The following is a 71,062-nucleotide window of genomic DNA, read 5'->3' on the forward strand; positions in this document are numbered from 1 at the left end:
CACTGCCTCAGCTCCGTGCTAATTAAATCCAAAGGGTAATCATTATTTCATTGAGTTTCCTCCAGTGCTGTAATTCCATCTCTACTGTGGCAGAAAGCCCTGGACTGAGAGGCAGTTCAGGGGCAGCATTTTAGGCTGATTTCTTTCTCTTCCTTCCTTCCTTCCTCCTTCCTTTCCTTCCTCCTCCCATTCCCTTTCCCTTTTCCTTCCCTTCCCCTCCCTTCCCTTCCTCACCTTAGGAGCTTCCTGAGGATCCAGGATTATGATTAGAGTTGAGGAAAGTAACCTGGGGAAATAGCACCTACACTTACGCTCTTCTCATACTGTTCCCTAGGATGCTGCCAGAGACAGAATAGTAGGTGGACTTCTGGTGTGACCAATATATGCTTTTATTTGTCCTTCCCTCCCACCAGGACCACCCCAGGCAATACAACGTGGTCACCCCTTGACATTTGCAGATTCCCTTTTGCCCTGTTACTGCACAGCTGGATCAGGCCCTGTGGGCAGCATCTCCTGCAGAGTGACCTTGCAGCCCCTCCAGCCTGGCAGGAGCCATGCAGCATTATGCAGGAGAGCTTTAAAGCGATGCTACTCCCCTTGGGAGCCAGGGATCTGAGACAGCAGAGGAAAGTGGACAGTGGGGAACGCCACACCCCACAGTCTTAAAGAAAAGGCTGGTGAGACCCTTCAGTGAGATCCTGTTTGGCTCAGAAGCAGCAGGGACCAGTGAGCAGCGTGAGGAAGAGAACTGAGAGCTGCCCATCTACATCGAGGCTACCATCTGTACTGTGGTTTTGGACCATCACAATGCTTCGGTCTCACAGTGGCTCTGTGCAGCAGGAGACAAAGCTTTTCCCTGTTTACAGAGCAAAGGTCCTGCGGTGAAAAGCAGAGCTGAGGAGAGGGGAATTAATTTCAGCTGGACTACCTGGTACATCCTCATGCATTTCTGATATACCCCAGGAAGACGTGTCCTCAAGACTGGAGCTGGCTTTCCTCTTCCCTCCAGCATCCCAGCAGCTTTCTCTGTCCAAGAAGCCATGGAGCCATGAATGTACCTTGTACATCAGTGTCTCAGTAATGCAGAGCAGCATGTCCGTGACCTGGCTGCTTCTGCTGTTGCTTCTTTAAACTGGAGCAGAGAAGTGCAAAAACACACACTTGCTGCTCTTCTGGGAGCCACTGCAGCTGGGAGGCAGTTGTGATGTGCATGAAGAGCAGGGGCAATGCCATCAGGCATATAGGGTGCACGAGGGCCACGCAAAGCTCTGTAGGGTAGGGTAAGAGGTGGTCTTTGATGGAGACCAACTTAGTCCTCTCCTGCCACAGCATCCAGCCACATGTCACTGCTTGCTGCCTCCTTGCAAACAAATTCCTGCGGTGTGTGAGTACGTGTGTGTGTCGACCAGGACTGCTCCATCCTCACTCTGCTCCTGCCTGAACAGGGATGCAGAGTGAGCCGGGGCCTCTGGATCATTAACAACCGGGGCACTCTGAGAGACCTGAGCAGAAATTGGATTTTTTGGTTCAGTAGCTGAAATCAAAAAGATTAAAAAAACCCTGCTCTATTTTAAGCAAAATTGTATTTTCTAAGGGGTTTTCAGCAAAATGATAAAAAAAACAGATCAAAAAAAACCCCTAAAGTGACTTCATTGTGGGCTAATGTTCAGTGTTTTCTTTCCAACCATAATGAAACCTTTTATTTTAATTCTGTACTATTTAGTATGCTTTAGTGTTACCTCTTTTCTTTTTCTTTCTTTCTTTCTTTTGTTTTTTTAAGACACAGCATTAAAGAAAAGAAGGGAAAACACCAATCTAGACTTTCAGCTGTCACACTTCATTTCTGACACTGCTGAAGTAGGACTTTTGACCACCCTCCCCAGCCAGCCAAACCTGGAGGCTGCAGAGCAACCCAGTCTCACAGGTAATTTTGGTCCCTGTGAAATTCCATTTTCTACTTAGATTAGTTGTGGACTATTCTGGATAGGTTATATGGAAGGCCTAATTTATTTGCACTGGGACTCAGGAAAGCACAACTCTGCTGGAGCTGCCCCGAGTATCCTGGACAAGCTCTCTCTGGGTACGTCCATTGAAGGAACCCAACCCAGTCTCTTCAACTCCTGACCTTTCCCTGGACCCCTATCTTCCGTGGGACCTTTTAAACATAGACTGTAGACCAGACAAATCATCTAGCCTTCTTATTCCTGAGGACAATAGAGGCTAGATAGAAGATGTACTCAGCTTCCCCAGGAGGAAATATATGGGCTTTGGTTGGAAAACCCAGGTACCACCAGATGACCGGTGCTATACAGCACTTCTTAGCAGGTGCTAGTTCAGGACTGACTTGGAGTCATTAGTGGGGCTAATTAGCGATGGCAAATCTCTGCAATGTTCTGGCTTTCTTACTTTGGGTTGTAGAGATATGGTGCCTGAGGCTGTTGGTGTATCTCTGTGTACTGCCACATTTTGTGGTATAAATATGCTCTATCTGACTCAGTTTCCCAATTGTGAAAAAGGATTCAATGCCTTTGCATTGGAAAAGTGTCTTGCTGCTGTAATCTCTGTGCAACCACTTCAGTCTGGGCCTCCTCTAGCAATTTCGGAATTCATCTCGCCAAACTTCAGGTGTCTTGAATGTTAATGTCTGGGCTAATCACCCTTAGCTCTCTCTATAGTCAGTGCAGAGAAACAGGCACTTTTAAGAGATGCTTCAACTGACATATTTTGCCCCTTTTCCATGTGGTCAGATGAATCCCAGCCCTGTCTCTTGCTGGTTCTTGACTATTCTCTTCTCTAGAGATGACAAGTGCCATCCAGCAGCTTGTCTTATTTTTCTAGATCCTAGCTTTGGCCATGTCCCCTTGGGTTGGCACCCCTTTCTCCTTCACTACCACTCCATTTATCTGCTTTTTCAAGGCTTGCCTGTGTTTTTTCCTCCTGTTTCTCTCTTGATCACAGGATAGAGCATGGCTTGCTGGATCTCATTCAATTGCTGGTGCACTGTTCTTGCAGCCTGCCACTGCCAGGGAGCCCCATGCATCTTTTCTTGTTTGCCTTGTGTTCTCAGTAAGATTTTAAACCCTTCGGGGCAGGGACTGACTTTCCTTCCCCTATCCTTTTAGTACAGTCAGTCTGCACATCTTTAGTGCTCTTGCAATGTAAACACCAGGCAAAACCAGAAGCCTCCAAGTAGTTCAGTGACTCATATGAGGTTTGAAGAAATGGGAAGGCTTATCTATCTTCCAGTAGGCTAATGGGATAAAAGCCAGGAATTTCTGAGCTCTCTTCCAGCACTGACCACATGCTCTTGAGCAGGGCTTTTAACCTGTATTATTCGTTTCTTCTTGATTTGCCTGACATGTCATGCACCAGACGAAGATGGATTCCTTACACAGAGCAGTTTTTGCTTCCTAAATTCACAGACTCTACAGTCACAAGGCACCATGAGGGTCATCTTATCTGACCTCCTCTATAGAGAAAATAGATTTTTCCCAGAAACAGGATTAGAATGTCTCCTTTCAGAGATACCTAGTCTTTATTTCAAGATATCAAGCACTGGTGATTCAGCAGCTTTCCTGATAAGCTATTCTAATATTTAATTACCTTCATAGCAGTGAGTTGGTGTCCACTTCAAAGGTCAAATTGATCTAGTTCCATCTTCCAAACATCATGACTTCTCATTCTTCTTATCAGCATGGTTGAAGAACCTCCCCTTCTCTGCCCTAGTACCAGATAGCTTTCCTTATGTAAATACCTGTACATAATGATCAAGTCACCTCCCAGCCTTCTCTCTGATGAAGAAGAGAACTGACTCACCACCTTCTAGGAGCCCCAGCACTCCAGTCTACTCAGGCAAGAAGTTCTCCCTTCTTCTACTGGATCTTTCCCTGTTTTGACTGCTGAAGCCCATTCTGGGCCTCTTCCACCACACCAGTTTCCTTGGGAGTGCAGGCTGGCCTCTTGCCCTGTCCTATCTCACTGCAGTTGAAGACAGTCTCTCACTCTTTAGGTGGAATCTGTTGAATTTGTCTCAGCTGCCTTATCTTCCTTGAGGTGTGTGAAATATGGCATTTTATAGGGCAGTGATCCATTTAACTTGGCAGCTGGGGCAGTATCCCAGATTCCTCATCTTTTGCCAGCCTCTGTGCTGTCTGCAAGCCACCCATGGTGCTATGGTGGTATCTCAGTCTCTGGATGCAGCTGGATGCCACTGAACTGAGTTTCCTGCTGGTTTCAGCCCTTCATATTGGAGATACTGTGTATTAGCCTATCTTTGCAGCCAGTACGTTTCCTAATCCACAGTCCTTTGAACTGTTCTCTCCGTGGCCTCTCCTCAGTCCTCACAAAAGTCCTCTGCATGTCCTTCCAGTTCCTCCTCCCTAGTCCAGCACCTCCCGAGCACTGTCTCTGCCTTTGAGCCCTTTAATCCTCTGTGCCTGGGTCTGCTTCCATCTGGTTTGCCACTGCTGTCTGTGTTAAGCCCTCTGTGGTAAGAAAAGGGTTTTAACCCCATTCCTTAACAAGCATGTTTCAAGATCTGTCAAGGGGCAAATTCTGACACTGTTTAATGCATGTTATGTTAATCTCATATAATGCAGTTTAGGAAAAAAAACAAAGTGCCTTGGAGCAATTGCAGTACTTTAAACCATCACAGCTGCCTTTATCAGCAAAGACTCAGAGGCTAAAATATAATGAATGCTGATGGAGGTTTTCTGCTCTGCCATATGACTGTGTTTATACATGTATGTGCATTTGTCCAGATTACAGCCTTGTTGATGAAATCCGAAATTAACTGCTCTATTATTTTGCTAAGAACTGACGGCTCTCACCCTTCTGGACAGCCTCTTTTACTCTATCCATATTGCCGTTCCTCTGGCCCTGTGCCAGGCCATTCTGCTTCCCTGAGGTTCCCTAAGACTTGTTAGATTTAATGTTAATGGCTCTTTGGGTCATTCCTCTATGGCTCCTGGCAGTGAGTTATCCAGGGCTATTGATTTGAAAGACGTCATTACAGCAGATAATTCTCCCCTGCTGCAGATAGTTAGCTTTCTGCTCCATCCACCTCATCATGGTGCCTTCTTCCAAACGGAGACTGGAGGGGTCTATTAAGGATTTCTGAGTCAATAGTTATGATCCTGCTGTCCGTGTCCAGTGATCAGCTTAGTCCTGACCTTGTGCCCTTTTTGTCCATACAAAAATTTTTAAAAGATGCCTCTTAACCTCAGGCCTGGAGCCTTCAGAGGCTGAGCCAGACTGTCCTGTCCTATCAGAAATCTGTCAAATGAGCTGAGCATCTAACCTGGTTTTAAAGGAATCCGCACTCTTCTTCCAGTCCTTACCTAAGATTTTCTCCTGAAAAGGGGTTAACCTGAGCTGTGGGCTGAATCTTAGTTGCAACTAATTCTCTATTCCTAGCAAATCAGTCCTCCTTGACAAGATACAGCAGGAGGAGAGGACTTTTGCCTGGTATCAGGACAAAAGGAGTGTGGGTGGCCTCTTCATTTCCCAGTGCCATTGCATGTATCCATGATGGATGCTCTCTTCCTCCTGGGTGAAGCCACATTTCTTTTCATGGATGAATTTGGTGGCTACACTACTTCTCTAAAGATCTAGCTGACTCCTGCCAAGACAGGGGACACAGGTACAGGCACTGCCTGAAGAAGTGATCTGAAGATGCGCGCACACACACACACACACACACACCCTCCTGGGGATGCTGGCCAGGAGGACACGTGCATGTATGGTATTGCGAGTAAACTGGCCCCCATCATATCTTGAAGCTTTTGCTTCAGGAATGCCTGGTGACTTGTTGTGCTTCGTATTTCACAATGACATGCATCCATGACACTCCTCCTGGCAGCAGAGGTGGTGCCACCACCCTGAGGAGGTGGAGTGACACGTTTTACCCACAGAGTTATCTCAGTGCCAGAAGCAGCATCAATATTTAGAGGAAAGCAGCACTCCATTTCCTGCAGAACCACAGGTAACTTCTGCACAGAGGCAGAATCTACCATGTCACTCTGCCACCCCTCCATAGCTGTCCCGTGTGTTGGCAGTACTGGTCTGTGCGGTGGTTTGCTGCAGTGATCGTGGAGAGGATTGGTATGCAGTCTGCTGGGCACAAACACTGCTGTGACTGAGCCTGGAGGCTGCTGCCTTGGTTGAGGCAGGCTGAGATCAGATCCTGCGGTCTCACCAGTTGCAGAGCATGGTCAGAGGCCTGGCCTGGGAGTGGAGCAAGAAGAGGCCACAGCTGAATCCAAGGACAGATCCCAGCAGTTAAGAGCAGCTTGTAGCATTACCTCCTCTGTCAGAGAGTTGAGTGTCTGGCAGGCTGCTGTGCTAACCAGTCCCCAGGCCTCCTCAGAGCCTCACTTCTGCCCTCCTAGTCCAAAGAGATCCTGACTTGGACTGACAGAAGCTCTCCTTCCATCAGTGTTTACCTGGATTACCCAAAGTCACGATGATGGAGGAAATTCTGGCTTTAGCGCCTCTCTGCCCAACCTGATCAAGCAGCCAAAGGAATCGCAATCAGGCTAACTCAAGGCAGATTTTACCCCTTGATCCCAAACAGTCCTAGAAGGACCAGCCTGAATCTTCTTTCCTCCCTCAAGGCCACACTGGAGGCTAACTGGTAGCAAAGCAACCCCTCTGTTTGCTGTGCATGCTGTCTGCTCCTCCCTCAATCTGCAGCAGGTAGCAGCAGTCTGGGAGAAAAGCAGGTCCTGCAGTCCATGTCTCTTTTGAAGCTGATAGAAATGCCAGCTGCAGTGACCCAGGCCGTACTTGCTGCTGGAAGATTGTTAACTTGAGAATCGGCCTTCAGCAGGGGCTCAGCAGTTCAAACATAGCCCTTTTGGTCTGTGTATGCCACAGTGGTGTAGCTGAGATACGGTGTCATTGCCTGTCACTAATTAACTTCATGACCTAGTCGCCACATCTGTGTGGTGACAGGAAGTCACCAGCAGACTGGAGCTAGTGAAAATTCAGGTTAAACCCTGGGAGCATCTGATGAGAAAGACAGAATAATTGCTCAAAATTAGCTTCTTTAGAGAGGATGCAGGATCTCTATTGCTGCAGGTCTGTTAGAGCAGATGAGGAACACTTCTGTCAGAAAGGGTAAATCTGGCCGATCCAAGCTGATGCAGAGGATGTGCTCGCTGGCCTTTGAGGCCCCCGATTCTAGGACTCAAGCTGGAAGATGCCAGGTTTAATCTGTAATGAAGCACTGTGGATGCAGCAAGCAGCAAAAGGGTGGCCCTGGGTATGCTGTTAGCCTCTAGCACCACTGCTACCCAGAATATGCAAACTGAAAGCAAACCTGGGAAGGATTTGGCCATGGTGATGGCCACCAAGGTTTTACTAACCCTTTGTGTGTGGAGTTGAGAGTGTGGGGGCTAGGGGATATCCTCAGTTTCTCTCCTGTGTGAGGTAGAACTAGCTCTGGAAAGAGCCTCCACCAAGCCAGATGCTGGTTCTGATAGGGACAGCAATGGGGCAGGGCTGGTGACAGGGACAGCAGTGGGGCAGGTTCCTTCACGGAAGGCTGGAGGATGATCAAGGAGTCACAGCTGTTGCACAATTGTTTTTTTACCACTGTGCAAGGAATGGTGTCATGGTGAAGTTCGAAGCCAAATTCCTTACCTGCCCACGCTGCCTACCTGCTAGAGGGCCAGCGGAGGTGGTACTGGGGTGAGCCAGCAGCACTGCCAAGAGTTTCCTGATCTTCAGGAGACGTGCAAATATCACTATATTTCCACCAACTCCCCTCATCTCCTTAGCCCTTTTCCATCTGAAACTCAAATCCAAGTTATACCACAGGTGTGATCTCTTATTCTGGGCTCCTGGAAGAGGAACAGTCCCTTTTGCCACCCCAAGGGCACTTCTGCCCATGCAAATTCTGGTGGAAGAGACCAGGAGAGAAGAGAGGTGGGTGAGCAGGCCTGCCATGGGCTACCTGCTCTCTCCCTAGCAATCAGGAAGGGAATTAAGAAATGTAGCATAGATTTTTGCCACCATTGGGGAAGTTATGCCCTGTGCTAGATTTCCAGAGCTTGTCTGCCTCTGGGATTTTGTCCTCTCTTCCAACTGTTTGTGAGATTATTTCAGTCTATGGAAAGAACCATGCAGTTTTCTTCTAGACTTTCAAACTTGGCTGGTTGTATGAATTTGAAGGGGGGAAGATGAGCAATAAAAACAAATACAAGAGGAAAGCAGATTCTTCACTCTTGCTTCTGTCCACATGACCAGCACCCAAGAGAAGTTTGTGGGCAAGTGTCCACTAGGCTGGGCTGGATGGGCTGGCCAGAAGACACCAGCTTTGTCTGACAGAGGGGAAAATCTCTGTTCCTGAACAGCACAGTGCTTTTCAAGGAGGTCTCTGAATCTCAAGGATGTTTGGATTTATGAAGAGGATAGGATTCTTTAGCAGAGCTGTCTCTTTAGATTATGTCTGCTCGATCCCTTCCTTGATTGCCCCTCTTCAGGGGCAGGATTTGGGGTTGGGTTCTCTCCAGTTCCATAGATGATTCCCCTGGTTTGGTGTCTGAACAGCCCCTCTAACCTCCAAATCTGGAGCCATCCCTGTAGCTGAGTTGGGCAGGCACACAAACTTGCTCTGCCCACGTTAAACTGGGAGGGAGGGAAGTGTGATGTGGAGAGACCCAGGCTGGTGGATACAAGCCAGGCAGGTCCAGCTGCAGCCAGAATGCCTTGGCCAGGTGTCAGCTGAGCTCTGTGCCAAAGCTAATAAGCCTGCCAGGAGCCAGGACTTCCTTGCTTGGATAAAAACTAGGCTAATGCTGCTTGGCTGGCTCCAGAGCTCTGTTGGAAACTGCATAGCTGTGCTCTGCCATGTGGAACTGCTGCTTCACATGGGGCAACCAGCTTCTCCTTTGCAGCAGATAGGAGGGGGATACGTGGCCCTGAAACGTGGGGATATGACCGGACACTAAGGTTGGGCTGGGGCCCTTCTCTTCTCCCATGGCTTGAGATGAAGTGAAGGAATTTCCACCTCCTTTCCATGAGGTTTCTGGGGCTGTTATTGTAATTTTGATTTCTTCTTGGCCACTGGATTAGTATGGGGTCCCTGCCAGTTGGGGCACTTCTGTTCTGTTTTGTGATGCTGGCACAATGCATTTTGCCTCTGATTTTAGCTTTAGGAAGGGGGAATCTGAAGCAATTCCAGACAGAGCTTTTGTGTGTCTGCTTTGGTTGCCCAGTGTAATTGGGGGATATTCTGCATGCATACAGTGATGGAAGAGTCACCACTGCTTTTCTGGGGCTGCTGAAACCCAGAAAAGAGCTAGCATTTGCAGAACCGCCAAAGAAAAGTGAATTTCCCCCCAAAGTGGTGAAACCTAAAACTACTCTGAGAGTGGTAGTGCTGCTTCCCAGAACAGCACCGACGCCTGGTATCACCAAGTGTTTACTCCTCCCTGGGAGCAGAGACTGGCCTGTTTGTGTGCGAATGTAGAAATACCCGATGAACAGAAGTAGACAAGAGTATTCTCTTAGGGAACACTCTTGGGTGAGACAAAGATATCTCTCTGGTGAATTCAAAGCTGGCGGTGAAATAGTTTCCAGAGGGAGAGGCCTTTCCTACTGGACTTCTCAAAAGGCCTGACACACCCTTAGGACAATCTCATGGCAAGCAGACATGCACTAGATGGAACCTATGTGGGTTCCTAAAGTGACCAGAAACAAAATACAGCTTTGTAATGAGGCTTTGGGAAAACTCACTGAAAATCACAGCCCGAATCTGCTTTTCTGTAATATCTCCTTTGGATGTCTTCCTTGGTTGTAAAATCTTTGACGCAGGATCCTTCATAAACCACATCTTTGTGCAGCATCTAGCAGTGGAGAAGTCTTGGTCTTCGGACATTCAGGGTGTTGCCATAGGATATATAAGAAATGGTGGTGACAATAGCATTGTAGCAAAGTTGCACCATGGATTACCCAGATGTTTCCCATGGGATACTGTAGAGACATGTTCTGTGTCCTTCTCCCTTCCTGTTTATTCAGGGGTATTTTCGCCTCTGCGCTCTTTAGGATGCAGGTCCCTGATGGTACTATGACAAATAGCTGGTTTTTTTCTGGAACAAAGCAATCACTTGACAAACATTTGAGATGAGAAAAATTCTATGATGGAGAACTTTGGGGGGAAATGGAGAGTGTTTTTGCTGGAAATTGGGATTAGCAGCAAAATAGTGAAAAACTTGCCCCCAGTGTTCCTGCAAAAGAGACTTCAGGCAAGGACCAAACAGGAATACATGTTCTTTAGTGTGTGTCACGAGAAAAGCTACTCACTCTTCAGCAGTTCCTTACCTTAGACACCCAAAGACAGGAGCTTAGGAGGTCTGAAAAATATCTCTCATACAATATTTCAGGTTTTGTAATCATTGAGGAGATAAGGAGAAATGACCACAGTGAGTATGGGTAAAGAAAAAAGACTAGGAGTACCGTTCTGCAGAAATACCCCGAAGGCTATGCAGGAGGGCAGACTGATTTATGCTGTGAATATGAGGACTTAGATGTTTGAGCAACTCAATGAGATTTTGTGACTTACAGTGTGTCAGGTGACCTCTGTAACTATGTGCACTTAGCTTCTTGCAACCACGAGGTAAAATATATTAGCATAAACCCTTTACTCAGGTTTAGACTAGCATGGTCTCCCTCACTGCTGCTGAAGGTAAGAGCTTAGATTTGGTTGGTCACCAGGGCTCAGCTGACTTCTGGGGATTTGCTGAGCTGTGGTATCTCTACTGTATGGCTGAGTCCTACAAAAAGTTAGAGATGATGATTGGTGGAAGGGAAATTCACAGCCTGGGGTGGTTGAATTGGGGACAGTAGTGGAGTCACAGGGACATGCAAGACTTGCCCTCCAAATTCAAGGGCAGTGAAAATGGAGTCAAAATGAGGTCAAACACAATGCTGGCTGCAAGATCTTCAAGCTTTACAACTTTCATCAGAGAAGTGTATTTTGTATCTGGCTGCAATTTTTAATTGATCCCATGTCCTAAAGACTTTAAGACTGGACACCTAGCCAGAACATTTGTGGAGCTCCTGTTCCCCTGTTCTCTCTCTTCCTCCCAAAAACCGACCTGAAGGAAGGAAAAGAGGGAGCACCCTCTTAAAAGATGGGATGAGCAACATGGTAAAGACTGGGAGAGCTGAAAGGAGATAGGACTTTATTAAGTGAAGCTGAACAAAAAAAATCAGTATTGCAGGAGGCAGATGCGGTAGCTACTATTGCAAATGAACCAAGGTGTCAGCTCAGCAGGATTGAGCCCCCAGTGAACAGGAGAGTGACCCATCCCATCCATGCCATAGAGTGTGACCAGGTCAGAGGTTGCTGCTTGTCCTCTGCGTTTTAAAACCCCACAGAGAATTTTACACTGGTCTGAATAGTCCAGGAACAAAAGCCAAACCCACCTGGCTGATGCAGGATGCAAGGGCAAAAACTGAAATGACAGTTTTTAAATTAGACCCACCTTCACTTCAGGAGTCCTGGACTCACACCTAGCTATCTTTAAAGAGGGGATTGGAGGGGAAAATGGCTAGAATTTATATCTAACACAAGGTCAAGCCAAAATACCTAAAAGCCTGACTTTATTTGGTTCTCAGGGTAAACACTAGACTGAGTCATTCAGCCTAGACAAGGAGGGTGTCGAGAAATGCTGTATCACCAGTTGTGATTAAACCAGATCAGATCATATTTGTCGGGGCCTGTCAGCTCCTGTCAAACTCACAGTCACCTCCATCTCCTGTTTGGCCACGTCCAGGTCTCTGCAGGGCCATGGCCTTTTCTGTACCATAAAGCCACACTCCAGATGTGGCTGGCATCACCTGTAAGTTGCTCCCGAGCTGTGCCTGGTGTGAGGGTCACAGAGGCACAGAGGTGCCTCTGTGCCCCATGAAAGACCTCAGCTCCTCATGTTCAGGTCGTGCCAGGGCTCTCCTCCGCCACTGACCCTTTTCCCTCCCATCATACCTGGTCTTGTCACAAGTGATGGAGAAGAAGGTGTGGAGATAGTTCCTCTCAAACAAAGACTTTCTGAACAAGATGGGTATTGAACATACTCCAGCCCCTCAGGGATGCTTGGTAGAGCATCCACCAAGGGAAGAGCTAATGTGACTGAGATGTAAACTTGGTACATTTTTAAATCCAGAGAAGCTATTTCAAATTGGATGGGCATGAACTGCAGCTGGCATGTGATGGAAGAAGGATATGTGGCGACTGGATGGGCCCCAGCACAGCACTGGAAACCTTTCCTGGAGGAAACCCTGACAGGGCTGCCAGAGCAGAGTATTGGGCCCGGGGGACCTCGGCCTGTGTTCGCATCACCTCCACCCCTGCCTCAGATGTCACCGCTGTGTGCCTCTTTTGACTGCTGTCTGGCAGCCCTTGATTTGGGAGACCATGGAACAAGAGGTCAGAAGGTGCCCCCATGTCTGTACCAGAAGACACAAATCCTCTGCTGCAGTGTGGGCTCACAGTTTTGGGGAGGTGGTCAAAGCTTGTTCTCCTGGAGAAAACCCATTTCTTGCCCTTGGACATCTTCTGAAGCAGTGGCTGAGCCATAAAATGATGTGAGGGTTGTGCTGAGCAGCAGACAGGTCCATAAGCACCAGCTGCCACTGGGCACGAAGTGAAGCGCCCCGGTTAGTTAAGATGCTGCAGCTGAGTTATAAATTTAAGAAGGTAGAGCAAAGTGGGCTTGACAGGACTACTGGAAGTATCATGGGATATCTGGTCAGTGGGAACTGCCTTCCTCCATTCTCCTCCTCCTGCTAATCTCCTTCATCCTCTCTATGCCCTATATGTGATGCAGGTCAGAAAAATAGCTGGTTCTCTCCGATGGGACTCAGCACAGAGAGCTGTTTGCATTGAAATAACTTGCTCTATAAAGATGCCCCAAAGGGCCTGTCACCGCAGGATCTTTGCTCTTGCCACATCTTCTGACTGTGTATTTCCCCAGGAAAGGGTATTTGCGCCTTGATAGCAATACGGAGAAGAAGGGGCCGTGGGAATGGCTGGCCCCTGCTGCCTGGTCCATTTGTCCGTGTGAAGGGGTGCCAGTGAGGAGACAGCAGTGAAACATCAGGCTACTGAGAGATGCTGGACAAAGCAGCCCTCAGCCAGCGCTGACTGTCCAGGGCTAAACAGGAGCTGCCACCGTTTGTGTCTGAGGTGTAGAGTTCAGGTGCTCAGAGGCATTCAGTGCCGATATGCTCTGGAGTGGATGTTTGGACAAGCAGAGCAAGGTCAGCAATTGCTGTGTTCCCCCCCTCACCAAAACTCCTGCCATCTCCTTGGCCAGGCCTGGCCCTCACTCTACAGCTGGGCCCCTTCCTTCTCCTCCTGAAAGAACCCCCTCTGACCATCTACACATCTAATACCCTCTTCTGGCCAGTCCCTTGCTAGCTAGCCCCTGCTTCTTTCCAACATCTCTCTTCTCCCCATCCCTCTTGGCCCACCAGCCTGCCCTCGACCATGAAGAGCTGGCTAACACACACTGCTCCTCCTATGCAGGCAACGGACGGGTTGTGCCAGCGAGCTTCCCCTCCATTTCTGTCTTGAGAGAGCCGAATCCTGAGTACTCAGCACAGCATTCAGCCCCAAAGACCCCCAGCACTGCCCTCCTTATGCCTGTGTTGGAAAGGGTTTGTTACGGAAAAAATAAAGGCTCCCCAGGACACCCATTAGTCATCTGCGAGCCAAGCAGCGCTGACAGCTATGCTAAGGGGAAATCAGGATAAGAGGCTCACTGCACCAATAGGTCCACCAGCTTGTAGGCGAGGAGCTGTCAAAGTCTCTCTTTGCTGCTGCACGCACTGCAGACCTGGGAAAGAACGTGGCTTCCTGCACCGTGATTGCCATCCTCCACATTTGAGCCGTGAGGGTGGACAGGTTTCAAGTATCATGTGGCAGAGCGGGGAGCTGTGACTTTGAGAGAGAGAGAGGTATTTATGGGGGCAGAACCTGGTTGTTCCTGAGTTCAGACTCGCTGGGATCAAGCTATGTCTGCCTCACCCAAAAGTCAATGCTCCTCGTGAGGTGACTGGGAGCACCTTCCTCTTTACGAGGCAGCATCTGAGGTCAAGATGTCCCTGGCATGCTCAGCTCTAATTTGGAGGAGAAATTGCAAGCTGGAGACAGAGGGGACCCACCACTGTCCTTCCATGGACTTTCCTTCTCCTAACAGGTACATGCAAGTGACTACATTTACCCAACATGGAAACCTTGGTGAGACATGCTAGGCATCATTAACAGTGCAAGGATTTTAGGACTGGTTGTGATCCTGGTTGTCAGTGAGACCCACAAACACAGGTATCGGCTCTCGTGGGGCAGAGCTTTTCTTTCTGGACGTTGTCTAATCTAATACTTCAGTGCCTCCCAGCCCTACCTACATGCATCTTCACAGAAGACCAACCAGGCCAGGGAAGCTGGGTTATAGCTTATAAGCAGTCAGGAGGCTCTGACTGAGGCCACTGAAGGCCAAAATGGATGCAGGCATCTCTCACAGAATCCAGATATCATTGTGAAGAGGGATTCAGAGTGCCTGATGTGCAGGGCTGGTACGTTTTGAATCCTACCCTTTCAGCAGAGGGAAGAAGCTGTGCTAGCTCACTGGCATAGATAGCCTGGATCTGGAGGCAATGTCACAGCTGGCCTCAGCCATCCTACCACCGTGCTCTTCTTGCTGTGTGTTTCTGTAGCAGCAGCTGGGTTGAATCCACCTGATGGGTTGGTTCAGCTTGCAGCCTGTTTGAAAACTAGTCTTTCTTTTTCTGTTTTGATACACTAAAGGACTGCAAAAATGCAGGATGACTTTTCGCAGCTGCCCTGCAGGGTGACTTAAAGAGCCTGTGCAAACACACCTTACAAAGTTGTCACTGGTGTGCCCAAAGCCACATGGAAAGTCCAGGGTGGAAAACGGGCTTCAACTTGGTTTCTGGGTAAATGACCCATGACCTGTGGCCCTTTCTTGCTCCTCAGTGGGCTGAGACACCCCCCCCCCCCGCCCCCCGCCCAATTACTGCTGGACAGGCTGGATGCATTGACCAGGAGACAAGCATTGCCAGACCAGCAATATTACGTGTTTCTACCAAACCCTTGGGCTTGTCTAGACCATTCCTTTATCTGCAGTCCCCTCTGAAATCAAGGGGCAGCTTGATCCCGGTTGAAATGCATCTTCACAGGCCACTTAGCAACATGCTGCCGCCAATATCTGTGCTGGTAAAATTGCCACGTAATCCCCGTTCGAGTGTGCCGAGCTCTCATCAAAAGGGGCTCTGGGAGGAAAAGGCTGTCTGTTTCCTTTAACCTACAATAAAGTGAAGCAGTTCAAAGAGAAGGAAAAGGAGGTTAACAATCTCTTTGAAATGTAGACTCAAATTCCCAGCACGGCCCAAGGCAATTACCAGAATGCGCCGTGACACACATCCACCGCTAACGAGGAAGCAGAGAAGGACACGTGGAGCGGACAGACCTGGGCAAGCATCAGCAGAGCTTAAAGGGCTTCACCATGGTGGTGGGAAGGTTTCCAGAGGGACGTTTGTCCCTCTGCAAGGCCAACTCATCCTCCTGGGGTGCACCTGGAGTGGAGGCTGGGGACCCTCGCCCACAGCACCACTCTACGGCTACCCAAATCCATGGCATCTCCGTCTACCTGTCAGGGCTTTCCAAAGGATGTGCAGCACCTAGCGCAGTGGACTGCTGCTTCTGCAGTGTGTCAAAGCATTTGAACTGCTTTCATATTAATATGGATCGGTTTTGCTACCAGAGCAGGTGAGCACCCATGTCGGTGAGAGGCAGCGCAAGGGTGGGGATGAGCGGCTGGGGCTGGCGAGGGCCTGAACCGCTGCTCTGGGCAGAGCAGTTTTGTTCTGGATCTGAGGGACGTGTGCACACAGAAATATACATCCTAGGGGATAAAATAGCGTGATTAAGGAATGGTGCTCCAACTCCCTGGCTATTGCAACAGAGAATTTATCTGATGGCCCAGTTTCACCTCAAATTTTTGACCTTTTAATCAGGTCCACTAGCCACTGAAAAAGTGAAGGAATGGGATGCCTCCAGAGTGGCAGGGAAGGAGTACATTGGCCTGGCCTGCGGCAGTGCTACCTCCAAGAGCCTGCATGGGGCAGAGGGTTTCACTGCCCTACAGCACTCCCCGGGGACCGGTGTGGGGCACGTGGAAGGATTACAGCCAGCCACGCGACATTGTTTTCTGGCATGGCAAGAGTGCATCAGCGCTTTGCAGCCTAACCAAGCTTGGGTGCGTGGAACAAACGTGCTGGAAATAAAGCCTCCTGCAAAATGGAAAATATACGGAGCAGCAGCTATTTTTAAAAGGGACGGCACCTACCACCGCTATGAAGTCAGGCACATAATCAGGCAGTGAGGGACTTCTGGAGGCTGACAGCTGACAGCTCGGAGAAAAAGCTCCTACAGACCAGGGAGACCAGGCTCCCAGAAAGGGAGCTTTTGGATACTAGGGGGTGCATCTTTTTGACCAAAGAGACATAGGTTGCCCTGTGCTGCCCCTAAGCCCTGGGCACAAGGCAGATAGGGAAAGAGATGCTCAGTATTTGCACAGCCCGAGATGGAGCTGGGACCCACCTGCTTTTCCTAACACCGTGGAAAGCAGGGTGAGATGATGATATCCCTCCAGGAGACAGTGAGCATCAAGCAAATGCCAGCTCAGCCACTTCTTCCTCCCCTCCCTAACCCAACCTATCCTTACTGCCCAGCCTCCGCTGAGGTTTTCCTGCTTCTAAAAATATGCAGCCTCTAATTAAAGCGTCCATCTCGCTTGCCAGGGCAAATGTATTTGGCTGCAGAGCTGAGCTGGTCCTGAAGACAGCCAGAGCTTGCAGCTCACTCATCCGGCTGGCCTTCCTGGCCCGGGCAGCTTGGGAGATGTCTGGCACCGGCGTTTTGTCCATTGTGCCCGGTATTAAACTGTCAGCATTTTCACATGGCTGGAGGGAGCGTCTCACCAAAATTTCGAAGTCCAGAGTCGCTGTGTGCCTTTCCCTTTCCCGTCGGGACGTTTGTGCTGTTTCAGGTGTCCCGTGGGGCGTGTGCTCTGCCATGCCTGCGTGGATGGGGGCTTGCATGCTTCCTCCCACACAGATGGCTACAGATAGGCTATATAAATAATAAAAATCCAGCAGAATGAGAGGAAAGGAGCAGAGGAATACCAGGAGGGACTAGGATCAAAAAAAGCTGTTTAATCCATGCATTTAGCAAGGAAAAGGGAGAATCCAGCTCAGTCTAAAGTGCTTCAGACCTGTTACTCCCAGGAGAGAGTCCTTCTCAGGAAAAGTGGGACCTGGATCAAACACCAGGGAGAACTTCCATGGAGCAAGGGCACGTCTCTACCTAAGGGAAGGAACCAACAGGAGCCTTAGCGTGGCCGAGAGCATTCAGGGAAGGGACATGGAAAGATGGGAGAAACGGGGTAGGTGGAAGGGCTTTGAGGCATCGTCAGGGTGAAAGGAAAAGGGGAAGAAAAGTGGGAGCACAGACTTGGCAGCGGGAAAACGCTCCCTCCTGGGAACACTGTTAAGCTAGGGAATGGCCACCGCAGGGAGCGGGGTCAGGCGCGAGCAGACGGCAATCCACAGTTTATTGCTGGAGTCGCAGTTGTCCTTTCAGGCTCGGGAGGAACGGGCATGCTGCGGCTTCCCGGGAGGGGCTTTGCTTGTGCTCTTTTTACACACAGCACCGGAAAGCGCTTAAAATTAAACGTGCTATTTAAGAGCAGGCAAAGTCCTCCTGAGATGCTGCTATTTATTCATTATGCAACAGTTCAAATTAGCCCTCCGTGCAGCAGCCTTCTGCTCCTTGGAGAGTGGTGCTGGGGCCGGACCGTGCCTATCTCACAGCTAAATGCTCCGCGGTCTGGCAGCGCGCGGCTTTGCTTGCTATGGCGTGGCTGCTGTAAGCATTTGCTCGCTCCCTTCCCCAAGCACTGGTCCAACAGCTCGCAGGCTCTGCCCAAACCACCTGCTCTTCAAACCCAGCTTTTCGCCTCCCTCCTGCCCTGGTTCCCCCCGTGACAGAGCGAGCCCCAAATTGGCAGAGTCCACGGAGAGCTTCCCACCAACTCTGAAAAGCTTTAAAGCAAGTTCCAGAGCAGGAAATTTGCTCCAAATATTCCTGGGCTGCCTCACTGCCACATGTCCGTAATTTCCTTTGAGTCAGCCTGTCTGGACCAAGCAAAGCCGTCAAGCTTTCCTGCCAACAAGAAGCCCAGGGAGTCGGAGGCAGCGGGACAAATCCTGCTCCAAGTTCGGAGCTGCAACGCCAGGGATGCTGGCAGGGCAGGGGGGAAGCTGTGTTTCGGCTGCTGCAGGACCAGGAAGAGCACAAGGCGTTGGACTTTGCAGCCAGTAACAGCTGTCTCCCTCCTGGCACTAAGTAAATAAATGCAGGAGCTCTGGGGTTGTTCTCCTCCGAATCACTTTATTATGTTGTGAGTAATCACAAAGCCTTACAATGCTGCAGAGATTCTTTAAAAAACAAACTAATACAGCGACAGTGTTTGCCAGCCTTTGCTAAGACTTGTTTAGCTAGCAGCTAGCACGAGATTACACAAGGAAATCTTGCAGTCTTCAATTGGATTGTCACATTGGGTTTTAGATTTACCACAGAGGCGCAAAGACGGTAACTTTGACAGCCCATATATGATCCCTGTAACATTTTATCTACATACAGACTTACAAAATTAAACAACTTTTCTTATTTAAAATTACATTTTCTGCCAGCAGAAAAGAATTCTCTTAAAAAGGCAAGAGCCACTAAAACACACCCCCCCCCATCCCAAACTGCCCCCATCTTGCATTGCCATTGGTTACTATTCCTCTCCAGATCTCCATCTGCCTGTAGGCAGTCCCATTGCCTTTTTAAGAAAATCAACATGTTTCTTGTGACTGCAGAGGCTGGTTGAGCATTTCAAAGGCTCGGTAGAGGGGGGAAAGCCCTCAGCACTGAAGTAAAGGGTGAAAATTCCACCCTAAGGGTTGTGATCAAATCACAGAAAGGAGATGGATGAAAACAAGGGGGAGAGATTTCAATATCCAAACTAAGGCGTTGAATCTGGGTTCAGCCTCCCTGGCAGTGGCTGGCTTTTATGGGCTCAGCAGGTCTCAGCTGTCACTGGCAATGTCTTCTTTGGGCAAGCAGATTTCCATCAGCCAGAAACCTTCGAGTGTGCGAGGAGGAAGCCTGAGCTCCTTCCAGCGCTTGCAGAGCTCAGCCCCATCGGAGAGCCCTGCCCCGGTGCGTGGCCCTACTTGGGAGCAGGGTAGGACACCTCAGCCCGCTCGATCTTCTTCCCAGGCACCTATCCCAGCTCCGTGCAGTCTTTCCAGACATCACTTAATGTTTGTGTCTGCCTAAAGACTGTCGGGCCAGCAGACAAGACATGGGGCACCTTCTCTGCAGGCGCAGGGTCACTTCTGCTGCCGAGGCAGCGGATTTTGCATGGAAGGCGGGGAGGCCTGTGTTGTTCTTGTTTTATGACTGAGACAGCAGCAATAAGGTAGTGAGGGCTGCTGTTTTTTGTTAACCCTTTCAGCTGTTTGCACAATGCATGTGTACCAAGGCTCTTAGCTTCGCCCGCAGTGACTGCGCCTAGGCCCTGAAGCCAGGCTTACAACCACATCACCTTTGCGTGGACCTACCTAAACCAGTTGAAAACATTTCAAGGTTACCCCGATGCAAGCCTATGTGTAGAGACCAAACTCATCCAACCGGGACCCCCATCCGCAACTTCCCTTCCCCTCCCCAGGACAGTGTGCCAGATTTGGACGGGACATCAGCGTCCATTGCAGGAGCTGCGATAAGCAGGTCAAAGGCTTTGCACACCACCGGGTTGAAACACGTTCTGCTGCCTTCCCTTGCTTTCTCCTAACCCAGAGAGGAAGGGGAATGAGAGGCACTACCCTTTGCTTTGCCAGCATTTCAATGTGGAGAAAAGAAAGGAAAGCTCTGAGGACCAGGCTTTTCATCAGATTCCTTTTGGTAGCCAAGGAGCTGTGTGAGAGAAAGAAAAGCCACAACTCTGGAAAAAAACAAACCCCAAGATGCTTCCCCTGATAGGCAAATAACTCCAGGGTTGCAGGCGTCAGTGTTAATTCTCCTCCTGGCACGTTCTGGAGAGCATTTCTGCACTGGAAATTGCTTCATGTGATCACAGCTCAGTTGCACATGTTCTGTTCAGATGGGGAACGTCAGCATGAAACTAGCCTATTCTAAAGTCCTCTGGGTTTGTCGTGGTTTGATAAGATCATCAAGAGAAGAATCTTTGTCAAGTATTCTTCCAAGCTTCCCCAGAAGGGAAGGAGGGTTTTCATTTCTTTTCTTTTTCTTTTTTTTCTCCCAAGCTAGGCTACGTGATCTCTTCACTTTGAAGCTCAGTTAATTTGTTTCATGGGAGGGTAGTTCCCAGGTGAGCTGCCAGCTGTAGGCAGACTCCTCTCTCTTTACTTCTCTTCCCTTGCTACTCTTCCTCTCTGAGCAATGGCTCATGAAGGTTAAAAAGATGGGAGGTTGCCACAGTTGGATCTAAAGTAATTTGACATGAAAAGAACATGAAATGTGACAACGAGGAGAAAAGAATTGAGGAAACGGTCTCCACTTACTCAGTGTTCATTGCACATCTATGCAAATAACATGTAAAAATCAGCACATTAGGAACACCCTGTGTTCAGGTTTGTCTGGAAATGCTTCTTCAGACTGAAAGTGCATGACAAGGAACAGGGTGCTGCTAATGGAGGCAAGATCCGGAAGGCACTTCTTGGGGAAAAATAATTAAAAAAAGGATGAAGCATGGGTTTGCAAGCAAATAGCTACTGAGTTGGTACATTTTGGTGTGCCCTCTGGAGAGACATAGCTTTGCTCCTGCAAATATAACTGGTCCGTGAAGATTTGTGCCAGACCAGCTATTCTGCCCTGGGACCTGCAGCTTGGTCCCTGTTGTCCAGCAACACCATTCTTGAGCTAACAGGCTGGATGCAGGCCCGCAATACACTGGGCAGAATCCAGAGCCTGCAGAGGATGTGTGGGCCAGGATCTGAGCGTTTATAAAATCCACAAACAATCAAGTATTGGCATGTACAAATATATAAATTATTGACAGTTTTACAAAAGGCACACTGCAAGCCATCTCAGTCCGTCACCTGTACATTTCCCATGGTCCCTCACCCTCCCAGCCCCTCCCTTCCCTATCCCTTCTTCCCAGCTTTCATCATGAAACGTAGGGCGCTGCTGCTACCGACCCATGGCTGTCATGACAAATGAGGACCTCTTTTTTGGTCAGCCCAATTTGTCGGTGGTACTGTCCTTCTCTGATGGTCTTAAGACACTGTATGTTCTTCCCCAAAGTGATGCTTTTGATGGAAGGCAGGTATTTCAGCACAGTCTTTGGCAAGGATGACACGCCTGTCCCAGAGAGGTTAAGTTCTTGTAGGGAGTTCAGACCAAAGGTAACTTCAGCACTCAGTGACTTCAGATTGGGATTGCTGGATAAATCCAGAACTTGGAGGGCTGGTAATTCCTTGAAACTATAAGGAGATAACTCTCTAAAGTCACGCAGGCTGCTGAGAGATAAATGAATCAAATCTTTCAGTCCCATGAAGTCTCCTTTCTCAATCCTGACTAATGGGTTCCCATCAAGATTTAAATATCGTAGAGGAATCCCTTGAAGATTTGGCACAGATATTAGCCTGTTTCCAGAAAGATTTAAATTCTGGATGTTGGGGACATTCTTTTCACGGTGCCTTGTAATTGTGCTGAGCATGTTATTGGATAGATCCACATTCATGGGTTTTCCTTGACCTTTTGAAGCAAAAATGTCTATTGTTATATCCAAAAGTTTGTTATTGCTCAAATCTATGTCCCCCAGAGGAGAACTGGAGAAACAATTCTCTGGAAGGACTTCCAGAGAGTTATGACTCAGATCCAAGGACTCCAGGTACCGAAGCCTGGAGAAGGTTGTGGAGGAAATCTTAGCAATTTTATTGTAGCTCAGGTCAAGGCTCACCAAGGTGGTGTATCCAGGTCCTGTCAGCATTGATTCATTGATTGTTTCCAAGTTGTTTGAGGACAGATCCAAGTAGGAGGTATCCAGAGGGATTGGGACAGGAACAATGTGTGAGCCTATTCCACTGCAGTCCACCTTGGTCAAGCTAAAGCTGTCAAAGAGACCAAAACTTTCCACCTCGCAGTGGCACCCGGGGAAGCAGGTTTTGGTGGTACCAAAACAAGGAAGGAGAAGCAGCAAATTGAACCAGGCTGAGAACTGCATTGTTGACCTGGAAAACAAAATAAGGAAATAGATTGAATTGCCTTAGAAATCACTTTATCAAAGATGCATAACAGTTTGAGTTGTGCAGTCATCTTCTCTGTCTTTCTGAAGTACATAGATAGTGATAGATGAAGTACACTCCTATAATCCCTCAAACTACCCAACAGTGACACATTGAAGCATCTAGGATTTTTCTAGTAACTATTCATGAATTTTGGCATTGAATATACCACGCATGCCATTAATCATCAGCGAGATAATCCAGTACCTAAGAGAGAGATTGTAGTGGTATATGCATGATGGTGGTGAAGTCACTTCGGCTCTGGATTCAGTGAGAATCCCCTATCAGGAAGGTAGAAACTGAAACTCAGTTCTAGTTTCCTATATACAGTGGAGATATGAGCAGCCCCACTCATCATCAGAACGTCCTCCAGGATGAACAGCTAGAAAAGCCAGCTGCCTACTGCCCAAATGCACAGTAAGTCTCCCCTCCTTAGACCTTTGGCACAAATTTAGAAGTGTTTTAGTAGGACCAATCCTTTGTGTCAGAGGGTTAAAACCAACTCTCCGCTGGCTGGTGTAACGCAGTGCAGGCAAGAAGGGCAATGGCCATGTGGCTCCTTGTCTGGCAGAGCAGAGGAACCACCCGACTGCTCAGTCTTCTGGCCTGAACACAGATGCCGCTGCAGTAAGCCCAGGCTCCCGTAAAGGCACCAAGTGGAGAGAACCGATTTGTTTCATGTAAAGCCCCTGAGGAGTCATTGCTAATTACATTAAGCATTCTCTCTCATTAATGATGCCAACAAGGAAAGAGTTCTCTCCACCCCTCTGTTTTTGCTCCTCCTCCCTCTGAGATGTTTCTGTCCCTCCATCGTTGCAGCTGAGGGAAGAACAGAGTTGAACTGTGCTTTCCCAGCTTTGCTGGGCCTTTTCAGATCACATCCTAACAGCCCCTCCATACAACCACAGGCAACTACAGCAGCATGATTTCCAGAGCCAGCCAATAAAAGCCTTAGCTCCGTGCCTCTGGAAGGGGCACTGAGTGTGTGGGCATCCTGCAGGTCAGCAGCAGACAGCAGCAATGCTGTCCTTATTGCTTCCCACTTTGCTGACTATAGCCATGGGCTCCTTGAGCCCTTCGCACGTCTCTTGGACACCAGCAACAAATATTCCCACCAAACCAGGCAAGCGGATCCATTAGCACCGCTCCTTGGCCACACTGCTGGCTATGTGCAGAGACTCACATGCCAAGGGCTCGTTTAGCAAAAACAAAACAAAGCAAAATCCCCTTTAAAGTTGTGTTCTCATCCCCACCTCAGCTCCCACTGGTCTCCATTCTCACCTTTTCCACTGCTTTTTAAAAGCACTTATTAATATCTTCGCAGTATCATCTTTCCCACATGTCCTTTGATCTGGCTGAGACACCTGCCCCACAGTTCTTGCACCTTCCCAGAACCATTTCCTAGAAGTTCACACTTCCTTTCATCTTGCCTCACCCTCCCCTTGGCTGTAGTTTCTCTTCCTTTTCAGCGTGGTCTTCCTAGCCCTGTGCTGATTCCCAGGAGACTGACTGAGGACTATTTGCTGATGTGCAAAAGAAGTGCAAAGGGGAAAATGCATTGCAAAATTACTGTCCTGATCACTGATATGACTTGTCTGGCAGTAACTCCTGCAAATAGAGAGCAGAGATTGGGACTCTGGCCAAAGAGCCTGCAACCAAAGCATTGCTGAAGGCCAACACACAATTCTCTGGGGTCTGTTACTCTATAGAAACAACAGAAAGCCAGTAAGATGAGCCCTAGTTCCAGCCCATCTCAACTGTTTCTTGAGAAAACACATATGTGTGCAGAGGGCACACGGCGGGTAGGACTCCTTTTCTCAGGCATATTTCCCAATATCCCTTTCCCAATAACATCAAGGCTAAAGAAGAGCTTATCCGATCTCTGGTTCAGGGCAGACAGAGCTTGCTCCATTTTGCAGTCACTCCTATACTAAATGCTACTTTTTTTCCATAAGGCTGTTTGAAACACACTGAAATTTTATGTTCCCAGGGGAAATTACAGCTGGAGGTAGCTGTGGGCTCTTTGGAAACAACCTCCCCACCCCCTATTAAACGTCTCATATATGGGGAAGCACCTGTAGTTGTACCAGCTCAGTCTGTTGGTATTGCTTCTCCCATATTACCATCCAACAGCTTTTCCCACTTGACATCTCAACAGGGAAAGTGCCTCCTAACTTGTCCTTCAGAAAGCCCAACGCAGTTTCTCCTGGCATCCCATCAGCTCCAGTGGGAGCTGGATCTGATACCAGCAGGTCCAAAGACACATCAACATGATGCTTGGCTCTGGGCACTGGGAAAAGCTTCATGGGCTCCCGCTGGACCAAAAAGGACCCTGTTTCTCCTCTGTCTCCAAGGAAAAGCAAATACTGCACTACTGAGAGGGAAATCTCCAAAAGCATAGCTTAACTGAGAGGAGAATCAAAGCCAGGTTTCGGCACACAGCCACTCAAACTGCTTTCCGTATGGGAATTCCCTTCCTGACCAGCCTCATAAACAATCGCCAGAAGCGGGCAGATAGAGTGACCCTGGCTGCGATATCGGTGGCTCACATTTGTCTTCCAGCCAGCCCAAAACATTACGCAGCTGAAACACAGTATGCAAAGCTCAGCTCAGGTACTTACAGAGCAGTTACTGCCTCTTCCCTCCTCGCAGGCCTGCCCCAAATTCTCCCTGTCTGGCTCCATAATTGTCTTGCAGATGAGATACAAGCCATTACTACCATTTAAAAACTCCCTTACGTAGCAGCATGAAGCGTTCATTGACTAGTAATCCACTTGGCCAATTGCTCTGATAAAAGAATTGAGAAATAAAGGTACTTGTCATCTTCTAGTCTGAGAAAGGGACTCCTGTATTGCCAGATAATCGACAGTGAGCTTGGTCAGGTAGAGGCATGCTGTATCATTGCATGGAGCAATCAATAGCGTGCTCTGAAATGGGGCAAGAAGTGCACCACAGGCATTTATGGTTCATCTGTGTACAGCATGTATTTGAAACCGCATCCAATTGCCTTTGGATTCCTGCCTACGAGCTGCTCTGTTGGTCAAGGCAGGACGCCAAAGTATCCTTTCGTAAAGGGACGATGAATTATCCTCCTGCAGCACCCGGGACATTCACCCAGAGGAAATATTTGCCATGGGCCAGAAGCTGTTGGCCCCCTTGCCTGGGGCAGTGATTGAGAGCACAGGCAAAGCCACTGGAAGGAAAGAGCCAGCTTGGGGCTGGTTCAGACCATTCTCCTAAATGACCTCCTCATTTCTACTGCTCCTGTGGTGCAGAGAGATCCCAGGGATATGTTTTGGCCTCCTGACAGCTTCAGGGGCCTTGTGCTATATCCACTGATTTCACCAGGAGTTTTTGGGGGTGCAGCACCCCAAGAACCACTATCACCCACCGTTCAGGTGCCTCGAGTGGCAGCACAGCTCTGGTCTTCATGTCTTTCTTGCCCGTTCTGTATGGCAAATGTCCTTAGATCTTGAACAAGGTGCCTGGGCAACCCCTTACCCCAGTAGAGGAGATCTAGGAGATCTAGTAGTGGGTAGTGGACCCAAGGATGGACCAAGATCCTAGAGGTGTGCCGGCATTCTCCCCCAAATATCATTCACCCCACATCTCTCCTCAACTTTGCAGATGCCTCGACCCCTCCTCACTGTGCTGCTCAAGAGCTATTCCCTGCACCATGATGTGGCAGGATTTGGGCAGAAAGAGATTTCTTGCACTGAGATTTCCCTGCCAAAAAATGTCATAGTCACTCTGGTTTTTAAACCAGATTGCAGAGGAAAGCCAGACTTCAGTTAATGGCTGGTGGGGGAGACAGGGAGAGAAAGCCCTGTTACGGTGTTGTTGCGAATTCACACTTTTCATAGCACTTGCCTTCCTCCCCTTTCTGCTCCCCAAAGACTTTCCTCACTAGTAGAGTCTCCAGCGAGCCATAATCAAAACCTTTGCCATCTCCTTCCAGCCCAAGCGAGATGTGCTAACACATCCCACCCTGGATCTAAGCCTAGTCCTCCAGGACTGGTCCCCCCGCTTGAGAACTCAGAGATGAAGACAATGCCAACGGGCTGAATTGTTGTCAGCACGCCTGGCTGGCACAACTCTTAGGCTACCTCCAGTTGCCCTGGCAACCACCAAGTTGGAAATCACTACAACCAAAAATCAAAAACTAACGCAAAACATGAGGGGGAGGTGTTCAAAAGTTCAGTGTTTGATACAGTCAGGAAACGTCCTCCCTGTTCTCTAAGCTGAGCCCCTCGGTCTCCCTGAACGTGCCACTCTGCAAAGCACTGGTGGCAATGCAGTCTGAGTCAGAGCTGAAGACCCAAAGCCACCCATGAAGCTTAAGAAACCTAACTAAGAAGTGCAGAAACCTCAGGTTGTTTCTGTGGTGGGGTAGAGAGAGAGAAATTGCTGTGGAAGGAGACACAACCCACCTACATCCTTTGGAGATGCCCCATATCTCCACTAACTCCGTGGCAAAGTAGGATGCACACTCATCTTGTGGTGCTGTTTCCAGCACAACTGGTCCACCCTGTCTGCCTCCTCCAAACCCGCGTCCCACTCAGCAGTCTGGTGCACCCGGGATGAATCAGATCAGCTTGCTGATCAGCCAGATCAATAGTGGCCCACAGTTAGAGCAGATCAGGTACGACACAAAACCTTGCGTCTCTACGGTCTGGTGGGTAGATTGGGGCAGAAGAGGCCTTCCCAATTTGCTGCTTCAAATAGGGTATTCTGGATTTATAGCAAATAAATCAGCCTTTACAGGGAACAGGCAAAAAGGAAGGGTACGTAGTTAGAAGAACGCCTGGCCTGTTCCAGGAAGAGTTACTGTTTTAGCAGAAGCACAGGGGAGTTGTATTAACAACAGTATTTCATCCGGGAGAAAAACTGGGGATTCTCTTCTCTCTCTTGCATCCTCCAAGTCAACAAAATGCAAAATCTTTATAACAAGGCCCACACGGCCAACTTGGCTGAATTTGCTAATTGGGAGCAGGGGAAAGGGAATGCTATTGGAAAGCAAAGCAAGCTGCATATGCTATGACAGAGGCCATAAATCCTCCGGACTGCAGGGAAAAAAAAAAAAAAAAAAAAAGGAGAGATAGTTGGCTTTTTCTCTCTTTAAATACTTGGGAGGCTCTAAGACACAGCTGGGATGGAAGATCGATCAGGAGCGCCTGGATGCTGCGGACGTTAGAGTTGCTTCTCCAGCAGTGAGAGTGCTTCAAAGTGCTCTGGTTTTCTTTTTTCCTTAATTATTCTGTAAAAATGCCTCTTCATATCTGTTCGATTCAAACGGGTTTCTGAACTGTTCATAAAGTCAACCTCTGCAACTGCAGGCAAGGCACAGCCCTGGTAACAACTCCTGTTTTCCAGCATGGACTCTCCGAGTCCGAATGACGCCACAGATGCAATCACAGCCCCTTCTCCAGATCTCCTGTGCGGATGTGAGCAGGCAGCAAAACTGGTTCAAACCAGAGACTATTAATCCCTTAGTTTGCACGCACACACCCCTCACATGATAAAGAAATGCAGCCTAACTTTTTTTTTTTTTTTTAATCCAGGGAAGGTAAAGGTCATCGAGGCTTTTGCTCTGGCTGCTTTGGACCAGTGCTTCCCTGTGGGAGAGGTCCACACGTATGTGGATGGAAAAGGGAGCCGGGCTTGGGAGCAGGGCACACATCAGGCATGGCAAGAGGGGACTAGCAGATGGCTTGTGGGGACACAGCGAAGAAAACACCGCAACAGAGAGAGCATCAGAGGGGGGCTGCAGGCTCTGCCTGGCTCTGCTCCTGCTTTTGCAGAGCCTCACCCAAGTCCTTGGGTCAGATTCTCCAGTCTCGGCTTTCCAGTCTCTGGTGATGGGCAGAGCGCTAAAATGGGGCCTGCGTTTACCCCCCTGGAGGCTCATTAAACTGATTAGTGTTTCTCTGGAGAGGAGTTTTGGTGTAAATGGGAAGACCATTTCTCCTGACCTGTTTGCATTTTTTGTTGTTAGCTGTTTTGGGGGATGTTCTGCAAATACTGGTCCTGGTTTTATACTCGACATGCTTTCTGGGATTCAGGGAGAGAAACGTTAATGAGGAAGAAAGAGGTATCTGCTATCTAGGCTAGCATTTGTTTAGATGGGTTTAGGGAAGTGCAATGGAGTTACTCCAGACTGGCTTGAATGATCTCAAGATGTGAATTAGTCTCTTTGACTCTACTAGAAACTGAGCTGGACGTAATATAACCCTCCATCAAGAGTCTTTGCAGAAGTTGCTTTCTGCTGATAAGCTATCGGAGATGGTTTTATCAGTGTGAAGTGCAAAGCTGCTTAGACAGCAGAGCCGGCCCAAATTACCTACCAGGAAATAAGGAAGGGGATGCACAACCCAGATTTCTCATTCTCCTCACCCTATTTCTGCCACCAGCATGTGCAAGCACGGGGCTGTGGGCAGACTCAGCCACTGGGACCGAGGGTTACACCCCTACGGCTGAGTGCAGGGAGACGCTGAGGACCTGAATGGGAGCTAAAATCATTCTGCAGGTGTCTGAATGCTTTTAGCTCTGTCTTCCCACTCACGCGGCAAAGTCAGAATTAAATGCAGGGAAGGAGGGAAAAAAAAATTTCTCTATGAATTCCTTTCTGCTTTAATGATTTCTAATAATGGATGTAAACCCACCTCCTTTGCATTCAGTGAAGAGTCTCACCACTGAAGAGGGAGTCGTTAACAAGTAATTAACCCAGTGGTATCAGGGATCTACGTTACCAGGGTATACGAGAATAATATACAATAGTCACCAACATGGGGGATGGCAAAAAAAAGTCAGCTCTCCTCCCTCAGTGCAGAGCTGGCTATATTTAAGGCAAGAGCAGCATGGGCTCAGCAGAGCTCCCTGAGGTTCCCTTCCCGCCCCCGTGTCCGGGATCCCTTCCAAAGGAAAGGGGGTCCAGCAGGGAGGATGCCCAGGGGGGATGAAGCAGTGGATGCATTGGGGCTATCAGGGCTGCGGGGCAGCCTGGGGTGAGGAGAAGCTCCACCAGCACGTGCACGTCCCAGCTCTCCTCCTTGGCTCTTGCTGGACCAAGTCCTGAAGGATGCTGCTCCCAGATGCTCCGGGTCATATCTATCTTTGCAAGAGCCAGATCTCTCCAAAAAGCCCATAGGATTTGGGGCACGGAGAGGGAAAAGCAGACGCTGCTCCCTCAGAGCCATTACTTCAACCTGCTTTCGTCAGCCCCAGACACAGAGACACTGCTGAGCCAAAAACGCGATGATAAACCAGCATCCTGTGCTCCATCCTTCAGGGAGAGTTTAATAGAGGGTAGAGGGGCTGGGACAGATAAGATTAGCGAGAGCAAAGCCAGACAAATTGCTAAGCATCAGAAGTGTTTCGCAAACCAAGAGCCAAAACCAAACAGCCCCTCCGCTCGCCACGCTGGCTGCAGAGACGACATATGGGATTGATCAAGAGGGAGCCCAGTGCCTCCAAAATCTACAGCAGCTTGACACTACGTATTTGTTTTCGCTGGTTTATGTGGCGTCCTTTGCTCGGTTGAAACAGCCTCTCTTTGCCTTTTTTTCTCTTTTTTTTTGTAGATAACACCCCCCTCCCCCGAAAAACAAAAAGTCGGCATTTCCTTGCAAAAAAAGATAGAGCGCTGTTAAAATAATCTTTGCTCCAATTGTTTGTGTCACAAATCCCATCTGCTTCGGAAGGGGCCATGGGTGATTTATGGCCCAAGTGTTCAAACAACTAATAGCTTATTCCACTTATGCAATCTCCCCCCATCATCCCCCACCTCCACAAGGAGGAAATGAAGGTGCGGTTCGGTGTATTTTCGGATTCGACAAAAGGAAACCTGTGCGGGCAGGTTTCCCAGCCTGGAGAGCAAGTCCCAAATGATTTACATAGGCAACGGAAAAAACGGCAGATTTCTGCTGCGCTGCGATCTGCGTGCCTCAGAAAGTCACATCTTGGAAGCAGACCGCAGCCAAACTCCCGGGAATTTCGCTAGCTGCAAGACTCGACCGGGCAGCCAGACGGCAGCGGTGGAAGAATTCGGTGCTAAATTCAGCACAGGCAAATTAGGAACTAAGTCACAGCGACAGCAGAGACTTGCACAGAAATCCCCCTTCCCTGCTCCCCTCGCAGCCCAGGAAGCTGTCAGGTTATAGCAGTTTCTCTCGGGGGGAGAAAATAGCCTCCCATGGCTTTTGAAAGCACAGTAATTTTGCTCGCCGGCTTCACGCAGAGCTGTGCTTGTGCCCGGAGCAGGCATTGCTAGAAGGAAGTGAAGTTTCTCAAGCCTGCGGAGCAGCCGCAGGCAGGGCAAGGCGGATGTCTGTGCAGCGCGGCACGTGCATCGGTGGCGGTTTCGCAGGCAGGGCGGTCGCGGTGCACTGGGAACTCGGATCGGCCCCAAAAACTCAAGAACTTAAGCCCCAAGGTGTGGCTACACAGATGCCTCCCTATCTTGCACTCATGTTCCTTGTTTTGCAAACGGGTTTCTGGCCACGGAGGTGCCTCCGGTTGCCCGTTCCCGGGTTGTTCCTGAAGACAAGCTGACTTGCACGGGGAGGTGGCCGGTGGCTCGCTGGGCCCCTTCCAGCTTGGCCGTGCTTCTCCCAAGCCTAATGCTGCTCCGATGTGCTGCATAACCCAAATTCACACTACAGACATTTCCTACAGCGTACTCGGGGACAGCATCCCAGCCCCTCCTGGGCTGAGGGAGCCAGTTGGCTTTTGGGGCATCTTCTCTTAGCAATAAGTCTGCAGAAACTGGGAGCACTGGCTGTGGTGCTTCACCCAAGAGAGACACAGGGGCTCAGGGCTTTCTTCTCCCGCTCCAACATCATCTCCGTGATGATGCCAAGCCCTTTTATCCCGTGACGGCCCCTGATTCCCTTCTTACCCCTTGGCTTTTTAACAACAAACATTTCCTGGAATGGGAAGTCTTGCTACACAGGCGCTTGCTGAGCCCAATGGGGACCTTGTCCCAGCTGGGAACACTACGGTTTTCTTAACTACCTCAAACCGAACCCAAATAGGATCTTTCTCATAAACCCAGCGACACAGCCCAGTACTCGAGGTCTCAGTTTCCAAGGGGTTATTTTGGCACAAATGGCCAGAGAGACCAGCCCTTTGGCATCATGCATCGTAGCAAAGCGAGCCAGCTGGGCAGGAGCGGCTCCAGTGCATGCAGCTGCAATCACAGGGACACCAAGGTTTTGGCCAGCCCTAATGCCTTTTGCTGTAGAGGGAGTAAAACTACCAAAAGGTCCCACTGCCGTGTTGTCCCCGATGCCAAAGGGCTCACCATGGTCTAGGGAGGCAGGCTGCAGCTGTGAGTTTGCAGGACAGTATCCAAATTGCAGCAGCACCCTTGGAAGGATGAAACCTTCCTTCTTCAGGGTTTCAGCCCTTGTTACAAGAGATCTGGTTAAAAATGACAGATTCCTCTGCTTCCTCTGCAACATCAGGGTTGCACATGCTTTCTCCTCCCTGCCAGCTGTGGCTGGTGTCAGGGTATCAGACTAAAAAGGTCAGCAAACTGATACGAGTTTTTAAACCACAAAAACACCCGAGGAGAGGACTCTATTTCTGAACTGGTCAATTATTGAAAGACAAAATGATCCCAGCAAGCTTTTCCTATTTCCTCCACCCTTTGCGATGCTCCTCCCCACCTGACAACCACCCTCACCTGCTCTCCTGCTGTCTGCTGTGATGAGGGTATTACTTTTCCACAACCAGCTTCCAGAGACATGATATAACTTAAGAGGAATGCACTTGAGGACCAACACTGTATGCCAAAGGAAAGGGAAAGATTAAGAATTGCAGCATGGGAAGAGCAAACCGCCTGCCCGGGCTGGATATTTCTCGCTTTTAAGAGTTACTCAGCCGTATCGTCGCATGAGGCTGGGAAGGTTCCTGCACGAGACCGCAGCACACGTCGCTGCAATGGCATAGGCAGATTCAGCCCTTTCTGAAGATGCCTCAAGACGATGAGCCGGGCAAAGAGAAGGAAGGAAGAGAAAGAAGGGACAGTGCCGGTGAGAGGCGATATTTCCCGTGCTGATACCACTGCCCTTCCCGGTAAGACATAGCCCAGCTGGAGCTGAGAGCTCCTAGTGCTTGCACCATCCGCTACCTCCACAAGCCTTCTAGCTCATTGAAACGGAGAAGGCGGCAAATCTGTCATCCAAATGCAAATCTCACTGAGCCTCGTGGTGTGCAAAGCCGTGGTCGCAGGGCTCTGCCTAGCTCTGGAGAGCAACGACGGCTGGCACTGGCCAAAAGCATGCGAATTCACCCCAGCGGGACGGCAGCTGGGCAACGCCTTGAGCTCTCGCAGAAGGGTTTTAAGAGGCCCCCATGCAGCTTTAGCTCTCTGAAAGGCAGCAGACCTTCCAGACCACCCTTCTCCTAACAGCTCTGCGGGGCTGCTGTGTTCAATAAGGCCTCCACAGGGAAGGCAAATTGGGGAGGCAACAGCATTACCCCTGGAGGCACCAGGCCCGGCCCCATGCCACCACTCAGCCTCCCCGGCTCCTCTTTGCACCTTCCCCGCTGCCGGGGAGGGAGGGTGCAACCGCCCAGCTGTTCTGGGCACCCCTCGGTGCTGCCTCCACCAGCCCAAGGCTGCTTTGTGAGCTTTCTATTTGTTTTTGCTTTTTTTTTTTTTTTCCATGCACAATAATCGCCGGGCCTCTTTGCCGCCTGTGGCTCTCAGCGTGCAGCTGCAGACCCTCCGCCGAGGAGATAATAAATACAATCCTGGCCGTTATTGTTGCAAACAGCACAGCTGGAGATGCCCGTCTTATTCCTTTCCCTGCCTCCCCCCCTCCCCAATAACTCTTGCAACGTGACTACTCCGAACAATGAACGCGAGCAAAAACCACCCGTTGTGGCGGGGGCTGCTGCCTGGTGGAGCATCCGCCGCAGCTTCGGGAGCTGCCCCCCGCCACGGCCCCGGTGCGCTGCCCCGGAGATGGTCGCGGTGCTCAAGTCTCCTGCAACGTGGATGCTGGGATGTGGAGAGGGGGATTTGCAGAGGAGGCCGGCCAAAATTTAGCAGCAGGCCCTCAGTCCGGTTCCCAGCCCAGATGCTGCTCGACTGCCCCAGCGACACGGTGTCCTGGTGTCTCTCTAGCTCTTTGCCTGCCCTGCCCAGGCCTGCTGCGGGCAGACGGCACATGCTGTAATCCTCTGGTCCCTCTTGGCTGGAGCAGGGGTTTGGAGAGAAAGGCCACGTTATTGGCAGCAGTGGGGTCTACTGCAGAGCCGGGTGCCCAGCATACCCTATTTTTCACTGCTGATGGTACCACGAACCAGCGCAGAGCCATCTGCACTGTCAGCAGTGAACATCAGATGAGCTGAGTTCCCCCCTGTGCCTCAGTTTCCCTTTTGAAGCCCTAAGGATGACTAACACAGGGCTGAGACGTACTCCATCCTGCGCTAGGGCTGGAGGTACCACATGGAGAGCATCACCTTTTAACAGCCGGTGGTGAATGGGTGGGATACGTGGGAAACAGCTGGACCAGTTCTCTGCTGGCACTTGGGCCGTGGGGTGATGGTGGTCAGACCCGGTATTGACCATCACAGATCGTCCAGGACGGTGCAAAGATGGGGAGCGTCTTCATCCTCAGCAAGGCTCAGGGTGAACGAAGAGCACTTCCCCAAACCACCGGGCTAGACCCCAAATCAGGCCGGCGGAGCTAGTGGCAGGCACCCCGTGTGCCCCATGCACCCAGGAGCCCTGCAGCATGGGTTCAAATCTCACCAGTTTAACAGGGATGGCCAGCAGCTGCCCGAGTGCAATGCCGCCTCTCAGGGAGCCAGCTTGCCACCACCACATCTGGTCTAGCTGCAGCTGGTCCAGCCAAATGCTATTGCTGTCCCCATTTACTGCATTTGGTTTGGTTCCTGCATGCACCGTGACACCAGCCCTGCTTTGTCCTCTGCAGTATGGGCAGCCAGGCTGGGTGACAGGGAAGGGGACCTCCAGTGGAAAATTATCTAAGAGGCCTCTCATATGAATGCTCCCACTCTCTAAATGTCTCTTGTGTGGCCACAGATGGAGATCCTGCCTCTCCAGAGACATCTGGCCATCCCCATCCCCTCACCTTCCATGACTCCATCCTGTCTCCATCCCCATCCCCTTATTCTTTGCACAGCTCAGTGCACCTTCTGCCATGCCACGGAGAAGCCCCAAGTCACCCAGGTGGCAGACAACAATCTGCCTTTACCATTTAACCCTGTGCTAAGCCACCTCCTAACCCAGCTTGGCCTCACTGTCCGAGTAAGCCTCACACTTCCCAAATGAGAGCAGCCTCACACTTGTGTCCCTGCGTGGGCCGCACAGCACCCAAAGCCCCCATCACCGTCCTCCTCCACCGCTGCTTCTACCTTTGCTTGGTGACTCCTGGCTGATCCCCAGGGTCTGTCCCTGGCTGCATGCTGCACTCAAGACCTCAGAGCACCCTGTGAGATGGTGGCATCACCATGGGACATCTGGGGACAGTCCAGAAGAGCGAGGCTCTCTACCCCCACAGTGCATGAAACTAGATAGATGCAGAGTTATCCTACGATCCTGTAATCCTGCAAACCTGGATCCTGGAGATCTCTTGGGAGAGGTCTCAAAGATGTGCTCTCGGGGAGAGACAGGGCACCAGCATGGGAAATGAGCCTTTGCACCCATTTCAAAGGACTCTGGAAGGAGGGTCTGCTCTGTCCTGCTGGGCGAAACTCAAGCCTCCCCATGCCACCAACCACAGGCAACTAATTCTCAGGGACGGGAGGGAAAGGGGCAACTTTGGGCCATGACCTGACCCGCGTACAAAGTCCTGCACACATGCCAGTTCAGATGCAATGCAGATAAGCACTCACATCTGCAAAGCACTGGGAGCATTTTGACCCATCGGCCACAGCAGGGCTTTGCTTTTAAGTCTAGATTTTTTCTGATGAGGGACATCTTATTCAAAGCCAAAAAAAGAGATCTTTCTCTCTCCTCCCCATCTCTCCTTTGAAAAAAAATCACAAACCACCTATAGTACTTTCTGGAGGAGACGAACCAAAGTCCATCTCCTCCAAGTCGCCTGCTGTCTCCTTTCCCTACAGGGACTCCTGTTTTGTCCCACAAGCAGGGACCAGATTTCCTCTAGCAGGAACCCCCTTGTCTCAGCAAGTCCTGGCCGAGCCAAATCCCGGGAGCTGGGAAGTCCTTGATAGTGGTGGGTTTCTTCCATGCTCCTTACTGGGACCTAATGGGTCTGGTGGCAGGGCATTTTTGATAGCCCGATTTTCATCACCCCCTTAAAGCAAAGCCAGCGGCATGGTCTCCTCTCCCACCCATCACACGTGCAGACAGAGAGCCGTCCGGCACGAAACGGGGTGACAGAGAGAAGTCAACGTCACCGATATATGGGCAGTAAAGAAGAAGCGGCAGGGGGAAGAGGAAGGAAAAGAAAACCCACAGATGCCCATGCTCAGATACTGCGGCACGTGGCTCCAACAGTCAGATTTCGAGCCTGGTTAATGCAACTCAGGAATGTCTCGTGCTAAGACAGCCAGGTTGGTCTAATCTATTGCAGCGTTTCCAACGGGGAGGATGGGGCAACGTAGAGGGTGAATATTTCCTTCCCCGATCTGATCTGAAATACTCCGAGCGGGAACAGCAGCAGCTCCCAATAAAAAATAAAACAGTAACACGAATGAAAATATGAAGGCTCTGCCGTAATGAATGGTGTTGAGCCGTGCCTGTTCATACGCTCGCCTGGAGAGGTCCAAGTGCCAAGTTTTCATACAAGAAACGGCTTGCTTAACCAGCCTTTATCTCTTCCCGGCCCTCGACATCTAGGCGGTCGGAAGTTTCTTTTGATAGCCTGCCAGATCGCTAGCGCCTGACGACCGCGCGGTCCCTGCTCCCAGCCCTGCTCCCCCCGCGGTCTCGGTGAGCCGGGGCTGCCGGGGGTCGGCCGGACAAGGCAGCCTTGTCTTACGCAGGCATCCCACCCTGCTCCCTCCGCTTCTCCCCACCAACCAGCTGACAAGCCAGGAGGAGGAGGAGGGAGGAGAGACTGAAAGAGGAGAGAGAGAGGAAAAAAAAAAAAAAACAGTTAGGGATAGAGGGAAAACTCTAAACCTCCTGCAAGCGGTGGCTCACCTTCTCTTCCAGGCTCTTGCTTGCACCGGAGTGGCAACCGCTTCTGTTCACTGCAGGGCTGATGGAGCACAAGATGCTTTTTCCTATACTGAAAAAAAAAAAAAGACAAAAGCTTTCGCATGGCTTTTGTTTTATGGCTCTTTCCTCCAAATTTCTTCCCACCCGTACAATGCCGCTGTCTCCCTTGCATCCAGCCTTAAAAACCTGGGGTGTAAGGACACCCCCCACGCCGACCCCCGCAGTCATCCGTGCTGGTCCACCTTGCTATCAGAAATTAAGGTCCCCCGCGATGTCTGTCACATCCCCGTCCCCGCTGGGCATGTTGTAACTGCTCTGCACCGCCTCTCCAAGTAGCTGCTCAAATTCATTCACAAGCCCGCGTCTCCCCGCAGCGAGCCCGGCTCGCCGTCTGCCCTAGGGTCGGCGGGCAGGACGCGGCACCGGAGGGTCCATCCGACCTCGACCGCCGCTCAGCGCCGAGCCCCAGCACCGCTCACCCGCACGGCGCCGCTCCTCGCCCTTTCCCGGCCCGCCGCCTCCGGAGAGGGCTCTCCGAGACCGCATCAGCCCGGAGATGTGTGACGGCGGTGCCCAGGTCAGGGCCTCGCTGCGCCGTTTATAACCACGTGTGAGCAAGCGCCTCCCGCGCCGGCTCCCGCGCCCTCTCCGGGGCAGCCGCTGGCTCCCGCCGGGCGTAGAGGGAATTTTGCCCAGAGCGCTGAGCTGGCTGTGCCCTGCCCAGGCAGCTGAGTTATCCAGTGCCAGGACGGCGGCGGATGCGAAGCCACTTTGACTTTGCAACGCCGGGAGCCCCGCACGCGGTCTGGCGATGGGGAGCAGCCGGGCGCAGCCTGCAAATTCTCCTGGAGACACTGAACGTACCAAGCTCTCCCCAGTGCTCCTAGCCCCTAACAGGTCCAGTGCATCCCTTTTTCCCCAAAACATCGCAGAAGCATGGGTCTAAGCCGCCCTTTCCATTCCTGTTACTCCCTCCGCTCTCTCCCCCTGCAATAAAGCACCTCGCGCTGCCAGACGGGCTTTGGAGTGGCGCTCAATGCAATATTTCAGCGCGGTGCCAGCAATCGGCGCTGGCTGCTTTCTGCAGAGCAATGGCACAGTGTCCACAAAGACAAGTTTCCTACTGTAACTTCAGTGAATGCAGTTATTCAGGCTAACGGCAGCTGGTTTATCACGGCAGACACCCGGGCAAATCTTTCGACTCGGGAGACTCGAGACTCCCGGGCCGGCTGCAGCAAGGGGCGCCGATCTTATCCAGCAAACTTGCACGGCTTGTGGCTTTTTGGTGCTCTCGCAACACCCTTTCTCGAATGCCTTCACTGCCCTGCGTTAGGGCTTTGCCCCGTGAGCTAACCACAACGCTGAGCATCGGTTAACGGAGATGGTGCCACTTCCCCGAGGCACAAACCACCTATGCGCCTTCTCTTACATGTAGCTTCACCCTCGCCGTCCTCAGCTCAGGGTTTCCAAACGCGAGGCAGAGAAATAAAGTTTACAGGCCCTTTGTTTCCAGAAAGCTGACAAGTGTTGTGGTTTAGCGAGCTAATAAATCTGCTGCGGTCTGTGCCTTTTAATGACCAAAGCATTAATAAGAAGTTTCCATGGAGCTTTTTAAAAGTTTACAGGGCGTGTGCATTATCAGGGGAACCCCATGCTTCTTGACCTCTGGCTTCCAAAGTCACAACCGGCGGCTTTTTTGGCAATAGCAGAACATAGCTAACAAATAAATCCCGGGTTTCTTCCTCTCCCATCCCCCCGCTCCCCAAACACACCTTCCCCTCCTGCTTAATCCACTTAGAGACATGGGAAATTCCCAGGCAGGGAGCTTTGCCCTGCCTTATCTCTGCGAGCACCCCTTGGAGATGAGACCCTCGGAGACGAGACCCTCGGAGATGAAACCCTCGGAAATGAAACCCTCTCCGCTGTCGGCCCTTCCAAGCTGCCTGCACGTCTCGCCCAGCCCAGGCGGCCACCGCTCAACTTGCCCAAGCCCCGCTTTCCTCCGAAGCCGCCTTTCTCCCCTCCTTACCTTGTCCGATCTGCAAAGCCCCGTGTCCCTTTTGCGCAGAGTCCAGCCCCCTCCCCAAAAAGCCTCTTTCCTCTCCCCGCGCGGGGAGCAGAGGGCTGGGGGGGAAGGGGGAGTGGGAGAGGAGGGGAGACAGGGAGCCCTGTGTGAAATCAAAGCCCTGAATCTGGGCACGGGAGGCGGTGCGGAGCCTCCAGCTGCTGCTCAGATTACTTTGCAACCGTGGCAATCCCAAGCGCTCTGCAGCCACCATTGCGAGGGGGAAGGAGCGGGGAGAAATCCCTGCCGGAGACGCTCAGCCTTGCCGGGGAAAACGAGCTGGGCTGGGGGCTCGTGCAGCCCAAACTCCCCCCTTGGGGAAGGTTGAGGTGAAAAAAAAAAAGAAAGTAGTTTCCCTCCATCTGGGACCTCCATCCTTCTCCTGCCCCCTCCCCCAGCCGCCACATGCTCAAGGCTTTTTTCGAACAGATGCCCCTGCACCGCCAGCCGCTGAGGGCCAGCGCAAGCCAAACTCATCACACCGAAAAGTTTCCCCAGGCGGAGAGAGGGGCGGCTCGCCCGCAGACCCCCCCCAGGGCTCGCCCTGCGCATCCCCAGCCCGCCCCAATCCGCCCCCCAGCAAGCTCCCCTTCCCCAAAATGGGATTTTTCGGGGGGGCTCTGCACGGCCTCCCCTGGCGGCTGCCGGGGGATGGAGAGCGGCGCCGGGCCGGGGACACTCACCGGGGCCGGGGCCGGTTCCCACGGCGGAGCGGCCGCGCAGCGCCGGTTCCCACGGAGGGGAGCGGGCGCCGCCGGGAGCCGGCAGCAGCAAGCCGTGGGGCTGGTGTCCCCCTTCCTCCCTCCTCCTCCTCCTCCTCCTCCTCCTCCTTCTTTTCCAAGCCGTGCAGCTGGCCGGGCAGGCGGGCTGCCCCCTTCCCCAGGCAGGAGGAGGGAGGAGGGAGCTCAACAGATGGCTGCACACAAGGGAACATCTGGGAGGAGGAGGAGGAGGAGGAAGGAGGAAGGAGGCAGGACTTGCGCTCGGTTTTGTGACTCCTGAGTTGGCAGTTCCCCCTTCCCCTGGCGGGGGAAGGAGGGGTGTCAGATCGGCTTTGCATCCCCCCCTCCCGCTTGCTCCCCGTGCTGCCCTGGATCCCTCCTGGGTAAAATCCCTTGTGGCCCCTTCGCCTTCATGGGGGTCACTCCAGAGGCACCCCCAGAGCACAGCCCCATGGCCACACTACGCAGGGAGCCTGCCCTGCCCTTTGCAGGGCTGCATCTGCAGGGCCGGGTCCCCGGATACCACCTGCACCCAGTTTTCCAGGTGTATAGGGACACGGTCGTCTCCGGCACCACTGGGGCACGGGGCAGGACAAAGCAGCACTGAGCAAGGCCAGGCACGTGCTGTAAACCGAGGTTCCCAATTTGGGGGGCTCGGCCCCAGGCAGGGCTCTCAGCTGGGAGCAGGAAGGGGCCTGGGAAAAGGGCTGCTGGGGACGTTGGCTTGGGGTCCGCTGCTCTCAGCTCCGGCACCCAGACCTGCTGCCAGCTGCTGCAGGAGACCTGGGCTAATAAGTCATGCAATAAGGCCTTGACATAGGATAAAGCAGAAAAAAAGCAGGCGATAACACACAGTCTGAGAAACAGAGAGTCTGGACCCATTTGCTGTGAGATGGCCAGTCTGTGTGGATTTTCCTAGGTGTCTGCGAAAGATCATCGCTGCGCCAGAGCTTGTTAACTATTAGGTGTAATATTGCCTGGTAAAAGCAGGCTTCCTTTGTATGAGACCAGTACGGAGATATTAAGGTGACTTGTCACGCCGTATTTCAAAGAGAGGAGCTTGTGCAAGGTCCTGGATGCCCAGGCTGGCACGCTGCCCGACCACGGCTGGTCGCAATCAAATCGTGATACTGAAGCTGGAAAAAGAAACAGGAGCCTACGTGATATCGTGGCCCATTGCTTGAACAAGGGAAAAGGTGTATTAAGGGGTCCATGAGTCGCAGAGGACTCCTCTGCTCAGGAGCTTGTCGCTGGCTGCAGCTTCGTCCTGTGGCATCTTCACCTACTTCATCCCTCGTATGCTGGAGATGATCAGTGGCCTGTGACAGGCCCTCACAGGTCCCACGCTGGCTGGTTGCTTGCTTTCTAAGTTTGGGTTGAGAAGGCACGAGCCGGTTTCTGGGGCTACTCTTAACAGTGCTCGTGCTTGGAAATACGCGCCATGTGCCCACTGCTGAAGATCAAAGGTTGCTCAGACCATCACCCTGGTGTGAGTGCGCCCCTAAAATTTGCATTTAGTATGTCTTTGTGATGAAAAGGTGGCAAAAAGGCAGTTTTTAACTCTCCACTGTTGCTTTCTCAGGGTACTTGGAGCCAGTAATTCCACGACATGCCCGAATGCTACTGAAAAATTGCAGTGTGACCCCTCTGACAAGCACAGCTCTAATCACAAGGGCTGAGGCCAGTGGCAGAAGTCACTGGGGGGAGGAGAGGGCATTCGGGGAAGGTCTCAGTGGTTCCTTTCTGCTCTCAGAGTTTCCAAGTGTGACTAATCTGGGTTACGCGTTTGCTCCGCTCCGCGTGTCTCGGGAGCTGATGTTCAGGAATCACTGTCGGGCTGTGATAGCTCTGCCAAGGAGAGGACGAATGCCCCCCTGGGAGAGGAAACAGAGGAAATCTGTGCCTGTACTCAACTGAACCATGCCCTCTGTTGTGAAACCTTGAGAAATTCCCTTAACCTGGGTTGCAATTTTCCATGTAAAGGTGGCAGTAATATCTCCTGACATTAGCAGTCTGGTATGGGGATTGATTCACTGCACTTGCTCTGGGTAGGGGAAGTTGCTAAGCTGAAAGCTTTTGTTTAATTTTCCACTGTGCTTATTTTCCATGCCTTATGCTAGGCCTTTGCCATATTAGGGTTAGCCTCAGTAAAGCAAAGATGTCGATTTGAGGCTGGAGGAACTGGAAATTAAGATCCCTAGCTGAGAAGAAGTCCAGTGGTCAACACTACCAGATGTGGTAATGTGAAAGGAAGAACTAAAAAACATGGGCCTTAAAACCTCAAAATTCTGTTGAAGAAAGTTTTTTAAATTATGTTTTCTTAAGCCTAAAATGAGCATGTTTTGCAATAGCTGCTGGTAGATGGACATGGGAAAATGGTTTATTTAGCCGTTTGGTTGCTCAGATAAAAAAAAATTAACTGAGAGGTATTCTAATTTGAACTTCTAACACTAAGAAAAGAGATTTTAATAAAAATGCCTCCAGTTTTGTGGTATTGGCTACATCTATATTCAAAAAAGCACAGGCCAGAATTTCCATCCCAGAGGAAAAATGGCCTGACATGGCTTGTGTCTATACAGTTAAGCTTTCCTTCCTCCAAAATAGGGTGGATGCACCCAAACTGTCTCCAGGCATCCAGCCTGCCATGTACTGAGCATTCATGAGCACTGGCCAAAGCCACGGCAGGGAGAGGCTGACAATTAAACAGCCTGGGTGATCAGGAGGTGGTGATTGGCCCTGGAGAGATGCAAACACAAAATTAGCCCTGGTGTCCATCCCGCAGGCTTTGCGTCCATCCCTGCTGCTCAGATCGCTCAACCATCTCCTGCTGTGATCTGTCCTTCCACAAAAAGTGGGGTGTCCTCCTCCTGGTGCTCGGTCCATGCTCTGCAGAGAGGGGTGACAAAGCAATAGGTTGTGCTGGCACGGTCCACCTTTCTGCACCATGAAACCCTCCCTTGCAAAATGCCTTGGCTGGACATAAACAGCTGGATGGTCCCTCAAGCAAGTCCTGCCTGGATCATTATCATGATAATACAGGGGTCATTTTTAGAAGGCTTTTAGGCTTAAGGCTATGATTCCCAGTTTTATTCTTTCTTTGCCACATGGAAGCATATTTTTTTTAAGATAAAAGAAGGTTTGCTCAGGGCTGAGCCTTCACAAGCAAAGCCAGCCACACCACACTTGGACACACGTGCCTGCCTATCTATCTCAGAGAGTTCATTGCCTAAATACATCAGGGCAGAATGAAAGACAGAGCTAGGAAGGGATTTGCTTGAGGTCATGCAGTACTGTATCATGCAAAGGTAAGACCTAGCTTAGGTTTTTAGGCACTGTCGTAGTCACAGGTTACGCTCCTTTTTTTGCTTTGAAAAGCAGATGAGGGCAGTTCCACTAATTCCATTTCCTTCTGATATTTAACCTAGATATAATACAAAAGTCATGTTGAAACTGCTGAAAACTGAGAGACAGATATGTATGCTTTCCCTCCCCAGCTTCTTTCTTTCCTCTTTTGCTCTCTCCAGGTCTAAGGGCTTAATCTGCATTTATGACACATTTCTCCAGCTCACTTCAGCACCAGCACCAGCAAGATTCCTGTGCTGAGTTTGCTCTCTGGGTCTGCAGCCCTGAATACCATCACCCCAAACAACTCTCATACACTGCTGCTGCAGAGACCCTAGCAGATCTGGAGTCCGCAAGACATCTTCTCCCAGCTCAGTTCCTCCAGGGCCATGCCGCGCCTGCCTCTGACCTTACACACCCAGACAATGATGACTCTCTCCTGTTTCTCAATGTTTGATAAAATCATGCTTGTTTTGGCTTGATAAAATGCAGACAAATCTTAAGCCAAAGGAAAGATATCTGAGTCACTCTGACTTTCTCTTAAATAAATTGTAATAGATGCATAGGAGGAAAAAGGAGATAACGAATGAATGAGGATGACATAAGTTGGATTAGTAAGAGGAGACGGTGTTGGAATTTTGCCCCTGTGATGTTTGAGTCCCTCCCTGAAATTTCATTTCCCTTCCTCTTCTTATGCAGTCCCAGGAGAGGAGCTTTCTCACACATTGAACCTTTTGAGAAAGCCTCAAAGCCTAATGGGCACCCTGCAATCCCCCACTCTGATCTTCTCCCTTAGGATGCTGTCCAAGCTCGATTGTGTTTGATGGGATTTCTCAATGAGAAGCACCCCAGCTTCAGTCAGCACAATTGCTTCTGGAAGAGTTTACAGTTATTGCAAGAAGTCAGAAAAAAAGTCACCCACAATAGCAGCAACCACCACCAGTACCCACTGGGAAAACATAAAAGAGGTGGGCCAACAGGCAGCTCTGGGAATGATTCCCATCCTTGCGGGAGTCCTGTAGTAAGTCAGAACAAGAAATGCAGATTTTTTAAACTCCTAAAACAATCAGGACTTAAAAAACCATCCTGCAGTTGTGCCCATGACATGCCACAGGCTTGGAAAACTGGGAAGCACATTGCACTCTACTGTACACAGCCTTGGTCAAAAATAAAGGTTGCTCTCTAGGTCCATCATCACCCCCATTGTCGCTGGGCCAAGGCTTATGGAAGTCCATCCATCAGTGATTGACTGCAATCAAATCCCTTGGTCTGTCTTGACCAATGGACTTTTATGGAGAACTGTCACCTCTTCACTCACAGTACTGGACCTGCGTTAATGAGGGCCATTAGATAAAATGCATGAAGAATATTTGGGAAAGGAGCCAGAACCCCTTTGCTTCTGGAAGCCCGTTTGCAGCAGGCAGGGGTCAAGGAGCTTCTCACTTATTCTTCCTATCTAGCCACATGAAATTTGCTTTCCTTGGTGCCTAGAGGCCCAGCTTGAGCAAGTGGGACAGAGGAGAGGCCCCTCTTCACTCTTAATCCCCTGCCCCTCCTGGACCATCACCACACTTGTGCCATAGCGTGGTGGTTTTGAAACTCTCTTGAGTAATGAAAACTATAAATTTCACCTCCCTTGGACTGATAAGATCTTCTTTTCTACATTTTGACCAAGCTTCTGGCGCAGGAAGGGAGAGCAGACACCTCTGTCATCATCTGGCAGCCTGGCTTACAGCCCAGTGTGCAGAAGCACAGTCTCTCCTATCGAATTGCCTAGGTCCCATCCAGCCAAGGGAGAGAAGAAGGGTCTCCCTCATGTCCACTGAATCATCCCTAGAGATGCTTCCTTCTCTACATAGACTGTGGAAGAGGCCTGGGTGCTTGTGATTGTTTTCCCCCCACACTTAGGCTAAGCACCTGTTTTTTAGGTATTGTGGAGCCCAAGTAGCCTGCCCAAGGGAGATGTGGGGTTTCATCTAGCTCTCTGTGTTCGTTGTTTGTTGCTCCAGGGAAGTGGGTGGTTGTTTCCCAGCAGGCTGCTCACTAGACTATGTTTCCTTCCTATATATTTTGAGGCTCGCATTGTAGATATTGACTTTCTTTTCACATCAGTCAATATTTAGCTCTTGAGTTAATAAATACTGAGATTTACTTGAACAAAATCAATGCGTCCTAAGCTCTTTCTACCATCTTTCATGTTTCTGCCCTGAGGCTGATGAGTCGGAAAACCCTGTCAGGCTTTCAAGGCCTGATTCTACAGTGGCATTCATTGTTTGAGTTTATTCTGATCACAAAAGGTCAAATCCTCAGCTGTATTGAATGCTACCTGGAGTCATCATGGTTCATAAGCTCACATAGGGAAGAAAGTAAAGCACAGGGAGTTTTGCTCAGTTTTGTTTGAACAGCTCCACATTGATGTCAGCAGGTCATTCAGTGGATTGAATGGGTGTTGGCATCTTTCTGACAGCATATGTTTGAGTTTCTGCTATGTTCCGTATCTTTGGTCCCTCGGATCCTCACAGGTTACCACACCTCAAGGTGAGAACCTTTGAAAATCACACCAAAACTACGTGACCCATATTTGCCCTACCATCCCATAGTGGAAGAGTCTGGGGTGCATTCAGGGGTCTAGCATGGTACCTGGATGCTACAAACTACTTTGGTCATCCCATCTCCCAAAAGAATATTGACGAGTGGGAGGAGGCCCTCTCATCGGATGATCAGAGATCTGAAAATCTTCTCGGAAGAGGAGAGCCTGGAAAATCAGATTCATTTACTTTGACAAGGTGAGAACTATTAAGGAGCAAGATAAGGATTGTATACTGTGCGCGTAGACTACAAGGGGTAGCTTGAGATGCAAGCCCAAAGAAAACAGGTTGGAAGGGACATCTGGAGGTCTTTGTTTCAAAACGTCGATATTATGTCCAACTTTCCTCCCAGAAAGCACTTAAACACTCACTTAACATTTTGCATTTGATAAAGTTTCATTGACTTCACTTCTGCAGAGGGTTACAAGTTTTGCTAAGTACCTGTGCCCTTTCTTGAAGGTGAGGGTACAAGCACTTTGCTGAAACAGGTGCTGCAGCGACAAGTGTTGTGGAGAAAATGGGCAGAAAACAAAAAGACTGTATTGTCCTATTTTTTACATGGTGTTGCTAAAGGAAGCTGTTGACACATTTTCTTGATGGATGTTGCTCCATAAGCAAAAGAACTAATGAAACCTGGTTTCCTAGTCCCCTGCATGTCTGCGTCCTGCAGTGCCTCCAGTTCCTCCCACTGTCCCCCACCATTTCTGTCAGCATAAGGAAAAAAATGGTATTGCTGATTGGGCCCTGGAGTGCTGAATGGTGGGCTGGTAGGCATCTGCTGGCTGGCCAGTTGGCTGCTGCATTGCAGAGTGGGTAAGGGGTTGACTTTTCAATAGTGGGCCCTTTAACATTGGTTAATTTGCTTTTAATTTATCTCCTTTACCTGGTTGCTGATATTCACGAAACTTGTAGGAACTTCATGCTTTCACAGAGTGGCAAAGACCTTTTTATCAAACTGGGGCTATATTAGATAACTCGCTTAGAAGTTTTGATGCTTGAAGGCTAAGCAGAACGACCACATGGGCATCGATTTGTTCAGGAACCAGGCTAGGAGAGCAAAATAACTCCAGGCCCAATAAAAAGAAGCATTTTTCAATTCTGCTTTTATCAGTCAAAGCTAAAAAGGCTATGAAAGCCTTTTCCTTCTCCTTTTAATTGGAAAAATAAAATTCACCCATGCATGGAAGCCTTGGAAGCAAGTTTTTAGCCCAAAGCACAAACTATTACCTGATGAAATTATTCTTTGAGAGGCCAAATTTCAAAAGAAAACCTTGGCTTGGGGTGCTTTTGTTTGTTACTTCAGAAGATTAAACACCAAATAGTGTGGAATAAAGGCAAAAGGAGGCCAAATACCAGGAAAATCTTAAAAGTGAAGACTTCTGTCTGATAGAATTGCCTGCTGTGGGAAGCAAGGGAGGCCCATGTTGCTCATACTTTTAAAGTTAGATTAGGAAAAGAATGAAAACATTTACCGACTAATTTCTGGATCCCGTTTCTTGTAATGTTAATGAAAATACTCTGACTGCAGAGGGTTCAGCACAGTCTTCTCCGTTATCTGTTAATCACTCTCTCTCCCCTCTGAAGCTACCTATAATGTCCATTGCTATGGTAACCGAGCATGGTATGTATCACAGACAAGACGACATATGCATCTCTTCCGGCTTTAATAGCTCGTCTGATTAGGCTGCCGTCTTCCTTCATTTCCACGTTCCCCAAAGGAGGTGCATACGCTGACTTCAGTGGGTTTGCATCTCTTGGTGGGCAGCCGAGATGCTCACCCGCTGAACCAGCCAGCAACGTGAAGCCCTGCGGATTGTCATCCGAACCAGCTTCTCACGGACCATAAATTTGTGATGTGTTCCTCTGAGGTTTAATTAAATGTATTTTTCACTCGGTGGCAAGAAAATATTTTGAAAGAAACAATGTTAAAGTGTAATTACCCAACAGCTAAACATGTCTAGAGAAATGGGAGTTATTCTTGACTTTGTCAGGCAGGTCAGTCATTAAAGTTTAACAAACGAAGCCAATATTTTATCCCTGCAAGTCTGCAGGAGCTAACATTGATTCATTGGTTATTTGCTCATCCTGCCTTTCCAAAATACATACCCGTCAATACCCAGTAGCCTCGCAAACATGAAGGTCATTATGAAACAAGCAGATAGTTGCCCACAGTGCTGGGAAGATTTATACCATCTTGCAAAGTGCCAGCTACAGGGAAAGCTCAAGGTTTTAGTGGTAAAGGCAGAAGCTGGTCTTCTCCATCACAGAAGGACATGCCAGGTCTTTGGTGTCATCCAGCAGTCCGTTCCCCTAGGTATCTGCCTACTGCGCCTTTGCTTAACACTGAACCCAGCCACATATTGGCCAAAAGTGCAGCACAGAGGGTAAAGTATTGCTTGCTGCAAACTCCTCTAAAAATAGCCTGAGGTCCCTGACATCAACCTGGCTGACACCAGCCTTGGCCAGGGTGACCTGAAGAGCACAAGTAATAGCATGCTGGTCTCGTAATGCTGGGCAGGTGACAGGGCTTGCCTCATTTCCCCTCCTGAGCGCTGAGCTTGGTGCTTTGCCTTCCTCTTGTTCGCCCTCCCTCCCTCGAGAGGTAAGCACCAACGCTGAAAGTGTGGGCATGATCTGAGCTCGCTTCACCAAGCAGAAGCTGGATGAAGATACGGTTGCATCCCCCAAACGCATGAGGGGAAGTGAACATCAGAGAGGGAGGAGAGCTTGTTAAGCTGAAAGCTGGGTCTGAAACATGAGCAACTGGATAAAAATGAGGCAAGAATATATCAAGGCTGGAAATGAAATTTTTTTCTAGTCTAACATCCCTAGCTTTAAGGTAGAGCTAGCAGGGCCTAAATATAACACCCAGAAGTTTTTGCTCGTCCTTTGCAAGAAATCGTATTTCATATCTGTGGGCAAAATCATTCATACTTGGTGAGTTTCCTCATCCTCCTCTTACACCATTTTTACGTTTTCTTCTGCCTGCAGCAAAGCTCCCCAGGAACTCACTTCCAGCCCAAATCCCAAATCCCAAATCCCAAATCTCGAAACCCATTGTCTCCTCTGAAGTACATTGATGACTCAGAGCCAGGGAGCTACACTACAAAGAGTGGGCTTCACTGGAGAGAAAAGCTGCAGTTTTTTTTAAGAAGCAATGAAGGTGCCTGAGGTATCCTGAGATAAAAAGAGGAAGAAGATAAGGCAGCTTGGTTTTACTGGGAGGCACGTTCACAGAAATCAACATTGTGATTGCAAGTATAAACACCTGAAGTCTCTGCTGGGGTGGTAGGGCTTATGCATGTTATTCCTGCTAAGGAAAAAAACATGCATTTCTATGTGCCAGATGTGAGGAGACTGTATTTCTGACAGAGCTGGCTCTCTCAGCTGATTGTCTTTTCCCTTGAAGGACAGGAAGATTTTCTGCTACCTATAATTTCCTCCCACTGAGTGTTTTGGTGAGGCTGCTGAACTCTATTGCCCAAGTTGTTTAGGGGCTCACAAGTTATTCTGAGTGAACATGTGAAAAGCTGAGCCCTGGGCTTCCCTCTAGCCACCAGCCTGCTCTTAAAAAGCCCACAGAAATGTAAGTACTCTTGAGCCGCTCTGTTGAGTTTGGCTAACGGGGTCATGAGTTGGGAGGGGAGAAGGCAGAGAGGATGGGAGAAGTGATGCAAAAACCTTATTTCACAGAAAAACAGACCGAAGACACACAGCTTGCTTAAGAGCAAGGAGAAGCTCTGACTTAGGGGTGAGACCATCTCAGCCTATAAGAGCAACACCTCTAGTAGCTTCTTGGTTTCTTTGTTCTTGCTGTCCTTTAAACAGTGTGACAAGATTGAAAGGCTTCAGATGGACTGCAGCTTCTTGGAGGCTCATTTCCTGATCATTCCCTGACTGTAAATGCAGATATCTTCCTGCTATTACTGGAGGCAGCTCCCGAGTCTGGCAGCAATGTATCCTAACCCATTCCTCCTGCTTGTGTGAATAAGGCACTGCTGGAACGGGTTGGGGTTTCTTTCCACTCATGCATTGTTTCCTAGTGTCAGTAATGAGAAAAAATAGCTATATAGGCACTTTGCATGTCTTTTTACATGATACTGGAGTCTTTAGTATCCCATCTCCCAGGAGGATGTGAATATGAGTTGTTTCCTCAGGGCTCACACATACAAGGTTCAATCAGAAGAATGCTTGAATAATTTTTTTTTAAACCCAGTCAGATGGATTTTTTTGGATGCTTGGGAAAGTTTAAATGCTGCCCGTGTAGACAACACAGGTAAGCAGGTGCCACAGGACAGGTGGAGCAGATGGAGACTTCTTTGAGTCTTTGTACACTCTGGGTGTAGTCCCCTACATCCATCCATTCCTACCCAACAACCCAGATCACTCGTAGGAGCTGGAGTCATTGTCAATGCATAATTTCTTGTCAGTGATGACAACCTTGTGTTGTGTATGCAGTAAGGGGTCAGGTGTGCTAAATATCTTAAGCCTGCTTAAAACTTTCGTTCTCGAGCTGTGCTCTGTGCTCTGGTGCTTGGGAAATCTGGGTTTATGCATAAAACCAGGCCTTCTGTATAATATTGTGTGGATGGAAAAAGAAGCCAGGATTCAATCCCTGAGCAGTTGATCATGTTTGAATGTGTTTACGTGGTATTCAGCCATGTCTTTGCTTTCTGTCTTATCATCACAGTCTTTCAGCTGTTCCAATGTGCTTCTTGATTTCAGTCTTCTCCCCTTGCTTCTTTATTAAAAATCACTCCACTTTTCATATAGTATGGCCCAAAGACATCTATAGCTCCTTTAGGAAGTTGGACCAGATGATCTTTAGAGGTTCTTTCCAACCCCAGTTTTCTGTGATTCTGTGATTCTGTTTGATACCTGCTCCATTTAAGGCAGATGATCCTGTTCCCCAGGGCAGTGCTGTGGGTGTCTCGGACAGATACAGCTTCACAATGGCACCAGTGTTTCCTTTAGTACATGTCTTTAGTAGTTCCTTTAGTAAGTGTCTATGACACTTACTTCCTGAGCAACAGCTTTAGCTAAGGAATATCTCTTTAAAAAGCTACTTCTGGAGGAAATCCTCAGGTCTGCTCATGCTGCCTGAGAAACACAAATTAATCTTTTTGTTCCTGTCCTACATTTTTTTTCCTCTTGTACTGTTGGCCCTTTTCCTATGGGCCACTTTGGTGTTTATTGGAAGTTCATGTTGACCAGAATGTTTTTCCAGTGTGTTGAAGAGCATCCTAAGCAATTCAGATGTGTCTGCCAATTGCATGGTGTCATTTGCATAAAATAAAACTGCTATAAAACCCGTTGTCGTGAGATTCATCCCAACTAGGCTTCTTACTACACTGTATGGGAAGATGATGAAATGTTAACAGTTACTCTATGAAATCTTCTGACTTGATGTGGTTGCTTAATTTTCTCTGTGTTCTTATTGCTCCACGGGAACAATTGTCGTTACAATGCTCTTATCTGGAACAATTATAATTTTGTTACTTGCTATAATGCTTCTCTCAAAATCAAAAGAAATATTCTCAAAAATACTTTTAATATCCTCTCACTCACTCTAAATACCTCTCACTCTTTTTCTACTCACAATTAGAGCATCAGTATTTGATCTGACCTGCCCACACACTTTCCCATATTTCACCCTTTACTTCCTATAAAACTTAACTGATCTAGCTGGCAATTAATTCCCCAAAGCCCTGTAATATATATCTTCATATACTGGTGGCAGTGGCATGGGTATTATTTTCAGTCAATCACCTGATATCTCCTCTTGTTATTAGGACAGGGGTAGTCCCTTATGGTGATGGGGCATGTGCTGCTAAAAGGATGAAAGGGACTGTTATTACTGCATTGTCCTTTCTGTTTCTTCATCGGACACTGGCTCCGGGTTGATAGCTTTTTTGTTTTGCAAGCTACCCTCTAGATGTTGGCCTAGCAAGATTGTGTCCAGGTAGATGACTGTTTAGCAAAGTACTCCTTCCATGGCTCCATCTTATCATTTGTGTTTGCTGTCAGTCTACCAGGACTGTTCTTTTGATGCTCCTAGCACTCACCCAATGGTATTCCTGTGGAATGTAACCTTCTTTTTTCCATCTCAGTTTCAGATCTTGTTTTCTTGGTGCTTCTTTTAGTTGTTGAGCCTTTCTGTGCCCTGGAAAGGTTTATTTGCCCAACCTTTGGAGTTTTTGCTCTGCTTGTCTCCTCTATTGTGCTTTTATTTCCACTCTCCCATGATCCTTGGCTCAGTTTGCATTTTCCCTGTAGTGTTCTTGTTTTGATGTTTGTCCAGCTTCTCCATGTTTGCTTAGGCCTCCCAATAAGTTCCCTACTGTGTTCTCTATTGCTTTCTTAAATATTTCCCATCTGGTCTGCACTGAGATTTCTTTATGATTCCAGATTAATGGCCTGAAACGCTCTCCAAGCATTACCTTCTCTGTCTCTCTCATAGACTTGTCTTTTAACTTTGCAAGATCAAATTTTGCTTCAGTGTCACCCATCTTTCCCTTGGGCTTTAGTGTATTTCTCATCCTTCCCATAAGTAATTCGTGATCACTGCTGCCCTTCAGCATTCCAATAGACTTTCACATCCAGCAATGACTCTGCTGTGTCTTTTACAGATAATCATGTGGTCCATCTTTTTTTTTTTTTTTTTTTTTTTTTTGACCATCTGGTGACCCCGCATAAATCTGTGAGGGAGCCAAATACCACCAGTGATCCTACTATGCACCTCCCAGCAAATTCCCAGCTTCTCACCATTGCCATTTCCTGTCCCAATTCCACATGGCCCAGCTTATTCTTTTGCTTGTTATTTTTGCTTTCATCCTCTGTGTTCCTAGCTTTCACCTTCAGAATTGCCTCATAAGCTGGGGCCTCATTTCAGATGCTCTGTTGATAAAATTTATCTTTCCCCTTCTCTGCAACTTGCTTTGGTGCATAACAGCAAATCACACTTAGGCAGAGATTACTGCAGGCTGCAGTAAATATTGCTGTGACAATCTTCTCAGACATTAGCTTCCAGTTTTTCACAGAAGTCCCTATGCCTCTTGAGCATGGAGGCAGTATTGCCTCTATGTTTTATTCATCTGGAAGAAAAAGAAGTGTAATATCCACATCAGCTCTGTTATCATCTACCCCTCTAGGGTGTCTCCTGCTTGGCAGCTATAGACACATAACTCGGCTGTGCTGCTTGCCAGCCTGGGGTCAGAAGCAGGTCTAGAAGCCCATCTCAGCAGCTGTGTGACATGTTCAGCCATTCTCCAAACCCCATGACCATGTCCACTTGCTTGGGTCAAAAGCCACGTCCATCAGCTTGAATTGCAAAACTGTTCTTGCAACAAGTTTTGGATGTAATGCCTCTTTCGGCCAGTCCAGTTTGTGAGAAATTCTTGCCATCCTTTTGGACTTCTTGGCACAAATATCACTGGCACATTCATATCTTGACTTCCAAGACTGATGAATTTTGACTGCTCTAACTTGAAATCTGGATTTTTCCTCCAACCACATAGACTGCCCAGACAAGGTGAAAGGAGCATCCTTAGCAGAAGATGCAAGTTTCCTTTTGCCTTAGGTGACACAAATTCCTGACATTTTATTCAGTAATATTTGATGTGACATTTCCAGGTTACTGCCATCCTACCACATAAATAAGGGGCATCAAAGTGTCTGTATCCCAGCATGGGAACAACCTGTCTTCCTTTAAGTTTTAGGATATATGATGAGATGTTTATAAAAATATTTTGAACTAGGAATCACTGTGAGCAGAGAGGGATTAAGTAAAAGAAAGGAATTCAGTTTGAAATTAAGATACCTACATTTAGGTGTCTACATGTGAAGTGGGTATCTGAGCTCCTACTGTAGTGAATGGAAATTCAGTTGCTGCCTAAATACAGTCACCCAGTGTTACTTGAGATATTTACTGGGCAGCCCATCTTGCCTGCAGCTGTTAGTCCAATAAGGCACAGGACTCAGGTCTTGTGTTGTATCATCCAGCCCCATGTGGACATCTCAGATACTTGATGCCACTTCAAACAGCAGTCAGTGTCTTCATTTACACTAGCTGAGCCTCTAGTCAACACAATCGATGCAGTCCAGACTCAGCTAAGCAAACAAAAGTGTTGAACTTTGGAGTCAGCTGAATCACTTTGCAGCCCCGTTGACTGTACAGACCAAATCTCCATTGATTGCAGTGGAAGCTCAGGTGCCCATGGAGGCACTTACGCTCATGTGCCTCACCAAGGTGCAACAGGGGCATTAGCTGCCTCAAGGAATGATGTCATCACCTTGTCATATCTCTTCTGTTACCACTGCAAAACATCCCTTTTGGATGAACAGTGAACACTTCCCAATACATTTTTTAATAGTCCATTGTAGAATCATCTCAGAAAGACCCAAACCTGATTCACTATTGTTTTGCTCTCAAGTTTGCTGCTTAAACTACCTGCAGAATAGTGTGAGAATGGTAGTATTTGCCATGCATTTTGCGAGGGGTGGGAGGGGGTGCAAATTAATACTTTAAGTCCAGGGCAATTGTGAAGGAGATTCACTGGGAACTTCCTACTAGCCAGACCTGGCATCCTGCAGAAGGGATCCCAGACAGTAGGGTTAAAAAAGCAGAGCCAACTAGAAACAGCAGGGATCCCTGATGGCATTTGTGAACAGCTGGAGCATACCTGAAGACACTATTTGAACTTGGAGGAATAGCTGAAATGTAATGAGCAGAGCAGAGCGACTTGGTCTGTGTTTCGTCATGCTCCATGTGAATGAAGCAACACATAACTGGTGTTTCTTCATTTGAGAGTGCTTGACTCTTTCTGCTATCATGAAGTTCATTCCCTTTTGGGGATTGTTAATGCCAACATGCGTATTGATTGCATATCACCCTTATTTGCAAAACTGTAGTCCAGCTGTTGAACTTGTCTTACCAGCTGAAATATACAGCACAGCTGGGCCTAACCAGGGCTGGAATAGGATATCAGAGGAGGAAATCAGCTGTAACTGATCTCTTTGCTTAACTATCCTGAGCCAAAGTCCCAACAATGATTCAGATTCTGGGTCTGGAAGGAACTACATGATAATCTAAAGCTGACCTACTGTATCATTCAAGCAACAAAATTTCACTTCAGTGTGAAGTCCACTGATACAGGACCATGCTAGAACACATCTCAGGAGACCTCCTTTCTCGACTCACAGCCTGTTACAGGAACACTCAATACCTAAGAAGAAATATGCATTTATTTATGAGGGAAACCAATAGGCAGTTCTCAAAAATACATAGCACAGTGTCTGCATTTGTGAAAAACCAATGAGAAGTGTATCAAATTGCCAAAGCTACTCTACAGCAAAAAATGATGACTAAGACCATGGCCACACCAGAGAGAGCTACTATCACCTGATTTCCCATCCTAGTGATTTTTGTCATTGTTCTTTTCTACTTATGCCTTTAGGGGTGGTCCAAGCTTCTGAGTGATGTGTTGCGCAGCCAACATATAAACACATTGGCTTAGAGTGAGAAGATGATACAAAACAGACCATGGTTGCTTAGACTGACTCTTCTCCAGGCCAAATCTCTGATGAAATCAAGCTTTTATTCCAGACAGATTCATATTTTGTGACAAATGTATTAAACAGAGATTTTTCTTTTCTTCTGAACCACTGCAGTTCACAGACCCTAAACCTCAGCCATCTCAGTGGATGTGGGAGAGAGCTCAGACGCAGTGATGGCATCTGGACCATGGCTTCCCATCCTCAAAGCACTGGCCCTCAGACTTGAATACTCTGAAGATGCCTAATGAAATCACAGCAAGCATTACTGAGAGGCAAAGCATAGGTCAGTGTTACTTGGTGCTGTGCTGGGTTGTCTGTAACGGTGAATAGGGGAAGGTTCATGGTTTCCACTAGAAGTTACTTCAGAGACTTTTTCAGCTTCCCTTTCCATCTAAACATTTTAATTGTGATAAAGCTTAGCACTCACAGGAGAGGTTTTCCAAGTTGCCTATGGGCATCTGGATGTGTCATTCCTATTTAAACAGACTTCCAAATATGAAGGCAACATGGAAAATCTCAGCTGTTTGAAGAGATGCAGAGGGAGTGGCCTGAAGTCATAGGGGAATTTTCATTTTCTGGGCTTTAAACATTTAACTCTCCTATCTCAGTCTCAGAGTGCCTAAGACTGACCCACACTTTTCTGCATTAAACCATTGGAACAACTCTTGCCCCACTGGCAAATGCAACCTTTTCCAACTTCGGATGCTGCCAGCCACAGTTACATGCATAGTTAGGAGACTAACATCATTAACAACTGTGAAAGTTGGTAGTGGAGACACTCATCTTACGCTACACTGTTCCCTGCAAGAGCACCCATTTGTCCATGCAGTGCCACCACAATTGCAACACGGGGAAAGTCTCCAGCTGGTATAAGGTGAAAATGCTATGGCATGAAAAATCTGGGAGATGAAGATGTGCTTTTCCATTCAATCCATTGCAGCCAGAATTGATAATCTGCACAAACTGCAGCTCCTATTCAAAATCTCTCCAGCCTTAGGGATAGAGGTGGGACGAGGAAGATGAATTATAGATTTAGAAACAGGGTGTCAATGTTCATATATTCACAGATTTTAAAACTGGAAGGACATTTACGATCACCTTTCTTGACTTTCCCCAGGACCCAGAATTTCCCATGCTTTGATGGGAGCTAATTACAACACCTAGGATGCTGTTACATTTCCAAATAAGTAGACACGGCCACTGCCTTTTTTGAAACAGGAATAAAATCTCAGCAGCAACCAAACAACAACTTCCCTTGTCTCTCAACCTCCCCCAAAATGCTTATACAATTGAAAATGAAATTGCTCTTCTGGGCTGAGCTGCAGCCGTGCTCCTCAGAGGCTCCTTCAATCCAACTGGCAAAGGAGGGGGGCTGGCGAGGCTTAAACAGCTCGTGTTTGCAAAACAGTTTAGAAATAAAGACTGCCGTGCAGCACTGAGTCATGCAGCTGAGGCTATGGAAAAGTGAAGCCTGTGGAGCCTAGGAATATGCCTGGATCCCTTGTGGAGAGCAGCTGGGATCTGTGGGGAAGTGTGAGTTGATATTAGCAGTAAAAACTTGGGAACGAGCTTCGGGGATCTCAGCACTACCCACTGCCCCAGGAAAGGTGAAGTCTTGGAGGCTTTTGCAGGCAGAATAGCCTGTTTGGGACCCATATGCATTGAGACTTGGGTCACGTATCCTGATCTGCACTACAATAGCATAAGCCTGGCCTACCACCATGGAGGGAAGCACTGCTGCTCTGGATTAGCGTTAACCTTGAGCAGAGAAGAGAACTGACCTGCTCAGCAAAACCAGGTTTAACCAAAGAGGAACAAGACTGCATAATTTTTATATATCCAGAATAACTCTCACTGTCAGTCTTGGGCACCCATCTTGCCTGGTTGCCATGGTAACTGGTGCCCTCCCAGTCTCTGTTGCTCATCGCTATGTCAGTGATGACTCCCATCTGATGGATGAAGAACTGGGGCAAAAAGGTCCTTTTTCAGACCCTCCCTGCTCTGGGAGTGAGGAACCATTCAGCCATTTCAGGCCTCACAACAAGCCATGGTACCGGGAAGCTGTAGGTGCCTGTTCTAGACGTCTCTTCCATTTTTTTTCCCCAGGGCCTGACCCAAATCTGCTAAAACCCACTGGATTTGAATCAACGCTTTAGGGGAGTTGAAAGTCTGCTCCAAGGTGTCTTTTCTTCCAGTTATGTGCTCTGCTTTTTGGAGAGAAAGAAAGGTCAGCTGAGTTTAAAAAAGTATGAGCATTTGAAAAAACTTGTTTTCTCTATTTGACTTTGGTATTGTGACCAGATCCAAGCTAACTTCCATCTGCAATATCAATTTGGGTAGGTTTTCTTTCCCTCTGTCTGCAGGGAGAGGTCTCTGTTAGCCAAATGATCATTCTTGGAATAATAAAAACTTGCAGCTGGAACGGAGACCCTGGCTGACTCAGACAATAAAGCCATGGGAAGGCGTGCAGAGAGCAGAGCTTGCGTTGGCTTGCCAGGCTCAGAAATCGCCCTGTCTGTGCAGCTGCTTGCCTTCACCCCTCTGCAGATCAAACCCTTCAAAATGAACCCACCTGATGGCATGGAATAAAAGTGGAGAGGAGAGAAGGAAAACTCTGCCTGAAATAGTAGTGATACCTTCAGAGAGAGGAGAAGGCATGCAGCCTGCAGCTTACAGTCCGCATGTAACAGCCTGTGTAAGGAAGAAGGAATAGAAACAGAAACAGGAAAGAAAATACCACCCTGTATTACTCTGCAGATTTGGGGATCTCCTGTTTCTGAGTGAATATCGTCAGCTACCGTAATAGCTGAACTGCATCAAAACAACAAGCTGAGATGTCTTTGGAATCCATTTAAGCCTAAAATTCCTTTAAGCATGGGCTTAAATTCCCTGCTTTGCAAATCAATATGTGCAGTGTGTGCAATAAATAGATCCCCAAAACCTTGACATTTCTAAATATTTTTAAAACATTAATATGACAAAATGCTACACACCAACACTTACATGATGTACGATGCACTGGTGACCAGCTAAAACAGACTAATGAGCTGCAACCCTGTGATGTGCTGTCATCTTGGCTCATCTCTAAAGCTGCTGGAGGTGAGAGCCCATGAACCACATGGCAGAAGATGCTCAACTCTTTGCTCATCCTGGCTGGGGTTTAGGGAATCACACCTGAGCCTAAGGGAATTAGGTACCCGACTTCAGCACCTGCCTGCATTTAGGCTTTGACCTGCAGACAGAAAGCAGGAGGAGGATCTTCTTTTAAATTCCATGATGCCCAAAGTCTCAGGAGATATTCTGGTTAAGATTTTGATCCAATGGACTCTTCTGATCATTTTACCTTCCCTCTTAGTCAGCTCTAACAAGGTTACAGCTGGAACCAGAAATTAGACCCTGTCTGTGATTCAAAATCACAGAGAGGGATTTGGAACAGAAGATTAGAGTTCAATGTGGCCTCTTTCAGAACTTTGGAACAAGAAGGTAAAATCTTCTCTTAGGCCAAAATGCAAGAACCAGCCAGCCTAACGGAAGACCTAAGATAACTCACTTTGCTTGTCCTTGCCTCAATTTACCTATTTGTAAAGTGCAGGGGAGGTTTTGTAAAGCATTTTGAATAAAAACTGTTGTATAAGTTGCTATTTGCTTGGTGCAAAGCACAAGGCACACAAAATACAAGAAGCAAGGGAGCACTTTATATTTGCTTTGTAGTGTTCCACTGAACAGGCATATTTAACCTTTTTCTCTCCTCATTTCACTCACAGGTCACAGACAACAATTCCTTCAGGCTGAAAACGTCCACCTGCTCCAGCATTTGATGGTGCATGTTTTCAGCTTGGGCATTTGGATCTGTTTCACTGCCCAAACAAGACAACTTTCCTTTCAGGCTGGGAAGGGCCAGCCCTGGCTCTTCTCATATTTAAGATTTTCTTAATAAACAGGGCGGACTTCCTCCAGAAAAAAACAGCAAGGCCCTGGTGTAAGACATTTCAAGTCTTTCCCACAACACTTTTACTCATGTGGAGCTGTATTGATCAGTGAAGTTTTTTGCCCTTGTATTACTCAGAATCTGAGTAATTTCATTTGAATGCAAATGAAAGCACAACTGCTTGTTCTATGTATGTACGTATGTATTTATCCATCCGTTGTCTATCTATGTGTCTATCTGTCATCTGTGCCATCTTTGCAGCATCTGAGTACCTTCCCCATAAATTCAGTGGCAATCAAGAGGACCCTAGTTAAATATCCAGAGTCTGTAGAAGAGCTGACAGGGCTGAAATGCTTTCTGGGGTGAGGTTTACAGCTCAGATTTGGAGATTTAATTTGCTTCCTTTCCTGATAGATTTTTATTTGCTAAAATCAACCTACAGAGTATGGAGGAGAAGCTTTACAGAGAGAATGTGTCTGTCCTCCATCATCATATAGCTCCCTCGGGGATTTCATCCAAGGTCCTAAACCACAATCAAGTTTGGGTGAAGCTGTGTCTGGAGGGAAGTCCTCCAGTCCTGCACTTGAGGACCTCCCACACCTCTCTGAGATCCTGTTCCCTGGGGAATTTCCACTGCTCTTTCTATTTCTTTCTGGTCTGAATTTCTCAAATTTCAGTTGGCAAGTGAAACTGCTTAAGAAAAAGAAACTGCTTTAGTTTACCTAAATGTGCTAGGCTAAAACCGCACATTGTTTGGACATTGGAAACAGCAAGGACTATTGCATGAGAGGAGTCAAGGCAGGGAGTAAAGATGAACATCAACTCATTTTTCTTTCTTTCATTGAGCAAAAACACTTGAAGGGATCTGTTAGGGAAGATGGGACCTGACGTGTGTTCAGAGAGCTGTGCCAAACCTGGAAATAGAGCTGGGGAGCCTCTGAGCTGCACCCAACCTGGAAATAGAGCTGACAAGTCTCTGAGGTGCCCTGAGGGACCTGGACTTGGTCCCGGTTCTGCCTGTGACCATGGCTTGGCTCCAGAGCCCGGTTTTGCAATCGGATCCAGTTCTCAGCTCTAGGCTTGGGTCTTGACTTGTTTTAGTGATAGAAGCTATTAGCAAAGTCCAGACCCAGATGATCATCCAACCCCTCATGCTCTGGGACCTGTTTCTGCTTGATCCCAATGAGGAGGACATCAGACTTAACATACTTCAACGTCAAGGGAGATGCCACTGTGAGCAGTTCTTCAGTTCCTGCAATAAAGAGACAGTGACCGTATAAATAATTCCCTCCTAGATCGAACTACCTGTGCCCCCACAGCTCCCACTGTCCCTATAGGGACCTGGTTTAAGGTCTATGTTACTCATCAGTGCACCGAGTTCTCCCAGTCTGATGGGCAGGTGCTTCAGTGGGTGAGGGCAACACAAAACTTGCCTGTTTTGAGGGGAAGCCCTGGCATTGGCCCTTGTGACATGCCACCACTTTGAGCTACACGTAGGGGTGGGATCCATCACAGAGACATGCTAGCAGCTACCCTTCCACCCCTGCTAATCCCTCTCTCCTCTCTTCTGCCATCCTTTTGGCATTGCAGCTATTCCTATCTCAGATCTTTCCATCTCTTCCTAAATCTGGAGCAAGGGATGGAGGAGAGGGAGGAGAACAACACTGGGAACATGATGTCAGTACTAGGATGAGGCAGGGAGAGAAGGGAGTTGAAGGGCTAAAGGTCCCTTCACGAAAACATGGTACTTTAAGAGATGCTTTACACTTCTGGTAGTTCTGGTCCCAAGACATCAGCTGTCTGGATTGAATAATGTACTTCCCCCTGCCCTTCTGGGCTTTTCTCCATGCATGTCCCCAAGAGGCCAATGTGTGCATCTGGCATGCCCACAGGGTGCTGGGGCTCTGTTGGGGATATGCTTTGCTCCTGCTTTTTCTCTGGAGCATGAGGAAGGGAGGTCAGAAGGACAGAAAATAGCATGTGATGAACCAGGGAGGGGGTAAGAAGGCACAAGGGATATTAGGGGAAGTGCAAGGAATTCTTTGGAAACCACAGGATTTTGTGGTTTCAGAAGCAAAACATCTTTGTTTGCATTTGTCTCACTAACAAAATGCAAGTGACTGTTTTTCCTTTATTCCTGATTTGGTGCCTGGTGGCAGCTCTGGCTTGGTGAAAAGCCGGGAGCAGTGTTACTGCTCCTGGTATGTGAGGACGAACTTGTGGTCAAGGGCCAGGCCAAAGAATCTCACTCCTATGCCAAGCCTTGCTGTGGGCTGACTGTCTCGGCCACGTGGCACGGAAATGCACATCAATGCAGCCCAAAACATCTAAGCATCGAGCTATCTTTGAGGGGACCAAGTAAGGCATCCGGCTCCTAGTCCCATCCCGGAGGAGAGTGACGTGGCTATGCCAGTCATCTGAGGAGAGGGAAGGGACAGCTCGCTCCAGCCAGTTTAGGAAATGCTGAGGAGAGGCCAAGGAAAAGTATTTTCCTGGTGATCTGGGCTCCTTTTTCTGATGGCAATCCACAGTTTCGGGCCCTCTGATAGGTGTTGCCCAGCCTGCCCTTTCCCAAAGCCCAGCAGCCTGGAGGCCCACATGCTCAGCTGGGCTGCAGGGACCAGTTTCAGTGAAAGTCTTTTTCAGCTGAACCCACCTTTTCTCTGACAGAAGCAGTTTATTTGATAGTTCGGGCTGGTGTTAATTCCTTTCCTGTTGAAGGTATTCAACTTGGCTTTGAATAATTACTCTCTATGCATTGTTCTGCATGTGCATGTTTGCAATCCGGTTTCCAGTCCCTGCCCCAACTCCTTTCCTTTTCCTTTCTTTTCTGTGTGCTTATCTAAGCTACAGAGTTACCCCCTCCTTCTCTTGAGCATGGTTCCCCCATATCCCACCTCGGCGTGCACCTTGTGCAAACCTGGCCTTGGAGAGCATGCCCTAAAAGGCAAGCTGGGTAGGGAACAGGTAGCCAGGGAGGTAGGAAAACACCTGCTGGATCTGGGTGGGCTCAGGCTAAGAACTATGCTGTTCGGCTATGCCAAGGCACAGATTTTAAGGCATCAAAAGAAAATGGAAACCACCTTTCATCCCACAGGGACTACACTTGTGTCTGTGGCCATCCTGGAGCTGAGAAGGGTTAATCCATGTAAAATCAGCAGCACCATCTGGGCAGGCAAAAAGAACTGCTGAGGAAGGTGTTGCTGCTGGAGCCTTTGGATTCTCTTCTAACACATTACTCAAGGCAAAAGAAGGACTAAGTGCAGATGACCAAGGTGGGCTGGAGGAGCAGCTCTTTGCATGAGAAATGACCCAGCAAAGGCTGTAGGCTGGGGCTCTGGTTACCGAGCTGCAAAGTCTGCCTGCTCTCTGGCCCTCAGGACATGGCCCTTGAAGGCACGGGTGAGAAACGTGCTGACACTTGGTCTGGATGAGAGTGGGCCAGTGTGTGAGCTCTCGTTAGCACAGAGAGAGCCAAGCTGGTCCACTGGATAGGCAGGATGTCTCCTTCTCTTGACTCCCCCAACTGTAGCGTGCATCTCATCAGAGGTGCTACCCTGAAGTGATACACAGATGCTGCTTCTTCCGTTTGGGCAGGAAATGTGATTCTGAGTCAGTGGAGCCAAGAAACAATGCAAGCAATGGGAAAATATTCAACTCGGTGGTTTTGGCTGGAATGGACAGCATTTCTCTCATACCGAAGGCCTTTCCAAGCTGAGTTTAGTAAGCAGCCCAACCTCGCCACCAGTCCATCTCTTGAGAGGAACTTCAGTGCTGGCAAGAAAAGCATTAGAGGAATGGAAGGGGGCATTCAACCTTGTTACCAGTCAGTAAGTGGGAACTTGGGTGTCTAATTCTCCTAGGAAGGTTTGGGGATCCCTCCGTCCCCTCTCTGCCTCTCTGCATATGACAAGTCTAGTAATCTACAGACCACAGAGGATGCTCTGCAAAGTGTGTCATAAAAATGCCCTTATGCCTCTCTCCTCAAATGATATCTTATCCCTGGGAGGAGAGCTTTGGGTTCTGCTCAGATAACAGACAAGCAACAGGTAGAGTCCAAGCTTACAGTGAAGGTCAGAAAATACTTCTTTTTTTATAAGCCTGGTGTTCTGTCTTTCCTGCCGTGCTCCTTCATAAGATAGTTCAATATTACAACTCCTGTTAATTATTCATCACTGTTTGTATTTGCTTAGGTAGCAGTTCACATCATGAACTCTCCTAACCTGCCCAGGGTAACCTTCCTGGGTTGAAAATTAGCTACTGGCAGAAAAGGCAGGCAGTTTTGATGAAAGGCAGTGACATGAACAGGCCCTTTTTGCTTCTTTCTAGACAGAGTCAGGATGACTTTGCAGCATTTCAAAGCATACATGATATTTGCTCTTCATTTATACCACTGCAGTGCCTGACCAAGGGATCAGCTTCTCCCAGAGGGACACGTCAGGACTGTGCGTAAATTTTGGGTATCAGATCAGTGCCATGCCGAGGAAACTCAATGTAATCAGTTAGTGAGGCACCGATTTCGAAACAACCTCAAATCTTGCAGGTTCCTTTTTTCCAGATAGGATGGTGGGTTGCATGGTGTGTTGTGCATCTGGGAACCAGGAGAGATGGGGAGCCGTAGATTTAGGCTGCAGCTGGAAAGAAGGCCATCCAAGGAAGCCCTCTGGACTTTTCTTGCAGACCCATCTGGTATCTGACACAGGGGGCAACAGGGTCAAGGATAGGAGAGAGGCACTAGGGCTGCTCAGCAAGTGTGCAAGGTTTGGTGTGGATTTTGAGGGGCTGTGCGTTAACCTCCCATTTTCCTGGGACTTTACACTGGGGAGTTCAAACTGATTCAACTCCCCAAGAATCATATCATCCCTGCTTGTTTAAACAGTTTAAGCAGGAGCAACATGATTGATTTCAATGGAAGCATACAAGTGCAAAGCCAGCACAGGCAAACTGAATGAGTCCAACCCCTGAAACAGCTCGGACTAATGGATCTGAGAGGAAAACATCTGTTTTACAGGAAGAAGGTCTAAAGTGGGCTATTAGCCAGGAAAGAAATTTGGGATCATGGTAAATATATCTCTGAAGTGTCTGAAGAGACCATAGTTAGGAGCAAAAGAAACAGGAGATACAAGCTTGGATTGCCTTTCTAGGGCAATACAGTGTAAATGAAATGCTTGGTGCAAGCTACTCTAGACAGCCCCGGTTAGTTCCTGCTTGGAGGAGCCATTCGAAACCGTAGGAATGGTAGTGTGGTTGCACTGTAAATGAAGACAGCACTCCTCCATCTTTTTCCAAGTTTGGAGATGGAAGATAAAGGGCTGTCAGGACTGTGGGAGGGAGTGACTTCCCCTGAGTCAGGTGAACCACAGCTGATTGCTGTTGTAACCAGCATTGACCGGAATGGAGGAGAATAGCCTCCTTACGAGCAGAAAGCTAACTCAAAGGTTGCCCACATGCAACTCTAGTCCACAGGCTGGATTTTACTCACATACAAATCTGAGGATTAGGCTGCACAAAGGATATGGTAATATAGAGACTGGTTGACTCTCCTTCAGATAAATTAATGCAAAAATCTGCCAAACTGTGATGGTGGAGCAGCTCCCCTGAAATAAGTAGGAATCTCCCTGGTTTATGCTGTAGCGGAATGAGGGACGTTTGGTCTCCATCTTTCTGGTAGAGCTGGAAGTCATGGAAGGTCCTGGAGATGGAGAGGAGACCTCTGTGCTCTGGGGGTAAGATCCTTCACAGGACAGAGCTGGCCATTAGGGCACGGTGCCCATGGGTACGGCAGCCACGCTGCAGCCTCCTGAGCCGCAGTTATCATCCCCGCCACATCTTCTGGGCTTCAGCTCCATGCTCCCTCCGCTTCCCATGTCAATGCTGGGGGATAACGGGAGGATTGTGCGAGGCTCACTGCCTCCTGGACCACTCTGGACCCTTTATCATGTTTGCTCAGCTGTGACCTTTTCCACTTCGAGTATCCCTCCAAACAGGAGTGGTTTCCTTTCTGCCCCCTCTCTGAAAGGGATTGCACCTATTTAAAGAGGCAGGTAAATAAATAGAGGAGTTTCTCTGCCTAGAAGGTGGGCAGCAAAGATGCTGCTATGAAAGACTTTGGACAAGACAGCAGTTGGATTAAGTGGCCTAATTTCCAGTCTATGGCACCTGACAGCTTATTGCATTAATGAGCAGTCACAGAGTAGCTGGCAGATAAAACCCAGCAGTGAGACTGAGCATCACTCTGCTCCCATCCGTGCTCCACAGCCATCAGCTGGCCTTCTGCACCTGCATGCTCTCCTTTGCCTTTTGCATCCTCTTAGACTGCCAGTGGGACAATCTCGCTCCTTTCTCCAGGCTGACATTTTCCTCTGGTCTTCAGCCAAGGGGCAGGGCTGTGTTTGCGGGCTCGCTCTGTAGTTCACCAGTGTGGACCGTGACAAACGAAGGGACAGGGCCCTTCTCCTGTCCCCTCATCCTACTGGACTGCTTAGAAGAGAAGGAGTCACAGTGAGCAGGAAAATGAGTAAGAAAGGCAGGGAGGGAGGAGAAAACATCTCCTGGTTTTGTGTTGATAAAGCTGATTTTTTTTTTCCTTGCAAAACCTGCAATATGGAATAAAAAGTTGGAGAACTGACAGAATCAGATACTGGTGATGAAGAACATGCAGCATTTTTGTGGCTGAGAATAATATGTTTTGGAAAAGACTGTAAACCTAATATGTCAGGATGAAAACCAGTGTCAGTGATACTTCTCTAGCAGGCAGATTTCCTCACCGTGCCTCACACTGCGGGGTTGTCCCCCATCTCATAAATTACTGGAAAAGATGGGCATGGAGATATAAAAAACATCCTGGCCCTGCCAGGAAATCCTTCTATTAGCATTTTCCTATGGATATTTTCATTCTGAAATGGAAAAACACCCACCAGACGGGTGAAGCACGGAGAGTGCATCCACCATACAGACAAGCGGGAAGAGCTGTATGTTAATGTCTCTATCCCTTACATGTCCCTGCATGGGAAAACACTCAACCTTCATGTGACATAGCCACCTTTTATCCTTCTGGGAGTTATCGCAGTGGGCCAGGTTTTCAAGTGCTAAGCTTGTAGTGCTGTGACCTCTTCCAAAAATCTGTCCCCTTACTCTGAGAAAGCCTTCTGGCTCCAGACTCCGAAAACATTTCACATACATCAGTGAATACAGAAAAAGCAAGAAGCAACAGCTGCAGAATCATCCAAGGCCCACACGGGACAAAATGGACTGTAAAGAATCTAAATAACGGTCACAACCAATCGAGTATTTAGGCTTTTTTGCTTCTACTTTCATTTCCTAGCTGCATGAGAATTACTTGGCCAGATGCGGGGCCGGGTGGCAGGGGGTCTGACGTGTTGTGCTCTGCTCTAGCCGTCTCCGATCGCACAATCCTTGCCCAAGCAAAGCGCTCATTGTCTCGGGAGCTTTTCAGGGAAAGTTTCATCCAACTGCATGGTCAGGCACGCTGCCAGCAACGCCAGCCCCTCTGGGCTCATCAGGAAAGACCTTGTACTACATTTTCCACTACACTTATCTAATCTTGGCCTGAGTCCACCGAATGTTTGTGCAGTAATTACCTCACTAGGCAAAACAGTTCCACTGCCTAATTGTCCTCACTCTCAGGAAATTGTTCCTAATAGCCAGCTAAATTTAATCTCCCTTCCTTGCACTGTCTGTGGCAGCAAACCTGCACAGCTCTTCTCCCTTTGCTTACAGTCCTATACGTGAGGTGATTATAGGGCATGATCTGCTGTTATTTCTCTGGGTCAAGCAAGCAAAATGACTTTCTAGGACTCATTTGAGTCACAGCCATCATCCTTGATTCATTTGCTTTGGGCTTGTTAAAACATCTTTCTGCAATCTTTCAGGCTAAGTCCACAACTGAAGTGTAACCCACTCCCAAACATTGAAATCATGAATCAGGTTACCACAAAACAGCCTTTTCCTTAAAAAACAACAATATAGAAAGAAAAAAAGGATATTTTAAAGCTTCTTCGCCTTGTAGATTTTCAGCCTTGAGAGTTTTCTTGGAACTTTTTTCAGTGGCTTTGAAATTGAAAAGCAGCTTTGAATTTGAAAAAAGATTGAAATATCCTTTATTTTGTAAATGGAAGGTAAATGCTCACAGGTGATCGCATGACTGCAGAAGCTGCAACTTTAAGTAAAATTCCCTCTATTGAGAAACCCCAAATTATGCTGTATGAGTTGGCACTGCTGGAACACAGCAAGCTTAAGGGTTTAACAGTAGTGAGGAGTCATAATACAAATTCTCCTGTGAAATGAAACTGCAAGAGTAATCCATTTTCACTTCTCATCTCCCACAAGCTTAAATTTACAAATATTTTTGACTGAGTATCTTGCCTGAAAGGATCCATAGATGACAGGGTAATTCCCTGGTAGCTTCTCTCCTTGGAGGCCTTCCCAAGAGCCTTGAAAACTGCAGCAGAGAAAAGCCAAACTCACTAAGTCTGTATTTTGGACAAGGGGGTCTGTAGAAGATCATGACCATTGGGTGCATCTCCTGGAGCTTGGTGCTGGATGGGAGCAAAGCTGAGGGGAGGGGAACCAAGGATCAGCTGAGGCTTCTCCTATGATATGTCCTATATAAGAATTTAATAGGTTGCTGTGTGCTAAGGGAAGCGATGCGAGATGGATGAATTCATATTCAACAGCCATCGAATGAGGGGTGAATGTTGCATTGGGCCCACTGGAAAGCTGCTACATGAGAAACAGCAGGAGCTCTGCTTCCAGCTCCCTTCCCCTGAGAGAGCAGATGTCATCCCCATGCACCCCTCCACATCTGAGGAGGGCTGAAAAAACTTCATTTAGTTTTCACAACGTCTAACAGAAACCTCTCCCCTACTTAGTCCCCATTTCTAGCCTTGGCACCATAATCCTTTTACTAGGGCTGCTGCTTCTCTCCAGACAATGGCCAAGTCCTGGGTACAGTGTATTTGCACAGGGACCATGTGTTCAGGATGCTCCCTACGTCTGCCCTTGGGCTTTGTTTTTCAGTCCATTGTGTCCTTGCAAAATCAGGCACCTTCAGGAACCCCATGTTGAATTGTGTCTCCATCTTCTACTCAACAGAGCAGCAACAACATCGGGATTTTGGGTCAGTCAAGCATCCAGGTGGGCTCTGGGCTGGCAGAGGCCAGTTTCTGCTGTCTATCCACCCTGTCTGCTCCAGTGAGCCTTCAAAAATCTGTCCTTTGCTGCTGCTCTGTGATGCAGTGTTCACACACACACGCGCACACACGCACACACGCACAGCACTCACATGCAGTTAACCTGCTTTCTACATAGCTGCCTTACCTTCAATATTCTGGTTTCTTCACAAACTCCTTTCCAAGAGGTTTTTAATTACTATTTTCCAGCTCACAGACATGTGTGACTGGCCCAGCAGACCCTCATGGTGGGAAGAAAAAGGGGTATATTTGAGCTCAGCATATTTCACCATCCTGGTAGAACCAGTTTGCCCAGTGATTTGCATGCTGATGGTGTTATAACACCTCCATGCTGGCACATACCAGTGTCTCACTTCTGTGCTATCCCCAGATCCAGCTGGGAAGGGGGTTCATCTTCTCCTCACGGAAACCTTTAGATAACTGGAAAACTGGGATCTCACCATAAATCTCCTCCTGCTTGAGCCATCACAAGTCACGTATCTGCTTTAGCATTGCAAGGGCTTCCTCAGAGGACTTAACCCTAACCCTTATAACTAAAGCCACCTTCCAGACACTCCTGGTGTATGCTGACAGCAAATGCAGGAGCTAAGGAGAGATTGCTCCCACCTAGCTCCTCAAATTACCTTTAGGCTGCTAAGTGTTTGGGCTCAGGAACCACCTTTCACCTATGTTTGTGCAGCACCTAGCACACCCATTCCGATTTGTGCCAAGAACACACACCTTCCTGCAATAAAGATATTCCATATTGATAAAGAAGAGGGTCAAGATCCTGAAAAGATGTGATGGCCAACCTGACCCACTGAAGTGTTGGAAGAAACGGTTATAAACAAAAGAGGGAAGTTCCCATGTTAACTCCTCCAACCCACAATGAATTTTCAGTCTCAGCTGCTAGTGGAAAGACCATTCGCCCCTGTGAGACCAAACAACATGCATATAATATTGCAACCAGGGGAGACAGGAAACATGGAGCCCCATGGGGCCATTCTTGAATAAAGGCATTTTTCAAAGGCTTTAAAACAGAGCTGTGGCTTGTGAAAAGACTGACTCAATGTGTGTTGGGATCTGCAGGGTTCAAGGGAGGAGGCCAATTCCGATAGGCTTTTTTTGTAAGGTAGAGACCTCTGGCTACTTCTTTCCAGCAAAACTATTCACAGTAACAGACAAAAAAAAATCCCCATGACTTTTCCCTAATGGGCAGAAACATAGTGATCAAAATTTTGGTCCTTTTAAAACCTCTTTGAAGCCAGAGGCTGAGGTTTTGTAGTTGTTTTTTCTAACGCTCTCTGTAACTGCTGACATATGCTGCACATATGGTTTCAATATGATTAGACTTCCGATCTGTTTTTTTTCTTTAACCTGACAAAGTATCTACTCACAAGCCACATTCCAATGAGGAAGGGACTTTTAATAAGATTCCCAGAAAGAAATGGACTTCTGCAGAATCATTAAACAAATAATGTCCCTTTTTTCTTTTCCTCCCCTTGAAATATGTGGGAATTTGCCCAAGGGAAGGAAGCTTTAGGTGGGACCATACTGTACTTCCCCAAATACCCTTGGGAAAAATTACTCAAGAGCAATTACACAAGTCTCTCCAGGATGCACTGGGAATACACAGATCTCTAGTGAATCACTTGGTATAGGTTAGGATTAAGCTATGTCATTCTTTAAAGCATGGAAAATGTCTGGAGGCCCCAGTGATTAATGAGATGCCCCTGGGCTAGGTGCTGATCATGGTGGAGCAGGGAATTTAGCCGCCCATCTCTGAAGAGGACAGGCTGTCCTCTGCTGCAATTGTAGATTGCAATTGTAAAGATCGTGGCAGACAGCGCAGATCCCCTCTGGGATTTCTTCCTAAATTCCACTTTTGGAGTTAAGGGTGCTTCTTGAACATCTTCAGGGTAACAGCAGCTGGTTGGGACCTTCAGATCTTGAAGACCACCTGAGATATACCTGGGTCAATAGGCATCTGCCAGAGATGAAGGTCCTTCTCTCTCCTTTGGCTCTTCTGCTAAGGATCTTTGCGCCAGAGTAAAACTTGGCCCTGCTCATGTTAGCAAAGGAGTTGCTATATGAGACTAGATTAATGCTCAGCCTTGTCCTGTGTCCTGGATGGTGCATAAGCCCTGATGCCTTCAGGCAAAACAGGGGAGGTGCAGGGGTTTGCTCCATGGGTAATTCCACAACAGTTTGCCCACAGAGTAGATCGTGCAGCATGGAGGCAGCTACTGGTAAATGAAGTATCTTGAGACCTACAGTGCTTGTGAAAGTTTGTCTTGTTTAATCTCATTTTGTTTCTGCACACCACCAATCTCTCTCTTTGCCCTATTAAATTCTTGTGTCATTGTCATCTCTCATTCCCCCTAGAAATACCTAATTCTTCTTTGAGCTCTTCTAGTCTTTCCGATGTAGAAGCTATTCCTGAGTTATTCCTGTGGCAATGAATTCCCCAGGCTGATCAGACATGAGGTAAATTGAGAAGAGCTGGTGTGAAAATGTTGCCTACCCTTTTCAATGCATGCCCCCTATACAGCTTAACACTCCCAAAGGAGCCTTTTTTTCAGGAGTCTTGTTTTATTGTAACTGCTGTCTTCTAAACTCTGCCTCTTACAGGCTTTTCTTTTGTTCAGGGCAGTGAACTTTGCATTTGCACATGGATGCAAATAGTCATGAACTTTCCTGATCCACTGCCAGGAGTTCATGAAGTTCACAAGATGCAAGATTAACCTCAGGCAGAGAAGCTTCTAGGCTAAAGTCAGCTGACAAAAGCAGAATGCAAAATCTTTGCTCTGTTCACATCACTAAGGTAAAAGGTTATTATCGGTGAGTTTGTAAATGCTTGCAAAATACTTATGTAATAGAAGAATAAAGGTCATGTAATTACCTAGAATGGTCGTGAGAGAAGAATCTAGGAGTGAGATCTACAGAACATTTTGATTGGTCTATAAAGCTATATGATAAGAAAGCATTGGTGTCACACCCTCAGCTCTTGGATGAACAAGATCGGATGAAGGAAAGAAGAATGAGTTTGATCTAGCCCTGAGATTTCCATGAAAATATGTCTTGCTTGATCATGCTACTTTGTAACACCAGCTACTCTAGCATT

The 71,062-nt window shown here is 48.4% G+C and overlaps 1 protein-coding gene across 4 annotated transcripts; it reads right to left on the reverse strand.

Moving 5' to 3' along the window:
• Positions 1-18,458: 18,458 nt before the first annotated feature.
• TSKU (tsukushi, small leucine rich proteoglycan) lies at positions 18,459-39,563 on the reverse strand. Of its 4 annotated transcripts, none has more exons than XM_064505210.1 (3): positions 39,296-39,563; positions 36,530-36,617; positions 18,459-22,329 (listed from the first exon to the last, which is right to left on the reverse strand). In XM_064505210.1, the coding sequence occupies exon 3, from the start codon at positions 22,320-22,322 to the stop codon at positions 21,264-21,266; it is 1,059 nt and encodes a 352-aa protein (XP_064361280.1). In that variant the 5' UTR covers positions 22,323-22,329; positions 36,530-36,617; positions 39,296-39,563; the 3' UTR covers positions 18,459-21,263. The 4 variants fall into 4 exon arrangements, with proteins under 4 accessions (XP_064361280.1, XP_025953730.2, XP_064361281.1 ...); XM_026097945.2 differs by lacking the exon at positions 39,296-39,563 and adding an exon at positions 38,577-38,791; XM_064505211.1 differs by lacking the exon at positions 39,296-39,563 and adding an exon at positions 37,977-37,998.
• Between the last annotated feature and the right edge of the window lie 31,499 nt (positions 39,564-71,062).

Source organism: Dromaius novaehollandiae, chromosome 1, assembly GCF_036370855.1.
Source record: "Dromaius novaehollandiae isolate bDroNov1 chromosome 1, bDroNov1.hap1, whole genome shotgun sequence".
NCBI classification, from domain to species: domain Eukaryota; kingdom Metazoa; phylum Chordata; class Aves; order Casuariiformes; family Dromaiidae; genus Dromaius; species Dromaius novaehollandiae.

Bases quoted from the DNA above. Each gene is read 5' to 3' on its own strand.
- TSKU (XM_064505210.1), bottom strand. From the start codon at position 22,322: ATGCAGTTCTCAGCCTGGTTCAATTTGCTGCTTCTCCTTCCTTGTTTT.